This window comes from Myotis lucifugus, unplaced genomic scaffold (genome assembly GCF_000147115.1).
Source record: "Myotis lucifugus unplaced genomic scaffold, Myoluc2.0 scaffold_77, whole genome shotgun sequence".
Classification (NCBI taxonomy): Eukaryota; Metazoa; Chordata; class Mammalia; order Chiroptera; family Vespertilionidae; genus Myotis; species Myotis lucifugus.
This window is the reverse complement of record NW_005871125.1, coordinates 2,025,089-2,097,177: the sequence shown is the minus strand read 5'-3', so window position 1 is coordinate 2,097,177 and position 72,089 is coordinate 2,025,089. Positions and strand designations below refer to the sequence as shown.

Sequence of the window (72,089 nt, the reverse complement as noted above, 5' to 3'; positions counted from 1 at the left end):
ACTGAGTTTGTAGGTGGGAAAAAGTTTCAAAAAGGGAGATCGCTGGACCCACTGGAAAAAACATAAGGCTGCAAACATACACACCTGACTCTGAACCCCTAACAATAAACTACCTACTTCACAGAGTTAATATAAGGATTACCAAAAACTCATTCAACACATCTATAATGGATCCTCAGTAAAATGGTAGTCATGATACCCTGGTAACCAAAACCCAACATCCATACAAAAATTTTTCTAGAGAGTATAAAGTCTAAATGTTCCTTTTCCCCATATTTTAATGTTATTACTTTTTCCAATTTACTGAATTCAATTAGAAATACAATAAATAGGAAAAAAATTCAAAGAAAGAATAAAAGTAATTTTGGAGTGCATAAATCTCTACATTTAATTATTTTTCAAGCTTTATTTGTCTTTCTAATAAAGCCATAATTACGTGGAATGTCTAAAATAAAACCAAAGCCTAATCTAAACTACACATCATTTTCACAAATATATATATCAAAAATCATACCTTAAGTCTGCTTAACATTTATGACTCAAGAAGCACCTTAATAGTGAACACTGTAAAATATGCTCCAAGAGATGCATATCAAAATCAGGCAATCTCAAAGTAACAAATTAGAAAGACTATTCTTAGTCTATATTAACATCTGAAGTCATACTGAATATGCGTTCCACTTTGTGACATATGAAAGTCAATGCTGATGAGAACCATAAAAGCATATAAAAGATTCTAACAATAAAATCTAAATACTTAACCTAATTTCTTACCGATGGAACTCGCTTTCTTCTAACTTCATTCTCAGCTGACATAAGAAGCAACTCAAGTTCCTTTATTTTTTTTTCCTTATCAGGATCTTCATCAATGAAGGGTTGCTTAAATAAGTTAAACAAAAGAAAAAACAGGCTACTTAACATAATTGCTTTATTATTATTAGTGTTTTAATTTTTATTTTCTTCTGCACAACACAAAATCTATTTTCTCTAAAGCTGAATACTACTAAATCCCAAATACCCAGTATCATAATCCCTCTGGTGTCTAAAGAGATTGATGGTCAATATTTACAATTTAACAGAAAAGATTTGGAAAATTTAAATGCATAAAACATGTATACTGCATCATCTGTATCAATTTAGAAATTTATGTTACTCTTAGTACATATTTTTAATCAGTTTAGCAAAAATATGTCCATTCGCAACCTGAATGCATTAAGTTGGAAAATAAAAGAAGCATCTTACTGGTGTTGACAATCACTTTACATTTGTACGGTTTGTTTCTCAAACCCATGGAACAAACTTTCTCCTTTAATGTTACAATACGCAAAGCAAATAGGACAGATAGTGTTGTTTTTGTCCTCATTTTATGGAAGAGGAAACAAGTACTATTAGACTTTCAATAATATGTTTGCGTTTCCTTTGTTTTATTATAAATAAAAAGTTACCTGAATAAAGGCAGAAGTCTGCACATGTTCTATACAATTGCCTTCAGGTGACACATACTGATAGCCCGGGATCTAAGAAGTAATTAAATCATTAATATTGTAGATAACACTTTAAAATCTATGACAAAGCACAAAAACTCTTGACAAAATAGCAACATTAAAAACTCAGGAAGTATCTGTTAATTTTGAATGTTCATACCAACAATAGTTTCTTATCTAGTAACTAACATTCTTAGGATTTACTGATGAAAAGTATTAACACTTAGAAAAGATCTATGTTCTAGATGAAATGTGAGAATTATTTGGCCTAGAGTTATCAGTCAATCACTCTATTGACTACAATATCCACCAAATACTTTTTAAGTCTGTTATTAGGATTCCTCTATTTCCTGGAGAAGACAAAGTAATTGTGTTCCTATCTTTCAGAGGAAGGGGTTAGTCCTTATGAAGAGCTCACAGAGATGGAAATTAAAGCAAATTTTTCTACTTTCATATTTCCTACTCCTACTTCCAACCTGTGGCAACATCTAGGTAGAAAGATATGAAAACAGAGGCTTGTTCTATTGCTTGTCTTAGAAAAAAAACCCAGCATCATTCATGTACTTTTGAATATTTTGATAATAGATTAAGAATTATTCTGCTTTTCTAAAGCATCTGTAATAAGAATTTTGAAGTTGCATACAAATTTAATGTGCAGTGGTGGAAGGAAATATGCGAAGGTATTTTTTAAAACCTTAAAATCTAACAAATCTAAATATGATATTGTGTATTTCCCACAATGGCCTACCTAAATCACCATCTAATGCAGAATCATTATACATAACTTCTAACATTAAACTTAATTTTCACAATCTTGATTAGCATCAGTTATCACTCCATTTGATAACTACAATGGATTAGAAAGGTATCTTTCTCTAATTTTTCATTAAAATCTGTGACAGTATTTCAAATCAGTGCATTTTTTTTCTTTCAAGTAAAAATTAGAATTAATTTTTAGTAGTTTAAATGAACTATGTATACATCTTTCAATAATTATTAAAAAGGAAGCAATTCTTAAAGTACAAGAAATATCCTATCTTTCCAATATATTTTTATTGAGACTGTTAAGCATTCCCTTGACCCAAATAATTTTTAAAATGAGTCAAAAGAATAAATTTCTATGAGTTAAAAATAAATAAAGTTAAATAACCTTTCTAAGATAGAAACAGAACATTTCAGTTTATACTGCTGAAATCTAGGACTCTAAAAGAAAAATGTAAAACTCTTAAGGTACTGAGCATCAGCAGATAACTGTCTTCGCATGTCTTTCTATTTGTAAATTAAGATGTCATTACTTTCTTTTAAAATTATGTCTTTAAAAATGTCCATTTAATGGAATAAAATCAATTCTGAGGCATACTAAGCATACATTTTTAACACAAATTTTGTCTTTTTTAAGTCAACTTCACTTTTACATTGTAAAAAGATCCAAGAATTGCTCTACATGAAAAATGGCATGACAAATAGCTAGATAGGGAAATGTAAAACAAACCTCATGAAAACTACTAAACTAATTTCTTATAGGTAGGAAAATGCACTGTAAGGAACACAGAGCTTGCCCCGTTATGAACTTGGGTAATCTCTACTCTAGTGAACCTTTTAAAATGAAGACTGAAGTTACTCAACTGGTTAGTTAGTTGAGGGGGAAGCAAAGTTAAATGCCATCAAAGAACAAATTATTTACCACACCCTCCAAAACATTGGCTTGAATGATATTTTCTCCTTTAAATCATTTTATATGCACTTACATCTTAGAGATAAGGAATACTACAATTACACAAAACTTTTTAGAACTACACAGACAACCATTAGCTTTGAATCATAAATAGATTCAAAGAATGATAGTATTAGGAAATGTATATACTAAATTATTAAACTAAATAATGTAAACATTACATGTAAAACGAAATATTTTAATGACTTTGTCCCCAAAGTATTTATCAACCAAAAATGTAGAGATAAGCCTCCACTAATTGTATAACAAGTTGTGGAATATTTTTTCAGCTTGGAAATTCAAATGTCTTTTCTCCTTTATATGTTGTATTTGTCCTATTAAGAAAACAAATACCTTCCCATATAGCAACTAAAAAAATTTTTTAAATAATAAAGGTATTAAAAATATGTGCCTGAACAGGTATGTAAAATTGATTCTGGGTTTGCAAATGGTCCATTGTCGCACAAGGTTTGTGTTGAAGTTTAGATGAAGATCGTTCTAATTTTATTCCATCTTGTAAGTAGCCCTCCTGTTCCACTTTTCTTCGCATAGTAGAATTCCAATGGTTTTTAATAGAATTATCAGTCCTATAAAATGAAAGTGTATAATTTTAAAAGAAAAAGAGGATTCCAAATTTTAATACTGTATAAAATGTACAAAGTGCATTTTACAACATTTATGTAAAATTAGTTACTTTTTAAATTAAAAAGATAAACTGTATGTCTATATGTCAGGCACATTCTAAGCACTGGAGATATAGCAGCAAATAAGGCAAAGGAAGTCCCTCTTTCATGGAATTTACATTCTCATTGGAAATGTGGCAGAAGGAAAGTAGGAAAGAACAGAAAAACAAAAATTAAATATGTAATAAGAGAAATGTCAGTGCAATGTAGATCATTAGAGAAAAATAATGTGTCTCATTATCGATGTGTCTCATCCATGTTTCTCTCTCTCTGTGTCTCTCCCCCCTCCCTCCCACTCTCTCTAAAAATCAATGGAAAAATAACCTTGGGTGAGGATTAACAAAAGGAAAAATGAGTAATAAGGGTAATTTTGATTAGGTGGTCCAGGAGGGCTTCTGAGAGGTGACAGTGAAGCTAAGATCTAAATGACAAGAATGAACCAGCCATAAAAGAACAGAAAAAAAAGAGCATTCCAGATAAAGAGCATAGCAAGGACAAAGACCTTAAAGCCAGAACAACCATGATTGTGAAAAGCAACCACAATTACAGAATCCCAGAATTCTTTTTCACTTCTTAGAACAAAATACTTATGGAACAAAGTTCATGGACTCCGTTTTTGCCTAAGTTTACTTTATATAAACATAAATCTTCAACCTACTTATAGTGTAAATTTCATCTTTCATAAAATCTACAAACATTTACTGAGAACCTAATTTATGTCAAGGTACTAGACTACGTCCTATGCAGTGATAGCGAACCTTTTGAGCTCGGCGTGTCAGCATTTTGAAAAACCCTCACTTAACTCTGGTGCCGTGTCACATATAGAAATTTTTTGATATTTGCAACCATAGTAAAACAAAGATTTATATTTTTGATATTTATTTTATATATTTAAATGCCATTTAACAAAGAAAAATCAACCAAAAAAATGAGTTCGCGTGTCACCTCTGACACGCATGTCATAGGTTCGCCATCACTGTATGGACAATAAAAAGATGTATGAGATTAAAAACATCAAAAGTTCCTAGGCCAGATTCAGTAACTTGAAAAGAACCTTAACATTGTGCTTTCATTTCCTTATCTATGAAGACAGCATTGTTTACTCTGTGTATTTCACAAATATATGAAGGTTAATTAATAATATATGTATAAGCATTTTATAAACAATGAAGTACTATATAGGGATTACAACAACAAAATGCATATCTTCTAAGTGAGGTATGAATTTTTTCAATGTTGTTGGTCTATTGTACTATTAGGAAACATTTGAATCAGTGCACTGTATAATGTACATACCACAGCCCTGCCGCTGAGGGAAATTCTACATCTGAGCCACATGGATATAGAGGGGTGGGCAAAAGTAGGTCTATAATTGTGAGTACTGGAAACACAGAGTATACCAAGTAGACTTCAAGAATGTGGGCAATTTGAGCACTTATGAGATTGTACCTAAGTGCACTGTGCCATTATGCCAGTCTTTTGAATTAATAAAGCTATTGTAATAATTATAACTTGGCCCTGGCCGTGTGGCTAGGTCGGTTGGAGCATCATCCCATATACTAAAAAGTTGTGGGTTCAATCCCCAGTACGGGAGGCAAACGATGGATGTTTCTCTCCCCGCCACTTCCTCTCTCTCGAAAAACAATCAATAAAAACATATTCTCAGGTGAATTAAAAATAGTAATAAAATTAAATAATCATAACCTGCATGTCTTTTTCCATATGAACTGTAAACCTCCTTTTGCCTACCCCTGTATGCACTACTTTCATGATTTGAATCATACCATAATTAAGAATTGAGTTTTCTCTAATGTACTTTCATAGCAATTTATTTCAGCTAGTATTGTTTGTTATTTTCTGGGCTTATGCATAGAATCCAATAAAAAAGAAACCTCTTCGATTTAGACTCCATTCCAACCAAGTTTGTACAAAGGTCTGCTTCATTGGCATTGATATATAAACATAATTTGGGGGAGGGGGTGCAGTAAATGTCCATAATCCAAAGGTCTATCATTTTATTGCAAAAATTACTATAAAATACTTCATTAAAAATAATTATATCCTTACTACAGATATATTACAAATAGTCCCAAACGGTTGCTTGTATTATACAGTCTAAATTTTAATTATAAATAAAATAAAAGTCATGGGGTACTTGCAAATATATTTAATAGTAACATAATAAAGATCAAGTTTAAGTACAGAAAAATGTATATACATTTATATAAGCACCTTCCAGGAAGTAGTTTGGCAATTTCTGCCCAACGATTTCCCAACCGCTTATGTGCTTCATAAATGATCCTGTCCTCCTCTTCTGTCCAGGAAGATTTCTTTACCTCGGGATTCAGATGATTATGCCATCGTTCTCTACACTGCTTGCCTATTCTTCCTTTTAAATGTTTTGCAATTAAAGACCATCTTTTTGGGCCATATTTCTGAACTAATTCAATAACCTAAAAAACAGAAAAACAAAGTTTAAAAAACCATTACCTTGACAGAATGTTAAAAACATAACTCACAAATGCTTTTTTTAAAAAATGCATTAAATCCAAGCCACAACTACAACTTAAAAAAAAAAAATTTGCCAATAAATACTGCTTCAGTATTTGCCAACTTCAAAGACTGATCCCAAACTTATCTAAAATACAAGGTACTAATTAAAGTGACTTGTAAGTTAAATTGTTTTCATACAAATAATTTAAAGTAGCTGTAATAGCCTAATAAATCAGTTTGGAAGTAGGATGGATCTACAGTTATTGTCTTTTCATTTCTTCCTTTCTCAAACTGAAAGGATCTAGATCTCACATTTTAAAACTTATCAAGTAAATCAAATCAGTTCTGAGCTTAATGAAGTAGTAACTTTTTTAGTGTGTGGCAATAAGAATACTCTAATTCTCCAACTACATTAACAATTTTTATGCCATAAAGGACATGAATGAAAGGGTAATTCCAAGTGGAGGACAGAAACTCTCCCATCCTTCTTTTTTATAATACAGAGAATTATCTTGGTTTTTAAATCATCCAACCCTTTGGAAACATGATGCTTTGATATCTATCTTATTTGGTGACTTATTATAGGTCAGAAGGGAAAATTGAGAATGTATATTAAATTATATAAAATGCTATCAAATAAGATAAAATTGTTTTTAAAATGTTAACTCAATTTTCAAAAGAAACTATACCCTAAATGTTACTAACCTAAACTCTAAACAAGGTGCTAAGAGGATAGTATATTTTACTTCCACAAAGCAAACTCTCTGAAAGAAAATACCATATATACTTTGACTCAATTCATTAAAAACTACATTCTGGTCAAGGGCACAAACCTGGGTTGCAGGTTCAATCCCTGGTCCAGTCAGGGCACATGCAGGAGGCAACCAATCAATGTGTCTCTCTCACATTGCCATCTCTCTCTTTCTCTTTCTCCCTCTCTCCTCTTCCCTCCATTCCTCCCTCCCCCCCACCCCAACTCTCTCTAAAAACCCATGGAAAAAATATCCTCAGGTGAGGATTAACAACAACAACAGCACCCAGAGAACAAAATCAAAGTGATTTAAATATAGACTTTATGTGTCAAAACAATGTACTAGGAAGAAAAAAAGCTAATCGATCTACACAGCGGAAGAAGAAGAAAAAAAAGAACATGAACATAATATTACCCTCTGATCTTCTTCTTTGGTCCAGGGACCCTTTATCAATTCTGGATTTAAAACTTTCTGCCATCGATGTTGGCACTGAAAATCAGAACGATTCTGAAAAAATTTAGATGATTTTGTTATTGGACAACTTTCTTCCAGAAAACTAGTCAGCCCAAACTTATGTCTCACAACCTTAAAAATAAAGTCTTCAAGAATAATGTATTCAACAGCATTCTTAAATATGTAATATTTCTTTTACATGCCTGTGTCCCAATTCTTTTTTAATTAAAGTAGTGGCAGGGCTTATACTACAAACAAAAACAATATATACTTGAAATTAAAGTATTTGTCTCTATACTGTACCTTGTAAAACAGCAAGCAGCAAATCTATAATACAAATACTGCCCATAAGAAACGTGTGTAAGGTTGAGAAATAAAAGGAAGTAAACAGAAAACTATATAAAGCAGATAAAAGAACTCAAACAGCACAGCAGCCTAGATTCATATAGATTAGCAGTACATAACTCTACACAATTAAAAAACCCTAAAGGCATTGCTAGACTACTACATGGTGCTTGAAGAAGGATGTTTATAAATGATGACCCCCCAAGTTGTCAAAAAACTAAACATATCTACATGGGAAATGTGTATTATGTATCAGTTAAATTATTTAAGTGTTGAAGCTTAAAAGAAAAATGAATTTACCAGGATAAGAAAACCTTATGTAGAAATATCTCAAACTCCAAAAATGATTAATAATAAATGAAACCTTATTTTAGTCAATTCATGACTTAGTAACTCCTATGTATTATGATGATGATAATAATAATAGTAACTTTTCATTAGTAATTCAATTTACAAAGACATTAGTTAATATACACAATTATAGATAATTTAAAAATATATAAAGCAATAGATACCAATACTTTGCTTACCAATAGTTCGGTCTTTGTGTCTACTGCACTTCAAATTATTTTTATTCAAATTGAGCTTCATTTTTAGTTTCTATACATCAATGCTGATCCATTTTAAGGCTATCACTTTCTTTAAAATAATCAGGTTGTTCCTTTATGTTCTTGTAGCATTCTCTGTTCACTTCATTTGCTGTTATACCATTGAAGTTAAACTGATAAAACTAATGTAAATAACTTTTCTGATTTAGCTTCCATTTATTGAACATGGAAGCTAAATGTCTGGAACTATGCCAAACATTCTATGTTATTTCTAATTCTCACAAAAATACTACAAAACCAGTACTATTATTTACATATTATAGCCTATATCAGTGATGGCGAAACTTTTGAGCTCGGCGTGTCAGCATTTTGAAAAACCCTCACTTAACTCTGGTGCTGTGTCACATATAGAAATTTTTTGATATTTGCAACCATAGTAAAACAAAGACTTATATTTTTGATATTTATTTTACATATTTAAATGCCATTTAACAAAGAAAATCAACCAAAAAAATGAGTTCATGTGTCACCTCTGACACACGTGTCTAAGGTTCGCCATCACTGACCTATATAATAAGAGAGAAACATGCAAATTAACCGTCACTCCACCACAAAGATGGCTGCACCCAAGGCTGAGGCCAAGTTCCCATAACGAGCCTTAAGGAGCAATCAGCAGGGACCTGAGGCTGCGCCCTCCCGCCCAGCAGGGCTTGACAGGGGACCTCAAGGTGCACCCCCCGCCCCGGCGCCAGGCCGGAGGAACTCAGGCTACGCCCCTGCCCTGGCACCGGGCCAGGGGACCTGAGGCTGTGCCCCCCACCCAGCGAGACTTGACGGGGGACCTCAAGGTGCACCCCCCACCCTGGTGCTGGGCCGGGAAACCTCAGGCCATGCCCCCCGCCTGGCAGGGCTTGACAGGGGACCCTCAGGCCACACCCCCTGCCCCGGCGCCAGGCTGGGGGCAGCAGGCCGCACTCCCTGCCCGGCGGGGCTTAATGGGGGACCTCAGACCGTGCCCCCTGCCCCGGCCCAGGCTGGGGGACCTCAGGCCATGCCCCCCCCGCCCTGGCGCCAGGCCAGGGGACCTGAGGCTGACCCCCCCCCCCACCCGGTGGGGCTTGACAATGGTGGGACCGGCTGGGTCTGGATCTAGCCCAATGAGGGGGGTCCGGCTGGGTCTGGGTCTCGTGCGGTTTTGAGGCACACGTGGGTGGGTGGGGACTTGCCTCTGGGTCCTGTGGTGCACCCCAGACTCTGACAGGAGGAAGATTTTTATATACATTTTACTAATTTTCTTTCATCTCTGACACTTCTATTATAGAGAAAGGGCAAAGAGCAATATTAAAATATTTCCTCTAATTAATCCCCTTTTAATGTGCACGAATTTCGTGCACCGGGCCACTAGTTATCTATATAACTGAAGATCAAAGAAAAAATTTTCTAAGCTAATAGAGTTGACATTTGAACAAAATTTAGATTGGCTCAAAAATTTAATGTTCTTTCCATTATTTGGTCTCCATTTTCAGGTTATATTAAAAGGAGTGACTGCCTAGCCAGTGTGGCTCAGTGGCTGAGTGTCAACTTATGAACCAGAAGGTCGCAGTTTGATTCCCAGTCAGGGTATATGCCTGGGTTGTGGGCTCGATCCCAACTGGGGGGTGTGCAGGAGGCAGCCAGTCAATGATTCTCTCTCATCATTGATGTTTCTCTCTCTCTCTCCCTCTCCCTTCCTCTCTGAAATCAACAAAAAATATATAGGCCTCCTGGTGCTTACCACAGGCTGTGTTCTTACACTGACTGTACAGAAATAGGAGGCAGAGTTAACTTGCCCCATATACACCTCAGCTCAGGCTCTTTTGCCTGGTCTGTATTGTGAATGGGGAGACATTGAAAAAAAAAAATTTTTATATATATATATATTTTAAAGGAGTCATAACAATATAAAAACAACATAGATAACATGGTTTCTGAAACCCAAAGTAGTCAATACAGAAATTAAAATATGAATTTTTTAAAATATGAATATTTTGCCTTACTACCAAAAGTGTAGCGAGGAACAAATAAAAGTATACGTGAAAATACTTAGTAAATTATAAAATTATATGCTAATAAACAGTAGGTAAATAGTAGTATGTATAATTTTTTTAAATCGGTAAACATTTTAAAATGTAAGCATTTTATGACAAACTTTTCAACAGACTTTTCTGATTTTTATTAATTAGTTATCAAGTATTTCAATATAATTAACTTCTCTCAAAATGTTTTAATACTTATCAGCAAATATGTATAAAGCCCTACCCAAACTTAGTATCATTTTTGTTTTAGATTAGTAATCTTTTTAGGCCCTGTGGATAAACTAATTACAAGAAAATCAGACTTTCTAAACCATTGGCCACTATAGGAGGACCAGAATAAAAGATGTTTTTAGGAAGAAAACCCGAACCTAAAATAATAGAGACACATTTTTAAAAACAGAAAATTTAACTCAATTGCCCAAATCATCCATTATATATAGAAATATGTTTCCCTTACCTGAAGATGACTAGCAATGAGAGTCCAATCGTCAGTTCCATGTTGTTCAACCAACTTCTTTAACTTATCATCCTATTAAAACAGGTATGAACTTTAGAAAGCTTTCCCTCACCCTATTACTCTATCCCTTAATACAGATAATTCTCTGATTGTTTCATGCCATATCTGGTGGCCATTTTTAGGACTAAATCCACTATAATATAAGTTTTCCCATTTACTCTACTGTTTCTAGCTCAACATTAATCCACTATTCATGCCTCTGGCTGAAGAAAAATAATGTGCAAGTTAGTTGATGGATAACTCTTCTCATGTTTTATTTTAAAATAGTTTTCATATCTATAACAGCATTAATAAATACAGGTATGAAGTTAGTAAACTTTATCAGATAATCACCTCATCTCTTGTCCATTTTACTCTGTTCCAGAGTTTCTTTAATCCTTTTTGTTGGGGTACTTCATAATCATGATCAGCATACTGAAGGTCATCATCCTCATCCTCACTTATAAAAACACAATTGTGAAATGAAAAATTTTATTTAAATTTTTAAATTCAGTCATTGAACAGGTATGACTAAAGAAGCCACTCAAACTAAAAGGCATATATCCAATAAGATTATTTAAAGTATTAAAAAAAAAAACTTAGAGACATACATTGGAGAGAAACTATAGTTCTTACAACCAGAGATAAGAGTGGATATGCCACCAGGGTCCAAGGTAAACTTTATGTCATCCTAAGGGGTTTGACTTTTATTCTTTTTTTTTTTTTTAAATATATTTTATTGATTTTTTTATAGAGAGGAAGGGAGAGAGATAGAGAGTTAGAAACATCGATGAGAGAGAAACATCGATCAGCTGCCTCCTGCACACCCCCTGGGGATGTGCCCGCAAACCAGGTACATGCCCTTGACCGGAATCGAACCTGGGACCTTTCAGTCACCAGGGTCCAAGGTAAACTTTAAGCCAAACCGGTTTCGGCGACTTTTATTCTTTATTTGATCTTTATCCTAAAAAGTAAAGGACTTTAAGAAGTGAAAGATAAATCACTATCAGAAATTGGAGAAATGAAGGAAGGAAGACCAATTAGTAATCTTTTACAGTAAATTATTAGGGCCTGACAATGGTAATGGTAAAACACAAAACATAGGCAGTTAACACACTGGAAGAAATAATCCATTAATAATACAACAAAAGTTAAAATATGTAGAAATAACTTGAATGTACAAGGTCAAAGTAGAGTAAATAAAAAAACAGTATTGTGAGACACAAAAGACTTGAACTAATGGAAAAACATCCAGACCACATTCTTGGACAGGAAAACGGTATTCTAGATGTCCATTCTCCCTAAATTAACATAAAAATATACTGTGGGGAAACAATAAATCAAACAGAATGGCAATGGCACATAAACATACACAGATCGCTGCAACAGAACATTCAGAAAAAAGTAAAACCATTTGGGAATTTGGAAAATTAAAACAGCAACATATTAAATTAGTAGGGTAAAGATGGACTTTTCAATAAATGGTAAGACACTGGGTAGCTATTTTTAAAAAATAAAGATCAAGTCCTACTTTAAAATAAAAAATTCAGATGAAGCAAATATTTTACATTTTTGAAATGAAACCATAATAGTACTATAATAGGGTAGAATTCTGTTTTTTATATTATTGAGTAGAAGAGATCTAAATGTGACAAAAATCAAGAAACCATTAAAGAACAAACTGACTAAAGTAATGACAATGGTCATAGAAAAAAGTACATGAAACAGATATTTAACAGGTAGAAACAAAAAGATTTTACAACTACTAGATATGAGAGACATGGGAAAAGGAGAAATCAAGGATGACTTCAAAATTTCTGGCTTTGGGAGCATAAATAGAGCTATTCACTGAGATAAGGAATAGAGAAGGAAAGCTGAACTTTGAAGGGGATGGGGAGAGTACTAAGTTCTGGACTAGCTGATTTCAAGGCACTTAAGAACTATATGAGAAATATAGTATATACTAGTATATAACAGCAAGTATATATATTCAAATATATACATCAGCACCGTACAAAGAAATGTAATGCAAGCCACATATGTAATTTCCTAGCAACCACATTTTAAAAAATAGAAACAGATAAAATTAATTTTAATAAATGTTATTTACCCAATATATTTTTAAAATTATCATTTCAACATGTAATCAATATAATCATGAAATGTTTTACATTACTTTTTTTCTTACTAAAGCCTTCAAAATCAGGTGTGTATTTTATAGTTAAGCACATCGCAATTCAGACTAGCCACATTTCAATAGCCACATGTTGCTAGTAGTGCTGCTACTGTGCAAAGCAGATCTTGAAGGCAACTGGGCACATGGATATTCTGCTCAAGTAAAAAGTCTAGGGTAGACACAGTTTTGGCAATCACCAACATACAGAGAACAATTAAAGCCATGAGAGCAAGAAGCCCCAGAAAAAGAGGGCAACTGAATTGATAAGCTGAATTAGAGAATTTTTAGTAGCTAGGGCACTAAAGTCATCAGCATCTGAAAATAACATAAGCCAATATTTATTTAAACTGCCTAAGTACCAGACACTGTGGCAGTCTATAAAATTTCTCTAAAACCCCACAACTCTAAAAGGGGATGATTATTCTTGTTATTCCCATTTTACAGAATAGGAAATTTAGAAAAGTAACTTCTTGCCCACAGTTACACCAAATATAGCATGACTGAACTCCAAAACTCACTAACTTCTAAATATACCATATTGGAAAAATAGGTAAGAGAATACCAAAAAAGCTGGTTCATGCCAGACAAACTTCAAGTACATTTTTAAATCACAGCAAGGTTCTACTTCTAACTTAACTACTCACTTTGAATCCATGAATATATTAGCCTCTCAGAGCTTTAGTTTATGTTTGTAAAATGAAGATAATACCACCTACATTATAGAATAAATGAAAAACATGGAAACACCTTATACAGCATCTGGCACAGAGAGGTGGCTCAATGTTATTATTATGTGCATAGGCTGAATGTCTAACAATATTCAAAGTTATTTTGCTTTACTAGATTCAACTTTACAAAAATTCATTCTGATTTCAAATAGCAAAATCTTGATGATTTGTTTAACCTTATTAATAGAACTTAGTAAGAGCATGTAGGTAGTTCTTAATATTACATAGTTTCAATTTTATAAAACTGAAAAATAAAGGCCTGGATTTAATACATACTGTCTACAAATCCTTTGTAGGAACTTCTCATTTCCCTGCTATTTGCAGCCATCTTCAGCTATCAGAAATATCACCTGATTAGCCAAGACTACAAATTGTTAAATTGGAGATGGTTCAGGATCCAATTACTTCATAAATTTCTAAGATGGCTACTAAATCAGATAAACCACCATACTAAAGTTTTCTATCCAAATTGTATGTACTCATGGCAGCTATCCTTCCTTCTTAATGCCAATTACACTTGCCAACCTTCCCAACCAAATAGTAGAGTGCAAAGACCACATCTAATATGTTAATCTCTCAACACCAAGTACAGTACCTGCCATTCAAATATGTATGTGTAAAATTAATGAATGAGCTTCCTTACTCTTTCACCTCTTCCAAGTCTCTGAATTCTAAAATTACCTCACACGTGGATATGAAGAAAACATTTTTTTTTAAAAGAAAATACCTCTAGGAGGTTCTGAAGGGCATTCCCATTTATTAAAAAGGACTTCCAAAATCCAAATTTACCTCCAAATGATAGAACATAAAAAACAGAACCTGCTAAAACAAACATTTAAAAAAATATATTCAGTACAGAAGGGTTTCTTTGGGGTGTCATGTTGCCAAACCTTTCCTAGAACTATCCCAGCAACATTACCACTTCCTGCCATCCCAAACAGGCCTTGATTGTGCCTTTCACGGGTTCCCCTCTTCCTCCCTCCCTCAGATCCCAACAGCTGCCACAACAGCATTTTGAGACTGCTTTAAAAATTAGGTTATTTATAAATCAAAACAACTTTCAACTTGGGGAGTTGCCCATATAAATCTTTAATCACAAAAATATCTACATCCTATCTAATCCGTATGAAATCCACCTTAAGGTTCTTACCAAAATATTTTAAGTTAAGGGTATGAGTCCAAAAATATTACTTGGGTCCAAAGAGTAATATTCCTGGAAACTTGTTCATTTTTAACTTTCAAATTCTCCCTTATTTCTAATCACATACGTGGTCTGTGAGAAATTTCTATTTCTACACGGGGTTTCATTCTGTTTTGCATCAGCATGGTCATCAGTTTTCAGGCCAAGTTGCATAGCTCAGTCAGTGTTCAGGAAGCTGGGTTTTTGAGTGGGTGAGTGTGAGAGAGCATTAAAGTAGAATTCTTAGAGTCATCTCCCTACCACTGGGACTTCCCTAGCTACTTCTTAGTTTTAGAATTAAGTTATTTCTGTATTATTTAAATTATTGTTGAAAAGATTACATAACTTTTAAATAAGAAGTATGACAGAAAAAGATCCTAGAAACAATTTATTAATATTACAACAGAAAGATGGCTGACAATGCCAACAGTTTGCCAAGAATAAAGGGAAAGGATAAAACCCCACAAGAAACCTCACCAATATTCCAATTTCACCATTTAACAATGAAAAAAGTTCCATTGCTTTCTACTCTGCTCTATTTTTCTGATTTTTATATCATCTTTTAACATTTCTGTATTATAGCAATCAATGCTGGTAAGATGTACTAAATAAAATCAACTTCCTACTGTGTAGATAAATAAACCATTTCTAGCCTGGAATGACTAATCTAGAAGACAGCCAAAAAATAGGTGAAATTATTTCTGCCATCACAAAGCAAAAATAAAAGAGGAATTTGGTCTCAGAATTTTCATCCAGGCCTTGGTTCCAAAATCATTCTGACAGTTTTAGTGTTTGAGTTAAAGAAAAAATTTATGCCATAACTGTTAATACATTATCTGAGTATTCAAATGGAAAGGGTTTTGTCGATTATGAATGAACAAAGTGATTAGGGTAATTATGAAACAGCAAAATGAAGCACACACATACAAAAAATATACTATGACTCACTAAGCAAGGAAGATGGTTAACAGTAACTTCATACTGAGGTGTAAGCTAATATGATGTGACAGTCATTTGTGAAATAACACACAATTATTCATACTTGACAACACTAGATAAAACATCCTGGAGAAGTTCGATTTTATACGCCACCAATTATATCACCTAAAGAGAGTAAAATGAGGCTGCCAAAAAAAAAAAGTGAGAATTTTAAAAAATTTATTTTTATTTGAAAACAAACTACTGGTTTGAAATTGGAGAAATATCAATAGTTTTACAAAATTTGTTGTAATAAAATCACTTCAACTTGATCATATTTTAAATCACAAACTGCATCAAGTCTGAAATTTTTATCATAATCAAAAAATACATCTTTATTAAACTGTTTTGACAGAATAACAGTGCATTCTTAAAAGTCCAATTGAATTCCAAGTATGAAAATTTACCAGGTTAATTTAATATAGTGAAATCAGGCCACCCAGTGGTAAATATGATGTACTGCATACGTGAATGAATATTTTTCCCCCAAATCTTGACTGCTAACTAGCATCACTATAGTAGACAAATTTGACTTTATTTGACCATTATTAATAGCAATAGTGAAGTAAATACTTAAGAGAGTTCTCCTAGCTATTCATAAACAAAAACAATATGAGGGTATTTCTATTTTATTCCATTAGTGGGTATACATTTTTAAATGAGAAAAAATTATTACAAAAGGGTTCAAAATAGGATATATATTAAATTAGAAGTTACCTTACAGACCATAAGATTAAAATCCCTTATAATAACAAATAAACAACTGGGATACAGAGTTTATTTGCTTCCCCCCCCCCAAAAAAACAACATTGCTAGTTAATGACAAAACTGATTTTTAAAAATCGTTTTTCATATTTCAGTATTCTTTCACCCATAACACCCATTTTGATGGAGACAACATAGTAAAATCGCTTCCTACACACACGTGTACCCAACTGAAAACATCTTCCAATTCAAGAACTGGCTTTTATCTTTTCAGTTTAGTGTAATCACAGGTCATCTCAAGTGTAAACAGGCCTTTTGGCTTCTAAATGACATTTTTTAAAGTTTATACTTAAGGGTAGACTTGGCTTTAAAAACTAAAATTAATTACTTAATACATAAATATGTTTTAAAAATCAAATACATGTTAATAACAGATATGGCAACTTTAGAATTGCCTACAAATTGTCATTAAAACCCCCAGTAGGATCTAAAACTATTTGAAGTCACAGCAATGAGCCTTTTCTTTTATGTATATATAGATATAGCTATTTTAAAGATCAAAAGAGCCAACATCCTTCAGCTGTTTCACACCTGAGGTAACAGCGTTTTACTTTTTTTTCAAGATCATACAGAAAAAAATGTATTACAGGATTTATGCCTATATATAGTCTTATGCAAAATTCTTATACAGCAAAGTATGATTTTCATTCAAATACTTAAATATAATTTAGAATACTAAACATTCAAGTGTGAAGACCCTAAGAAAATACACCATCCAGAGATGATAATTTCTCACATCCTCTACCTGAATACTCCCATAGGGTGTGCAACTTCACTCCACTATATTTAATTACTCCAGACTTATGACTCCTTAAATCATTCTATAATATACATTTCAATTAATTTATACAGCAAACAAGGAATAAAAGTCAACAGTACAATTAATGTTTAGATCTCAAAGTTCACAGTATTGTCAATAAAATAAAACTTATACAGGCAAATTAATCATTAAAACACTTCTTCTTTCTTAGTCTATCATTATGAAGCATACACAAATTATGAAGCAAACAGAAAACCAATTGGAGAAGGCACGGTTCTGATATTCAAGCATCCATGTCTAACCATAACTAAATGCTGGTGACAGCATTAGCCAAGAAACTATTTTGAATAAAATCAACATCAGTACTGATAAGTACTGCCACACATTATAGCACTTGCCACTTGCTTAATGGTTATTTTTATTTTAGTTTAAAATTGTTGTATATTCAAAAGAAAGGGCCTAATCCAGTACCTCAGTAATTATAATTACAGGAACTTCTAATATCTATCTTTTCTGAAATTTAAGAGGTTAGCTGGGTCCTTGACATTCCAGGGCAGTGATTCTCACCTGGGTGATTTTTGCCCCCCAATAGACATTTGGTAATGTCTGGAGATCTTTGATTTTTCAGGGCTGGAGGAAGTGGGTGTTACTGGTATCTACTGTTCTTAAGCCAGCGATGTTGCTAAACATCCTACAAAGCCCAGGTCAGCCCCTCACCACCCAAAGTATTATCTGATATATCTATAGTGTCAAGGTTGAAACCCCTGTTCTAGAAATGTGGGTTTATATATGTGTGTGTATACATTTGTTCCACCTCAAAAGTTTGACCTACACTGTAGTTGCTACAAACTAATAAGCTAACAAGGACTTAATTGTATTTTATGCTGCTTTCTGCAAAAACATCTTACATACAGCAAGTGCCTAACAAATTAATATAGCAATATTATGTGTATCATTACCAATTTGTAACAGAAATCTGCACTGAATGAATCCTGATACTAAACTTCAACTTAATACATCACTAGTTAAGACTTTGAGGTTGTGGATTTAGAAACAAAGCCATTTGGAAATAGTGCCAAACTTCTTTTCAGGTTTATTAATATCACAATGAAAAGACAACCTAGTTTGTTGGTTTTTTTTGTCTTCCAAGTGATTACTACACACAACTTAGGAGTAGCTACTATACATAAGTAAATCAGATACATAAATTCATCCTAGCAAGTTTTTTGGTGTTTTTTTTTTTAAAGTGCTTTACCTCTGTGCAAACTTAGCTACGGTCAGAGCCAAACATGGACACTCAAAATACGAGTAGTGAATCAAACACCTTGTTTTTATTTTAAGATCAAGCTACTGGTAGTATTAGTGTGACATCTATCTCTATGTATACATATTTAATAGAAAGTATTAAACATACACACATAGAGCTGAGAACATGAGTATGCTAATTACAGGAAACCATCCTAAAGGTCCTCTTCTCCACTATTCAGCAGGTTTTCCCAGCCTGTCGGGAAGCGAGGATGGCAGAGGGGTCTCCGCCCAGGTTCGCCCCTGGGTTCCTAGTTTCACTGGCAGCGATTCCGAGAAAAAAAAGTGCCTCTGAACACCATTTCCAGGGCATCCTGGCAGAACACCGCCCCTTCTCTCGGCGTAGCGTCTTCCCCGAAGCAACTTACCTGGCAAGAAACTCTCTACACCAACAAGTGGTTGTGAGAGATTCTGGGGAGCATCCACTCGAAGGAGCAACCTGGGCATCTGTGACCCACTTTCCGGCTCTGAAACACGCTGGTCCCCCAACTCTGCACACGTCACAGCTGTGCTCGGGGCCAGCCGGGCCCAGGCGGCTGTGGAGCAGCGGGAAGGGAAACCTCTGCCCCGGGCCGGCCCGGGAGGGCCTGGTGGGGAAGCAGCGGGAAAAGAGACAGGACCCGGGGATGAGCCTGTGACGACAGACCCGGGCGAAAGGGATGTCACCCACCTGCGCGACCTCTTCGCCATCCTTCGAGTACCGCATAGGCGCGGGCTGGGCGGGGACGCAGGTCAGCCTCCTCCAGCCTCAGGCGAATGCTTCCGTGCCCCGACCCTCCCGCCGACTGCCCGGCTCCCTCTCCCAGGCCACCGAGCGGGGAACGCACGTCCCCGGTGGGGCAGGACAGAGGGGCGGACAGACACCCGCCCCCGGGTCCGCAGCGCCGCTCCTACCCCCGGCCCGGCCCAGTCAGGGATGCCCCCAACATGTCAGCAGGCGCGCTCCCGCCCTCCGCCGGCCCCTCCCGCCGCCTCTCAGCCTCCTCGCCTCGGGCGCCGACCCCCGCCCGCTCCCCGCAGCGAGCAGCTCTGCAAGGCTCGCAGGAGCCTCCTGCAGGGTTTTGTCCCGTCCGCCGAATCTCGCGCCCAGCCTCCCTCCAGAGCCGCCTGTTTGAATCTACGCTCGCGAGAACGCACCTCATTGGCTGGGCGCCGCGCGCGAGGACGAGGCTGGGGAGCGGAGATTGCGCGCGAGGGTTGCGGGCCGGGGCGCTGGGATCCGGGCCTGGAACTCGCGAGAACTGGGAACGGAGCGGGGAACCGGCGGGAGGAGGGGCGGGGCTAGCGGGCGCTGCTGTGACAAGACCCCCGGGCGCGCCGGGCGCCGCACCGCGAGGAGGCGGGACGCCGAGGGCCGCGCGGGGCCTGCCGGGAAAAGGAGTTCCCGCACTCGCCGAGAGGTGGGTCTGGAAGCGGCGACCGGCGCCCTCACTTCCCGGGGTTCGCGGACGGTGCTCCCGGGGACCTGGGCGGGCTCGGCGGGGGACGTCCCTGCCGCCTTCTCGGGGCCACAGCTCCTCCCTCCTCGGTGTGTCCCGCCTCGCGAGTGAGGGGGCGCGGTCTGCGGACCTGAGGCGAGTCTAACCATCACGTTTGGGCGGCCGTTACTGTGTAAGCACAAATAGGAGCCCTGTTTGCCCCGACGCCCTAACTCCCGGAGTAGCGAGCAGTCAGTCTGTGGCGGAAAAGTGAGTACAGTTACCCAGAATGAGCTCCTGCGACAGGTGGAGAAGAGTTTTTAGCTGAGGCCGGCGTGCTCGGGACCGAACCGGGAACCAGTCCGGGTCTGCAGCCGGTTTGGGGAGCGTGGGGAGCAGCCACTGGGCGCGGGGAAGGAGCCCTGACCAGGCGAGTGATGCGGGAGAAGAGAGCGGGCGGGCGGAGCGGGAGCGGCACCTGGAGAACTCGCGGCGGCGGCAGCAGCGACTTGAGAGGTTTCGCATCTCGGAGCTGCTCACGGCTCCATTCGAGTAGCATTCAAGTCCATGAACTACAGTGACCATTCAGAAACGGCGAAAGGTCCCGATTTGCAAGGTGTAACATGCTCTGCTGCAGACAGCCCTAAACCACACGTCAAGATTGTCAACAGCCTCACGTTTGGCTAATTTTGAAGTTGCACGCATCCCTTGTTGCACATCAGAGATGCAGGTGCAAATGTGGATTGAGAGGAGTTTGCATGCAACTGCTTTCAACATTTGTAGTTCCTTTTTCTCAAGGTCTGGCTTCTGGGGAAGGCAGGCAGGTAGCTTTGAAGTCATTCCTTACCGTGTGGCCGGTTCAGTGTTTTGTTTAACCTAATTTAGACAGATAGGTCATTTGAACACAGTGTTTTCTTATCTGCTCCTGGGTCCTTTATTTCTCTGCTTGTTGAGTATCCTAACAGGAAGCAGAGTTCCTGCTACATTTCAGGCGAGGTCCGTTCCATAGAGAATACCTTTTTAGAGCTTGAAGGCAGGTATTTTAGATTTTGACAGTAAACTAAATCACCCTCATTTTAGAGGTAGAGAAAAACCATAATTCCTCAGAAAGATTGTGAATTGATGTAAATCACTTGTAAAAAGCCAGTGTGGAGTTAAAAATAGTTCACAGTTGTTTGAAAACACATATTCAAATACAAAGCTGGGAGTTGGGGTCTTTTAACAAAACATTTAATAAAGAAGTTTTATTCAGAATATATCAAGAACTCTCCAGGCCCACTAATGATAAGAAAAACAATTTAGAAAGGGGGGAAACATTAGAACAGACACTTCACCAGAAAAGATATACAAATAAGCCACATGAAAAGATGCTCCACATCATTGGTCATTAGAGAAATGCAAATAAAAACCACAATCAGATACTACTCCATAGCTCTTAGAATGGGGGAAAAACACTATACAAGCGCTGGTGAAGTTGAAGATGCTAAGCGAATACAACTTTCATACAGTGCAAATGTTTATAATGGCTTCATTTGTGATCACCAAAAACTGAAAAACACTTAAAGGGCTACTCCTACTCTTCAACCCCAGAGAGTTGTTTTGAATAGTATAGTCCTGCCTCCTAAGTTTTTCCACTGAAGTATAGGGGACTGAATACCAAGGCGTTTGGAGACAAGTGTTGGACATTTCTTTGAAAACTTTTTTTTTTTAACTGATGTGACTTTTTTCCTGCTCCAGGATGAATATATTCATGCTTTTAATTATAAAGCTGATTTTAAAATTATGTACTAATTTACTTTCTACCTCCAAATCTTTAAATTACTTCATTATCCTATCTAATAAAGAGGGAATATGCTAATTGATCCTCATGCTGTCACAAAGATGGCAGTGCCCACAGTCAATAAGGAGGGAATATGCTAATTGACTGCCACGCCCTCAAAGATGGCAGCACCCATAGCCGCAAGATGGCAGTGCCCAGTCCCCTCAGCCCAGCTGTTCTGTGCGCCTGCCTCTGGAGTCCCCCAGTCCCCTCAGCCCCCCAGCCGCCCGGGGCCGGCCCGAGGCGCAGACAAGCCTCAGATAGCAGCTGCCCAGCTGCCCAGGGCTGCCCGAGGCTCAGGTAACTATAGCTGGCCGAGGCTCTTGCTGCTGGCAGTGGCAGAACCAGAGGTGTGATGGGGCGTCACCTTCCCCTGATTGCTGGGTTGCCTCCCGCCCCTGAGGGCTCCCTGACTATGAGAGGGGGCAGGCCGGGCTGAGGGACCCCCCCTCCAGTGCATGAATTTTCATGCACCAGGCCTCTAGTTAGTAAATAAATGAGCAGGAAGGTGCACCTTGCTCATCCTTCACATGGCTGCACCTACTTCTTCATAACTTCCTGCAAAGGCCAAATACTCCCAGGGTTTGCTTATGTTAGTTGGAAAAGCTTATGCTAGTTTAATATGGTTCCTAACAGGCTATACTTTTGTCGTTGTTGTTGTTGTTGTTGTTAATATATATTTATTGATTTCAGAGAGGAAGGGAGAGGAGAGAGAGATAGAAACATCAGTGATGAGAGAGAATCAATGATTGACTGCTTCCTGCATGCCCCACACTGGGGAACGAGCCTGCAGCCAGGCATGTGCCCTGACTGGGAATTGAACCATGACCTCCTGATTCATAGGTTGATGCTCAACCACCGAGCCACACAGGCCAGGTAAGACTATACTTTTAATAAAGATGTATCAACCATTCCCATACGTACATTTTTGTCTCTTCTATTAATTGTTAGACCCCAGTCCCTAGAATAGTGAGACACCAGATGCTCAATAAATACAATAACTCTAGAATGAATGAAAAGGGCAAATAATAAACTAGTACATAAATATTTATGCTCACAAGAATGCAAAATGGATTTGAAATATTTTATGACTACTAAAGGGAGCAAAATTTTTCTAAATCCTGCCAACAAGGTTTGAATAACAACTGGTATAATCCTTTTGGAAAGCAGTACTGAGCAAAAGCCATAAATATGGGCATAACCTTTGACAGATATTTTATCTTAAAAATGTAATTCAATGTAAGCTTGAAAGATGTCTTGAATGCTTATAGTAGTGTATTTAATTAGAATTCCAATTTGGAAGCATTCCCATTTTGAACTAGTTTAAATGGCTCATCAGCAAGAAAGACCAGTATAATACTAAGGTAATGTCATCAAATGGCTATTGCATTACTAGGCTATTCTAGATGCTTTGCATGCATTCCTCTTAAATAATATTCACAACTTGTAAAAAGCATGAGATGGGGCAGGATAGGCTTTAACTTTGTAATCTATGTACTTCTTAAAAATTATTGTTTATTGATTTTTAGAGAGAAATGAAGAGGGAAAGGGGAGGGAGAAAGAAAGATTGATTTGTTGTTCCACTTATTTATGCATTCATTGGATGATTGTTGTATGTGCTCTAACCAGGTATAGAACACTCAACCTTGGCAAATCAAAACAACACTCGAACCAACTGAACTATCCAGACAGGGTTATCCTATGTACATTTGTTATATTTGACTTTGTTTATAAAAGTATAAGTTCATGTCTATGTTGTTTTTAATTTTTTAAAAAATGAGTTAAGGCTAAACTCTAAAAATTGCTGAAAACCCTATAAGGAAATGGCACAATATGGTATATAAAATTTGCCCAACATCAATAATCCTATATAATAAAATGCTAATATGCAAATAGACCGAACAGCAGAACAAGCAGTCGCTATGATGTGCGTTGACCACCAGGGGATGTGCGTGGAACATGGCGGGTGTCCCACGGTGGGATGGTGGAGCAGGTGAGCGGGAGCGCCAGACTAAGGTAAGGCGCCGGTCACTGTCATCGGGGCAAGCCTCTGGTGGTTACTGAAAATTCTTTGCTCCTGCACGCCTCGGTCCCACCCAGCGCTCACACCTGCAGCTGGCGCTGGCCCATTCACACCCACTACTGGCACCAGAGCTGCCGCTTGCACCCACTGCCGGTGCCTGGCGCCGGCTCCGATTGCTCGGCACTGTCAGCAGGTGTGAGCAGCGGCTGCTGGCCCCAGTCACCCCCGCTGCTCCTGAGAGGCGATAGGGGCAACAGCCACTGCTCGCACCCGCTGCTGGCACCGGACCCAATTGCTCCGCACCATCAGCGCGTGGGAGCAGTGGCAGCAGGAGCCGGTCTGCCAGCAGACAAGGGACCAGGAGCTGCAGCAGGAGGGGGCATGGAGGATGGGCAGAGACCCACCCTGTGCCTACCACAGTCTCATGACCCACAGTTCCTTTCAAGGTGCAGGAATTCGTGCACTAGGCCCCTAGCATTAAATTATCCTTTGGCAGAAATAGTGCGATCATATATTATGTTCAATCTGAAAACAAAAATCAAGTTTACAACTATATTGGACACACAAATGTCTGCTCTAACTTCTCTCTCCCCGCCACCAATATATTTTGCTAATCTCTACCTTTGGGTACTATTTTAAATTGATGAAAATTATATAAATAAGAATCATACTGTCTAAAATAGGCAACAATAGAATTCTTAGTTTGGCCTAAAAGGTAAAAATAAGAGTGGTTGAACCTCAAGAAAACTGTAAGAGGAAAAAAAGTGTTTCAGAATGTCCCTGTATCAACCAAATATTCCTTGCCTCTACCCTTCTGTGGCAGATAGAATAATGCTCCCCAAAGATGACCGCATCCTAACCCCAGAACCTGTGACTATATTACCTTAATGGCAAGTGGGATTTTACAGATGTAATTAAGGATTTTGACTGAGATTAAGGATTTAGTTCGGATTATCCAGGTGGACCCATGTAATCACAGGGGTCCTTAAGAGTGGAACAGGGGCCTTAACTGGTTTGGCTCAGTGGATAGAGCATCAGCCTCTGGACTGAAGGGTTCCCAAGTTCGATTCCAGGCAAGGGCACATGGCCGGGTTACAGGCTCGGTCCCCAATAGGGGGCGAGTGCAGGAAGCAGCCAATCAATGATTCTGTCTCATCATTGATGTTTCTCCCTCTCTCTCTCTCTCTCTCCCTGCCTCTGAAATCAATAAAAAATTTAAAAATAAATAAATAAAAGAGTGGATGAGGGAAGTAAATTCTCCTCTAGAGCTCCTGATAACACCTTTAGTTTTAAAACATTTTAGCCCATGGAGATCCTTTGTACTTTTGAACTCCAGAAGATTAGGATAATAAATTTGTATTGTTTTAGTCACTCAATTTGTGGTAATTTGTTATAGCAGCAATAGGAAACTAATACATCTCAGAAATGTTCAACATTTCTGGCCTGTAATAATAAAAGTAGAGCTTTCTCTTCAAAAAGTGATCTTTTATAGTGTTTAAAATGTAGCCCCCTACACTTCCTACACTCCCTCCTTTTTTTTTTTTACAGCAAATGAGCATACTAACTGAGGGTTCAAAATGAAAGATAGGAACTCCAAGTTAAGAGAGAGAATACTCAATTAATGAAGAAATAATTTATCAGCATACCACAAAATCCTTAAAGCAAGATTATCATTCATTTGTGGGAAATGTGACATCCACCAAGATATGAATGTGTGTGCTTCTTCTCTTAAATTCTAACCTTTCTACCTCCGAATTTTATCACTTTCCACTTTGGCAGGGACAATAATCTATCTTTTTTTTTAAATCCTCACCCGAGGATATTTTTTATTGATTTTAGAGAGGGGGTGACCGGGCCGGCAGGGGAGGGCAGTTGGGAGCGACCGGGCCTGCAGGGGAGGGCAGTTGGGGGCAATCGGGCTGGCAGGGGAACAGTTAGGCGTCAATCAGGCTGGCAGGAGAGTAGTTAGGGTGCGATCAGGCAGGCAGGCAGGTGAGCAGTTAGGAGCCAGTGGTCCCATATTGCGAGAAGAATGTCCGACTGCCAGTTTAACTGGCAGTCAGACATCCCTCAAGGGGTCCCAGGTTGGAGAGGGTGCAGGCTGGGCTGAGGGACACCCTCCCCCACTCCAGTGCATGAATTTTGTGCACCAGGCCTCTAGTATTATTATAAAAAAGGATATTGGCTCCAGTAGGGTTGAAAATATTGATTTAAATATATTTATCCTTTCATCCATCTGTCCCTCCCATACATAACCCTGTATCTGCTATCTTCTCTCTTCTCTTTCAGTCAAACTTCTTCAAAGCTGTCTTGACTTCAATACCTAGTCTTTAGTCCTCTTGCTATCACCATGTCATTGAAATCATGGCTGCAAAAGGCACCAAACCCTGTTAAATCCGCTGGACATTGAAGAAAGAAATCAATTTTCATTTTACCTGACCTTCCTATAGCATTTGACTTCATTACTTCCTTTTATTTAAAACTTTCATCCTTTGTTTTCTGTAACATTAACCTCCATGATTTCCCCTCAAACTCCTTTGCAAGCCTGCTCCTTAAATGTTGGCATTCCCCAATATTGCATTTTTAGCTTTTTCTCTACACTCTTCCTAGGCAATCTCAGCCACTCTATAATTTCAGTCATATCCTATGATTCATAAATCTTTACTTCTAATCCCAGCCCATCTCCTGAGATTCATCTTTCTCCATCTGGAAACATTAAACATGCCATATACAACATGTCCCAAAATCAAACTCACTCCTACCCTCCAATCTGAAACTACGCCTGGATCCTATCCCAAATTAGCACCACCATCCAGCATTTCAAGTCAGAACCTGAGAGTCTAGGTCAGTGATTCTCAACCTTCCTAATACCGCAACCCTTTAATACAGTTCCTCATGTTGTGGTGACCCCCAACCATAAAATTATTTTCATTGCTACGTCATAACTGTAATTTTGCTACTGTTATGAATCATAATGTAAATATCTGATATGCAGGATGTATTTTCATTGTTACACATTGAACATAAAGCATAATGATCACAAAAACAATATGTAATTATATATGTGTTTTCCGATGGTCTTAGGTGACCCCTGTGAAAGGGTCGTTCGACCCCCAAAGGGATCACGACCCACAGGTTGAGAACCGCTGGTCTAGGTTGACCTTTTTGCTCTGTTACCCTCTCCTCTCCATTCCCACAGGCTCGTATCTCTGACCTAGTTACTGCAAGTCTCTCGTCTTCATCTTGTCCAATCTAATATATCCTCCACTTGATCACCGGAGGAATCTTTAAAACAAATTAAATATCTGCCTTGGGAAAGCTCCAACTTCTAGTTGTTGTCTCAGAAAGAAAGAAAAAAAAAGCCCTCTCCTTTGACATTTGGGGTCACCTCAGCTATTTATCAATTTAGGCAAACTATAGATTACTTTTAAGGCAATTACAGCTACAGAACATATTTTGAACACCATAAACCTTGATGATGTAAAAGTAACAGTATAGCTAATAAAAGTTAGGAAGTAAAACCCTGGCTGGTGTGGCTCAATTGGTTGGAGCTTCCTCCCATACAGCAAAAGGTGGCAGTTTCTTTCAATTCTTGGTCAGGGTGCATGCAAGAGGTAACCATTCGATGTTTCTTCTCTCTCTCTCTCTCTCTCTCTCTCTCTCTCTCTCTCTCTTCCTTCCTCTAAAAATTTAAAAAACCTTTAAAAATAAAAATAAAAGTTTGGAAATAGAATGGGAAAATAAAGGATATTAGAAAACTAGAGGCCCAGTGCACAGATTTGTGCACCATTGGGGTCCCTCAGCATGGCCTGCAGGGGTTGGGCTGCAGCAGGCAGCCGGGGAGGAGCGCGGGCCGGGCAATGCACTGCTCCCACTCATCCTGGTCCCGCTGCACCTGCCCGTCGCTCGGTAGGCTCACCAGCTATGAGCCCGATGTCTGGCGACTGTTGGTCAGCTGAGCTACGCTCCCACTGTGGGAGCGCACTGACCACCAGAGGGCAGCTCCTTCATTGAGGATCTGCCCCCTGGTGGTCAGTGTGCATCATAGTGACCGGTCATTCCACTGGTCGGTCAATTTGCATATTAGCCTTTTATTATATAGGATATGGAAATGTTCATTTCCTCATTTTACATACCGGAGCGTTAAGAGATGTGTAAAATTAATGGCTCAATAAATAGAGACAAGTATATAAAGTTACAAAGATAACTTAAAAAGGCAAGGGAACTCATATTTCATAATAAAAGGTGGAGGGGAAAATGGGATATCTGTAATACTAATATAAAAAATATATTTTAAAATAAAATATAGGCACTTAAAGTTTAAAAAATTTAAAAATAATAATAGATAAATCAAATACTATCTAAAGTTAATAAATCAAGACATTAGACCTATAAGCATCTCATTTCAGTTATAGAGGTAACTGCCAAAAGGGAAATGCTTGATTTAGCGATTGAGATGGGGAGCTGATTGTCTTTCTATATTTGAATTTTTAAACTATGTACATGCATTCGAGAATAATTTTTAAAAAGGAAAACAAGGGCTATTTTAATGAAAACTTTTACAGACTATTTTTTCAGATATTGCTTTTTCTAATCACTTCACTGTACCAAAAATAAATTTAATAACATTGTAAAGTTTACTAAAGAAAAAGGCAGATCATTTGCCATAAGATTGCTAAATGATAATCTTAACTTAAAAAGCAATATTGTAAGCACAATTTAAGGTATACATTGGTTACAGCAACTTAGGCAGCACTACTGCTTAATGGAAACAGAAAATGTGTCAGATATTAGGAAAGAGTTGTAATTAATCTTTCTATAATCCTGATAATGTTGAAGGAAATCAGAATAATTGAGAGATGCTAGCTCCTAATTTGATGCTAGCTCCTAATTTGATTCTTGCTTTACTATTTTGCTTACATTTTTGTTATATATCTATGCACCTAACTTACACTGGTACCTTTTAGTTTCAAAAGATAAGCTCATGTTTCTGAAGTTGGTTATAGACACTGAATTTAGAATCTCATTCTCTGTTACAGTCTCATTCTCTGTTACAGTTGGTTTCTCTTTCCTTAGTAACCATATTTGCACAAGCTTTCTCAAACTTTTTTATCCTTATCATTCTCTTACAGGATTTGGGGTGTACAGTGTGGCAAACATAAGCACCCCACTCAATTTTGCTTGGATGGGCCTAGTAAATAAAATATTTTTGGAGGTGCTGAATATTGCCAATTTGATTTATAACTTTCTACTAATTCTTTAGGTCTTAGCAACATACCTGACACATGATAGATGCCATAGAAATAGGTGATATGCACATGGCCTATGAACTGTACATAGAAACCTTCCCACGTAAGCAACAGACCCACTTAGTAAATGACAATAATTACTCTAGGTTCTTGAAGAGAGGTGGTTTGACTTTTATCTGACCAATGATTCTCAAATTTACCCAATTTAATCATTTAAGAAGTTCTGAAACCTTTCCTTAAAGCATCTCCCAATTTTGAGGAAGAAAACAAACCCAAGAAGGGAAGAACTTGAGACAAAGGATTGGGGTTCAGGAAGGAAACTTGTAGGAAATGAAATTAAAGATAGGCACTATCGTTCAAACCAGGTTGATGTACCTGTACACAAGATAGAGTTAACAACAGACTTATGTAGGTTTATGTGTTCACCAAATTTCACTCCTTTGTTAAATTATGAATGTAGCACTGAGCACAGGCTACAGAGTCATGAACTTCTTCAGGTTTAAATCCCAGGTCTGCCACCTATTAACTCTAGGATCTTAGGTAAACTACATAACCTACCTGAGCCTATTTCCTGAAAGATTGTGACAGTGATGATACCCCGCCGTAAAGAATTGTTTTGAGAGTTAAACTAATTATTTATTGCATATTGTGTTTTACCTATTGCCAAGATATAGGGAAAGGTTTACTAAATTATAGTTATTATGAATGTTTATTGCTTGTCTCCATCATTGGACCAAAAGCTCTAAGAGCCACACAGAATTTGTCTCATTTAGAATTGCTTTTCCTGTTCCTAGAACAGAAAGAAGCATGGCATTTGATCAGTGCCTAATAGACCGTTTTAAATGAATGATTGAATATGTTGATTCCATAAATCAAATATGAAAATAAGTCATTTTATAGGCTGACCTCATCCTATACATATTTCTTTCTGTAAGTAGAACTGACAAACAGGAATAATCCCCTAGTTTCTATATTTCCCTTCATTTCCTCATTATCTCCCCAGATTCTCACACAATTTATGTTTTTATAAAAAGAATTATGTAGTAAGATAAATGGACCAAAGACAGTTTTAGTTCCAACCAGGAAGAGTACAAGTTTGAAAAGCCCATAAGTTTTCCACCTCAGTATACCATATATAATTTAAAAAATCAAATATCTACTTCAATTCCCAGCCAGAACACATGCCCAAGGTGTGGGCTCAATCCCAGTAGAAGGTGTGTGGGAGGCAGCCGATCGATGTTACTGTCTCTCTGTCCCTCGCCCTTTTTCGAAAAAAATCAATACAAACATTTTTTTAATTAAGTACCTACTTCAAGCTTTCCATATACATTTTTAATGATTAGAGTCAGCATTGCCATTACTAGAGTTTGAAAAAGCCAATCAAAATAAAATCCATACTGAACTGTCATAAGTAGGATGTTTATCTTATTTTATTCACTGGAGTTTTTGGGAGTTCTAAATTATATGGTATGTAACCAGTGGCCTGCATGTACAAGACCTCAAGTCCAAGTTTGGAACAAGTGTAGCCAAAGCATAAAGCAAAGCTTTTTATGTTTAGTTTACTTGGGGCTCACACCCATGTCACTTGTTTAATCAGGACTATGCTGTCAGCAAGTGACACCACAATGACATGATCAGGCAGAACAAGAAGGTAAAGACATGTATAGTAGAAATAGAGGCCTTGAAAGGCTCCATGATTTGCCTTTGGTCACAGAACAAGTTAGAGCACAGCTCTCAGTTCTCCAGATTTCCAATGTTGCATGTGGTCATAGAGCTCTTGCATAAATATCAAAACATACAACCAATTTTTAGTTCATTAACTGTATACTACAAATAAAGTTTTAACGTAATGAAACAATTTAAATAACATGTGCCCTATACATGAGAATTTATCCCACTTAAATAAGTAAACTACAGAATTATTTTGATATACAAATATCAAACATTTGAATGTTTACTATGTCAGGCACTGTTCTAATCATCTGTATTAACTCATTTAATCCTCACAACCCCAGTAGTGGTGTGCCAGGACTCAGTCTGATCTCCGAGGCTGTGCCCTAACTACTGAGTGAATCTACTCTAACAAAATGGGTATGACGCATATACACTAAAACTTAAAATCTGTCATGTTGATTGTTAAACTATACAAATGTAATTTAGTGCTATTTTCTATATTTCCCTTCATTTCCTCATTATCTCTAACTAGTTTTTTTAAAAACCAGCACAAAGCCAAGTTTTCTTTATTAGAACATGTCTTTGTCTTTAATTACTCAGTAAACCTGGCTGGTATGCTCAGTGGATTGAACATCATCCCATGGACCAATAGGTCCTGGGATTCGATTCCCAGTCAGGGCACATGCCCAGGTTGCAGGCTTATCTTTAGTACGGGATGTGCAGCAGGCAGCTGATCGATGTGCCTCTCTCATTGATGTTTCTCTCTCTCTCTTCTCCCTTCCTCTCTGAAATCAATAAAAATACAAAAAAAAAAAAAGTAAGCATTACATGACCCAATTATGTAATATGTCTGAAGAAATTTTGCTCTTTTCTAATTGGATTTGTTTCATTTGCATTGAAATCTGACTTGGGGAGAAATTACTGTCCCTATATGATAACCCTCTTAAAATAATTTTTTTAAACTTTATTAATTCTTATTATAAAGAATTCCTTTATAAAACTGAACTACATTTCCTTGCATTATAATATTAAGGTATGCCCTGGCCTGGTAGCTCAGTTGGTTAGAGTGTCGTCACAATACACCAAGGTTGAGGGCTCAATCACCAGTCAGGGCACATACAAGAATCAATAAATGCATAAATATGTGGAACAACAAATTGATGTTTTTCTCTCCCTTCCTCTCTCTAAAATCAATCAATAAATAGAAAGTTTAAAAATAATAATGTGTCATTCCAGGAAACTAAATAATAACAAATAATTTTAAAAAGCTACTGTGATGTTGAGGGGAAAATCAGTATGTATTATTTTATTGATATAAAAGAAAACTACAAATACTGTACAGTGAGGTGTGCTGTAGAACACTATACAGTTATAATAAACTATTACCAATTATTTATTACTCAAATGTAATATATACAAGCAATCACAAAATCAGAAAATAATGGGTAACAGCCAGTGCCTTAGGGATGATTGAACATCTATGCTATGTTATTGAGCAGTTAAAGCACTTGCTATTATTTCCAAATATTCTCACTATTACTACTGATTTTTACATATACTAAATAATATTCCCTCCAAAAAGTAGACTCTCCAGCTCTTGGCACTAACTCTTAAAGTCAAATAGACCTGAAAATATTGATAACCTTTTCAGTCTTTTATTGCTCCACCACAGGCATAAAGGCTCAGGAAGGGACTTGTGCATTCTAAAGAAAAGTATGCAATACCTTAAAATTTTAAATACTAAGTACTTGATACTCACAAGCAGATAACTAAAACTTTTTTTTACTAGTTTTCCTTTCTTTTACAAGAGAATAATCATTGTATTAATATTACACTACAAAAGGATGTAGACTCCATAATTTAAAAAATTAAATGTCAGATATACAAGTAATGGCATTTTCTCCAATAATTCACAATTTTTACAATTCCTGCTATTTTGGAACAAAGGTTAAAATTCCCATGATTTAAGTATTATTAAATATGAATTGAAACACTTAGCATCTCAAAGAATTATTAAGAATGACAGAACTTACAATTAACTATAAATCTTACAATTGGTGAGATAGCTCCCCTTTGTTATTTTATTTAAGTAAACATTCTACTATGGTAGGTTTTCAAGCGAATAGTTCTGGCTTGAAATAGTAACTTTTTAAATTAACTGTGGAGTGCCTTGAGATTGTATAATTTTGTTAAATTATATAACCTTGTAATGTCTATCCAACTTACTTAGAGCATGTACTTCACTACTACTATTATAAAAAGTCATTTTAAGTTTATAGTAAGATGAGTGGAGTTTAACCTGATTTTTGCAAAGGCTTTTATGAAAATCTTAATATGGAAATTTTGTTTTGAGAACCTTGAAACTCAAAATCTGCTCTGCCATATTTTAAGTATGGGCCAATTAAAATTCCTATTGAAAAATTAAGACAAATCTAGACTGATATTTTATATTGTCACTAGAGGCCTGGTGTATGGAATTCGTGTACAGTAGAGTCCCTAGGCCTGTCCAGCAATCAGGGTCGATGGGGGCCTTCCTTCCCCTGGCTGCCAGCCGGGGCCTGCCTTCATTCCGCGCCGCTCCCTGGTGGTCAACACATGTCATAGTGAGCAGTCGAACTCCCAAGGGGACAATTTGCATATTGGCCTTTTATTATATAGGATTATATTGACCAAATCATAATGACAGAAGTTACAAGCTTATTTCATATCTAAAGACTAGTTATTAGTGAGGTCTAAATTTTTAAGAGAAATGTTTACTAACAGCCAGTATTACTAAGTAACTACATAAAATACTTTTATAAACTTTGCATCTAGTAGCTAACGTGATGTCAGTACAATTCTCAAAAACCTGTCATTAGTAGTATGAGTTGCTAGCAAGTGATCTTCCCTGAGGTAAGAGACATTTGCAAAAGACTGCTCATTACCAATGAAGTAAGATACTCAAAAATAATGGCAATAAGGACCTGTGGCTGGAAATCACAGATGCATTTCAGATTGCAAGCAGAAGGCTTGATTGTAAAACCAAACTAGAAAACTATCAAATTATGCAGCAGATTTGCTAAATTTCTCAGGTCATTATCATGAAACACAGTGAAAGAGGGGGAAATGGACCTTATGCTTGCCCTTAGACTAGTTCCTGAGTAACCATTCTCTTGGAGTTCATTATATTCTAGCTTATATTTGGCAGTTGTCTTGTTTTTCTTCAATTTCAACCAGTCTCATTACCAGCATTCTAGACATACACTATCTTCAATTCCACCTGGACTTTGGGTCATCAATCAAACTTGGTATGATTAATTATAAAATGGATTACCGAAGGAAAAACTTTGACTTTCAGTGAAACACTGCAAACAGAATTTAGTTATAGTTTATGTAACATCTAGGGCTAAAAATATTAACTGATTTATGATCTCCAGCTTGGACTCAAAGTTGTGGTGATCACAAATAATACTAAAAAATAATCATTCTTTAGTCCTGCAATTTATTATAATAACCATACGGAAGGACAAACAATGATATTTAAGAACTTAAAGAAATTGTTCTAAAACTTCTTTGTAAAGATGATACCTGGACTCACCTCTCAAAAACCACTAATTACCCCAATTTTCAGCAGCTTTAAAATAATTTTAAGAAATCTAATCATTCTCAGAATCAAGCCTTTTATTCTTTATCATGGGAGAACCCAAGCTATTATAATATTTATACCTAACTGGCTTCTAAATAGCATTGCTGTGGCGAGAGAAATTAATGTGTTGTCAGAGATTAAACCCTTTGAAATGTTCACAGGTACATTCTAATTTGAATAAATAAAAGTATTTAATAGGGAGATAAAATTTGATATTTTTACTTCATGCTATGAGAATATATTTGTCAGTTATTAACTAAACATACTAAGCCACAGGTGAAGAAAATATTTGTTAAAGAAAAGGTGATTATATTATTTACCTGGAAGCAGTGCATTTTGCTTGTTAAGTTTTCTTGTATTTAAACTAAAAATGGGGAGGCATGTTTCAATGGCTGAAAAGGCCAAAAGTATAGTGGTTAGTGATATATGTAATTTTTAGTTTAATACACAGAAGTCACCTATTCTAACTAAATGGGAAATATTAGTTGGCAGCTGCAGTTTTTTATGCAAAACTAGTGCACAATATAAAAATTCTACACTTTTCTGCTATTTAGATATAGAGAAAGACACTTGAAGTTTAGAAAAATGGAGAAAACGGTTTTTTAAAATGTGATAAAACCCAAATATATATCTTGCTCAGATATCACCTGCAAATGTCTAGATTCTCCATTCTTTCCTTATTCAAAATGGACTAGCTCATTTAGTAAGTAGATTCAGTCAGAGATACTTTCATAGAAAGAAAAACAAAACCTCTCTTATTTGGAAACACAAGTTAAAGTACTGTCTATATTCGTTCTGAATCAACAGGTTGAGATTTTTAAACACCTGATATTATACTTCCTGATACACATTTTCTTAGAATGAATACACAATTCTGCATCTGTTACATGTGTAAACAGAGACAGCCAGGCTTTGCTCTAGATAAGAGATTGTATTAACAGACATTTTGTCTTTCATCCATTCTAATTCAACTTAATTTCAGTGAACAGAAGAAAAAGATGGATTGAAATGTACATTTCAGTATACAGGTTTGCAAAATAGGATAAAATAATGGAATACCAATCTCCGGATAAACATTCTCTGTCTTTAAGGAATAAGCATGAAAGCTGCTTCTTGAAGAAACTGGCACTAACAATTTGATGAATACAAATGCCCAGTTGATCAGGGTATGATGCACTAAAATTTACATCCAAATCCAAGTGAAGCCAACAAATAAAGAAAACCTTATAGATTGGGGGGAAAAAACAAAGCAGTTTTGGTTCAAAGGGAGGGGAGGTGTTAAAGATACTTAGCATATATAAGCTTACATACCACTGATCAAAATCGTAGAATAATGTAACTCATTCATAAAGAAAAATTCTCACTTATAAATTGCCTGTGAATCTGACAAACTCTGAAAATTAGAGATTAACTACTGCTACAATAATTTTTACATTTTCTACTACACTTTGCAATCAACTTTTCTGCAAGATTAAAGAAAAAACAAACTTGGTGGTACTTGACTAGGCCAGGATTAAAAAAATAATGGTAACACCACAACAGAGCACACTATTGGCTGTGTTAACTCAAACAGCAACATTACTGAATCACATTGACTTTATCATTCTAGAACAGATATTTTCCCCATAATCTTGCTCAAATCAGCAAAATGTTTTATCATTACATTCTATTCTCAAAATATTTTCCCCAAGAATACTATCTCTATGAATGTTTACATTCACAGAAATGTCAAGATCCTAATATCTAAAAAATCCTTTTTATGAATTTTAAGATACAATTTAGTTCAGATAACCTTCAAATGCACATAAATCTTTGACACTCTAGTAAATATGTGGGATGGTTACATCAACAGTAGCAAATCTCATTCCCTCCCAGTCCTAGCCTTTTTAGAAATCAAACATGTTTAGCAAGAGAATTTTCATGTCTGAAACATTAAGACTTTCATGAAATTAAAATTACAAAGAACTTCCAAGGAACCACATAAATGGAAAAAACTCAGCAAATCTAATACTAATTTGTAGGAATTCAGAGCCAGCCTGGGCAGCAGTATATTAAAAGCTATTGCCAATCACACACTTGCTATCATGCACTGAATAACAAGATATAATCTTTGAATTATATACGTACAAGATATTTAATGACTAATCAAATTATGTGGCCCAGCCAACAAATATTACATATTCACAATAAACATTTTGCCTTTATTAGCCTCTAATTAAATCAAGAGTGATCCATTGGCTCAGTTGTGTTTGTCATCTCAGCATCTTGACTATCCATCTCTTCAGGCTCATCCACGGAATTTCCCTTTTGTGCTTTTGACCTTGTGGCAAATGCTGCTCCCAGTGCCTCTGCCACACAGCTTTCAGTTGTTTCTGTATTCAAATTTTCAGTGCCACCAGTTAAAGAAAAAGATTCAGGTAAGCCAGTCTGAAGACTCCCAGACTTCACAGAACTCATAACTTCTCCTTTCCTTTGAGGAAGATCAGATGTTGACTGCTCTGTACTTTGATCCCTAAAGTGCTTGTCCATTGAAGCCTGAATAGAAGAAACCATTTCCTGCAATTTTTTTCGCTGGGCCTCAACCAATTCAGGATCCAGCTGCCTGCCTTCTCTCGTTGTAACTACTCCAGGAGCTATTCGAATAAGCTCACTGTTACTAGGAGTAGCTGTGAATATAGAAGGCTCTGTTTTAATGGAACTATTACTAAAGTCTGTCCCTGTGTTATGCTTCCTTACAACTGGAGTTTCCCTAGCTCTTGGATCAAGTTGTAGGTTACTGGATGCAGTTCCTAGAGAATGCCCTTTTCCCTGAAAGGCAGTTACATTATGAAGTTGATCAGATTTCTTTTTCACTACACCACCACTACCTAGTTTTAATAGCCCATGTGAGGGACTTGATTCCCTACTTCTTGTAGTAGCCTCTGCTCGAACCTGACTTACAGCCTCTTTAACTAAGTCTTCAACATCAGGACCGATGGGAAAATGTCCTGCAGCATCCACACACAACTCCAGTCTATCTTCAGAAGCATTATAGACAAAGGTTTTGCCAGGTAGATGTGGAAAAGTACAATGCTTGCCATCAGCCATACCTAAAGAAGGGGAAAGATATTTAACATATTAAAATGTTACTTAAAAAGGACAGTAAGGACAATTTTAGGTGAAATAGTAAATTTTCAATAATTTACAGATTACAGCTTTCAAAACAAAATTAGAAAATAAATTACTATCAATATAATTTAATATTACAAAAAAGAAATATCACCATAGACCTTAAAGTAGTACCTGGGGAGATGTTTATATCATTTTGCATTGTGTTTATATAAGAGAATGTCCTGTTTTAAAAAGAGACTTGTTGAATATTTAAAAGTAAAATATCATACCTTTAATTCTCAAATGACTCAGCAAAATATATACACATATTACCTATGTATCTGTATAGAGAGACATAAAGCAAATATTTCTAAACCATATATATATAAAATTATCCTATCACAATGTTAGGAAAGTGGCCTCAAACAAACAGCTAAACTATAAGAAAAAAAAAAAACAATAGCAATAGTGTTAGTAAAGCAATGGCTTATTGTAAAGCAGTAAGAAAATGTATTTTCATTTACTAAAATTCAATCTTTAAAAAAAATTTTATTTAGTTATTACATATGTGTCCTTATCCCCACATTATCCCCCATCCCCCCACTCATGCCTTCATCCCCCTGCTGTCTATGTCCACTGTTTAGGCCTATATGCTAGCATATAAGTCCTTTGGTTGATCTCTCCCCATACCCCCACCCTCCCCTACCTTCCCTCTGAGGTTTGACGGTCTGATCGATGCTTCAAATTATACACTTTGCAAAAATACCCATTAGAGCAAAGTGTTACACAAACATGTTGCACAGTGTGTTGAATTACAAATAGTAATTTTACTGAATTACAGAATACCAGAATACAAGTTGTTTTCTCAGTATGATAAAGGTATATATTTTTCACAAATAAATATGAACTTTCAAAAGAACATATTCCATAGTTAAAGTAGTATTTATGGGGCACATGTAAGAAAGCTAAGATTAATGCACTGTGACTTCAGTATAATTTTAAGAACTGACACCTGGTCACAATAAATTTAAAAGATTTTATTCAATTCAATTTCTTTGAAATAGTTGTATTTCATGTTACTATTCTTACTCCTCTCTGGTAGGTCAGAACCACCAAAATAAGCCTGTGTTATTTTGTGGATGCTCCTCAAAATGGCCCACTGCAATTTACTTCTGATAGTCAACTTATGCAGCAGTAGAGGACAGAACCTTAAAGCAGGCTTCTCTTTATTTTCTAATTGAGCAGTTTGATCTCACTACATGGTATTTCAAGACATTACAGTTTTTGCAGTCTTGGAATAAAAAAATTATATGTGTGTTTTAAGCTATCCAATATTCTTACATTTTAAATTTGTCACTGTAATTAAACTCCAAGTATGCACAAATAAGGGTTAAGTTTTATGAAACCACAGATTTTCTATGTTAAAAGAAAGATGAAGTAGACAACTTTTAATAATAAATGGTACATATGGGTATGTTTATGGCAAAATATAAAGGCAAGAGCAAACTACTTTAAAAAGAAATTGTTAAGCCCTAGCCAGTTTGCTCAGAGGATAGAGCATTGGCCTGCGGACTAAAGGGTCCCGGGTTCGATTCCCATCAAGGGCACATGCCCGGGTTGCGGGCTCTCGTGCAGGAGGCAGCCAATCAATGATTCTCATCATTGATGTTTCTTTCTCTCTCTTCCTCTACTTTCCTCTCTGAAATCAATAAAAATATTTTTTTAAAGAAATTGTAAGTATACTATACAAATTCAGAGAGGGAGCAGATGAGTGAACTCTAGAATGTTTTGTGGGCTTTCAGGTCGTCTTCAGTTTTATAAGTTACTAAGATTAGTTTTTAAAAAAAAGCCACTGATAAAAGCTAGAGTGGTTCTAATGTATCTCATTGTGAATATTCCAAATAACCAGAGAAAGGAACTAAAATGCAGATGAATAAATAACATGCAGTAATTTCAAATAAACATTCATTTCAATGGTAAGTGAAGTATCAATAAAAATTCAACTAGAATTTCCTCTCTGCACATTTTTGGCAGAGATAAATGGCAAAAATAGACACACAAAAATTAAAATCAGAAATGTGGTTTATATAACACCTTTTAGGCACAACCCTGGAATCAGTTTATTATCTACTAATTCCCTACCTCAGAGATTTTAAACCACGGCTCAAAAAAACAACAGCAGCAAAGTAGAGAATTTTAAAGTAAGGTCAGGGACCTACCTGGGCAAAGCTTTTAAACATTCATTTTAATAGATAACATATAATGAGACTCACTATATACCAGGAACTAAAATAAACCCTGACGATTCAATTTAAAAAAATTTAAAAGCATATTTTACAATAGCATCCCAAAACATGACATATTTAGGTATAAATGAACAAAGGATGTGCAAAATTATATGCTGAAAATTACAAAATGTTGGTAAGAGGAATTAAAGAAGACTTAAGTAAATGGAGAAATATAACATTTTCATGAACCAGAAGATTTGATATTATCAAAATTGTCCTCAATTTGACCTACACATTCAACACAATCACAACAAAAATCCCAGCAGACATTTTGTAGAAAGTGACAAGTTGATTCTAAAATTTATATGGATAAGCAAAGTACCTAGAATATCCAAAAGAATTTTTTTAAATATATTTTATTGATTTTAGAGAGGAAGGGAGAGGGAGAGAGAAATAGAAATATCAATGATGAGAGAGAATCATTGATTGGCTGCCTCCTGCACACCCCCTACTGGGGATCGAGCCTGCAACCTAGGCATGTGCCCTTGGCCGGAATCGAACCTGGGACCCTTCAGTCCGCAGACCTACACTCTATCCACTGAGCCAAACCAGCTAGGGCTCCAAAAGAATTTTTTAGAAGATTCTAGAAATAGATCCATTTGTACGTGGTCAAATGATTTTTTACAAATAACCTTATTGACATACATTTTGTATATAATTCACCCCTCTTAAGGAAATAATTCATGGGCAATTTCTTAAAATGTATTTGTATTGATTTCAGAGAGGAAGGGAGAGAGACATCAATGATGAGAGAGAATCATTGATTGGCAGCCCACTGGGGATCGAGCCTGCAACCTGGGCATGTGCCCTGACCAGGAATGGAATTGTGATTTTCTGGTTCATAGGTCGATGCTCAACCACTGAACCACACCAGCCAGGCAATATTTGATAAAGGTATCAAAGTAATTCAATGGATAAAGTGTAGCTTTTTCAACAAATGGTGCTGGAACAAGTGGACATCCATACATTTAAAAAAAGGTCCCTGGGCAGGTGTGGCTCAATTGGTTGGAGCATCCTCATATGCCAAAATGTTACAAGTTCAATTCCTGGTCATGGTGTGTAGGGGAGGCAACCAGTTGATGTTTTTCTCTCTAAAATCAATAAAAAAATATCCTCAGGTAAAGATTTTAAAAATAAATAAAAAATATATTGCATACCTTGCAATATATAAAAAAAATCAACTTGAAATACATCATAAATCTAAGTTACCTAAAACTAAAAAACTCCTAGATGAAAACATAGAAGAAAATTTTTGTGACCTTGGATTGCCAAAGATTTCTTGAATAGGACACAAAAAGTATAAATCCTAAAAAGAAAAAAATGTTGCCCAGCTGTGGTGGCTCAGTGGATTGAGCATCATCCCATGGACCAAGAGGTCCTGGGTTCAATTCCCAGTCACAGCACATGCCTGGGTTGCAGGATCGATCCCCAGTAGGGAGTGTGCAGGAGGTAGCCAATAAATGATTCTCTCTCATCAGCGATGTTTCTAACTCTCTCTCCCTCTCCCTTCTTCTCTGAAATCAATAAAAAAAATATTTTTTTAATGTTAAATTGGTTATCAAATTTAGAAAGCTCTACTCTTCGAAAGGTACTATTAAGAAAATAGACAGCCCTGGCCGGTTTGGCTCAGTGGATAGAGCGTCGGCCTGCGGACTGAAGGGTCCCAGGTTCGATTCCGGTCAAGGGCATGTACCTTGGTTGTGGGCACATACCTAGTAGGGGGTGTGCAGGAGGCAGCTAGTCGATGTTTCTCTCTCATCGATGTTTCTAACTCTCTAACCCTCTCCCTTCCTCTCTGTAAAAAATCAATAAAATATATTTTTTTAAAAAGAAAGAAAACAGACAAGTTACAAATTGGGGGAAATTATTTGCAAAACACTTATCTAATAAATGAATATGTAAAGAACTCTCCAAACTCAATTTTTAAAAATCCAAACTAATTTTAAAATGGGGGGTGGGGTGGGGGGGGGGAAGATAGCAAATAACCACATGAAAAGAATCTCTCAGTATCATCCGTTTTTAGGAAAATGCAAATTAAAACCACTATGAAATAGTACTATAAACCTTTTACAATGCTTAAAAACAAAAACTGATACTATTAAGTACTGACAAAGACACAGAGTAACTAGAATTCTAGAATTGGCTAACTCTAATACAGTGCTAGTAGGAATATAAAATGTTCCATCCATTTTGGAAAATGGTTTCAAAGTTTCTTATAAAGTTAAGCATGTATTTACCACATGACTCAGTAATCCCACTCCTAGGTATTTACCAAAGAGAAGTGAAAACATATGTCCACACAAATGTTTTTAGTGGCTATATTTATAGTGGCCAGAAACTGCTAATAAAAAAACATACCAACTGTCCTTCAATTGGTTATGAATTCTTTAAAATGTGATGAATACATACAATGAAATACTACTCAACAATCAAAAGGAATGACTACTATATATGCAATCAGACAGATGAATTGCAAAAGCATTAGGTTAAAACAGAAATTGGCAATTTTTTTCTGTCAAAGGGCATCATGGTAATATTTTAGGTTTTACAGACCATAAAGCCTCTGTCACAACTATTCAACTCTGTCACTGTCGTTTGAAACAGTCACAGACAATATGTAAACATGAGTGTGGCTATGTTTCAATAAAACTTTATATACAATAGGCCGTGGGCCTAATATGGCCCACAGGCAATTTACCAATCCCTGTGCTAAATCAAAGGAGCCAGACACAAAAGGTTATACTATATAATTCCATTTATATGGTGATATGAAAAAGGCAAACATAGACACAGAAATCAAATCAGTAATTGCCAGGGTCTGGGGATAAGGGTAAGGGATTAATCAGAAAGAGACGTAAGGCAACTTTTTGGAATGATGGAAATATTCTCTCTATCTTGATTGTGGTAGTAGTTACATGACTATATGTTTATCAAAATTTATATATCTGTACACTTAAAACGGTTGAATATTACTATATATAAATTATGCTTTAATATTCTCATCTTTGAAAGAAAGGGAGGGAGGGAGAAAGCAAGCCATTCTTTGGTCCCCAATTCAAAAAACCCAAGAGAAAAAAATTTTTTTTACATAATCAAAACTTAAGGAAATTTAAACACTGATATTTGGTTATATTTTTTAAATGTGATAATTGTATTGCAATTATGTTTTTAAAAATAAAAATATAAGAGTTAAATGAAATTCTCATAGATATTATGTGTGAAATTTATTTTTAACAGTCCAGTTGAGATGGGGTAGAAATGTACTGATAATTGTTGAAGCTAGGTTATGGGTAAATAGAGGCTCATTATAAATCTATTATTCTTGCTACTTTAGTATATGTTTGAACATTTCAACAACAGCCAAGTTGAGGTGGGGGTAGGGTAAGAATGAAAAAAAAAAGTGAGAAAGAGATAAAAACCATAAAATAGAGATTATGCACTTAATGTCTACCGAGATCAGGTAGGTGAAGAAGATAAGCCAGAGTGATAAAGTCTGAAGCCAAAAGCATTCACATCATAATTTTAAAAAGACATGTGTGTTCCAAACACACACTGGCATCCTCTCTCAAAATCTTAAAACTCTGAATATACAGTTATATACTCACACATGCCTCTATAAACAATGCACACACAATGTGAAAAGTACTAAAATATAAATGAGCTGTGTCCTAAAATCCAGAAAGCACTGGGGCATATATAATAATCATAGCCAAGACACAATACAACAAACTATATTTATCTGGTTCTGGGATAGTCACTAGTATTAAAACCAAACTGTTTCTGCCCAACTGGCATGGCTCAGTGGTTGAGCATCGACCTATGAACCAGGAGGTCATGGTTCGATTCTGGTCAGGGCACATGCCTGGGTTGCAGGCTTGATCCCAGTATGGGGCGTGCAGGAGGCAGCCGATCAGTGATGCTCTCTCATCACTGATATTTCTTTCTTTCTTTCTCTCTCTCTCCCTCTCTGAAATCAATAAAACTATTTCTAATTTCACAATTTGTCTTTAGTTAAGAATCATATATATTGTTTAAATGAGAAAATAGGAGCAAGAAAGTGATAGATTTTTAGTAATATTATAGCAGAAAACACAGCTGAGCATATCAGGATAATCCATTTTTAATTAGGCAGGTTGCTAAAGAATACATATCTAAAATTAACATTAGAAACAGTTTTAGAATACTAGCTGAACTTTCTTAATCTTATAACACCTTGAGTGAAGATATTATCTAAAAATAAAATCAGAATTTTACTATACCCATGGTTTTCTTCATAATATTGTAGAATATGCCACCCTTTTGGAACATGTGAGGAAGCCCCTTTGCATAAGACCATACATCTTCTCCTGTAAGATAAAAACAGATACAGTATTAGCAACAAACAAAAGTGTTCAACCAGGGTTGTTTTATATGGATTAGCCACTAACAGAGATTGCAAGGCAGCCTGGTATAACATATAGAGAGATGAGATAATATGGAATGATGAGGCTATAGCACACTAGGAAATGCATGACCCACCTAAAGATGGCAGCCACTGCCAAGTACTGTCATGGAAAAGTGTAGGCCCAATGTTTCAAGACAAAAATGGCTTTTCATAAGAAGCTGGAATCTGCGTTTTTTTAAATGTGAATTTTTTTAAAAATATGTTTTTATTGATTCAGAGAGAGGAAGGGAGAGGGGGAAAGAGCTAGAAACAAGGATGAAAGAGAAACATCAATCAGCTGCCTCCTGCACATCCCCTACTGGGATTGATCCCGAAACCAGGCATATGCCCTGACCAAGAATTGAACCAGCAACCTCCTGGTGCACAGGAGGACGTCCAACCAACTGCGCTACAACAACCGGGCAATTCTCTCAATTTTTAAATGTAGGAGCTAATTAAAAAATATCTTCACAAATTAAACAAATATGAGGCATATTAAACAAAACAGATCTGAAAACTCAACACAGCTCAAAGGATACTAAGATAATTTATTAAAAAAATAATATAAAATTGTCTATATTATGTTAAAGCAAAATAAAAACAATGGAAGGGGGAAAAAAAACAATGGAAGGGGCTAGGGAGAAAAGTAAATAGGCTGAAGATAAGTAATTAATGTTTCGGCTCGATCCCCAGGGGCCATGCAGCAAGCATAAGATCAATGATTCTCTCATCATTGATGTTTCTATCCCTTTCTCCCTCTCCCTTCCTCTCTCTGAAATCAATAAAAACATAATTTTTTAAAAAAAGAATGGAAGGAACATAAAGTTACTTTTGGTTTGTAGAATGTGGTTGTTTTGTTTCTTTTTTTTAAATATATATATATATATATATATATATATTTTAATTGATTTTTACAGAGGGGAAGGGAGAGGGATAGAGAGTTAGAAACATCCATGAGAGAGAAACATTGAACAGCCGCCTGCTGCACACCCCCACCGGGGATGTGCCTGTAACCAAGGTACATGTCCTTAACTGGAATCGAACCTGGGACCCTTCAGTCTGCAGGCCGACGCTCTATCCACTGAGCCAAACCGGTCAGGGCTATTTTGTTTCTTTATACTTACTTTCATTGTTTTCTAATCTGATAATGTACAGTACTACTTTCATAATCAGGACTTTTAAAATTTACTTTATACATATTTGAATTCTTTGAATTAAAAAAAAAATCTTCTAATTGAAAAAAATATAAAAGAAAATAAAAGGTATCAAAGTAACTGAAGTATAGCCCAGCCGATGTTGCTCAGTGGTTGAGTGTCAACCCACGAACCAGGAGGTCATGGTTCGATTCCCAGTTAGGTACATGCCTGGGTTGTAGGCTTGATCCACAGTAGGGGATGTGCAGAAGGCAGCCTATCAATGATTCTCTCTCATCACTGCTGTTTCTATCTCTCTCTCCCTCTCTCTTCCTCTCACTGGAATCAGTAAGAAAAATATTTTTTAAAAAGTAACTGAGTATAGAAAGGAACAAAGCCAATGTTTAATCTTCAGAGCATATAATAAAATCATCATTTATTATAACATCCACATTCATCTTAAGATACATCTATATGCATTATTTTAATTTTATTTTTTTAAATATATTTTTATTGATTTTAGAGAGAGAGGAAGGAAGAGGGATAGAGAGACAGAAGCTTTGATGAAAGAGAAACATTGATCGGCTGCCTCCTGCAGGCCACCCCTGGGGATTGAGCCACAAACCCGGACATGTGCCATGACCTGGAATCGTACTGTGACCTTCTGTGAGTACTGTGAGTGTCATAGGTTGACACTCAACCACTGAGCCACATCGGCCGGGCATGCATTATTTTTAAATCAACTTTATAACTGCTCTACTAGATATATGCTGTATATAAATCAATTAGAGGGGTGATCAGAGGGCATGTAAAGAATAATAATATGTATTAACTACTATCTAGATTTGAAACTGTCCTTTATCCAATATTTAAAGAAAAAATATCAAGATGTAATAATGATGCTCAGATCCAATGTTATCTAAAAACATAATGTCTGAACCCCAGGTATAATTCTGGAAAATCTTAAGGCAGTTATAACATCAATAGGCACTATTAAATTACAAAATATTGTATACTTTAAACTCTGTTTTCTCCCTTTCTCTAACCATGCCTTTGAGCAAGGATTAAAAAAAAAAGTATATTAAAAATGCATACAGTTTTTTTCAGTAAGATATAAAGTACACAAAAACCAAACAAGTTTCTCAACTCCTGAAAGGTCGCTCAACTTTGTAGTGAATGGGGTAAATATCACAAGTAGCCTAACTCCATTAAAGCAACTCCAACAAATTGTTTTTCACAACCTATCTTTATCTCCTGAAAAAGAAAATTAACTAGAAACTCAGTAGAATACAATGATAAGAAAAAATTAATTAGCCTAGTTTTTATGATGGATGCTGTACCATCTATCATCTCTATCACAAAAGAAAATCCACAAAAAAATCCACAAGAAAACAATAACCAGAGTTAGAGTCACTCCACTACTACATAAATAATAAAGATTATAGTCTGCAAAAATTGTTCAATAACCTCCAAGTGGTCTGGATAAAGCAGATGTGAAATAATTACAGGCAAAATATTATTTCATTTTAAAACTACCATCATAAGATTAAAGTGACTAGTTCCATGAATCGTTTATACTGAGCAAAAGACTCATGTACTTACTTAATGTCTTACTGATATACAGAAATAGATATAAACTATTTAATAAATATTCTACTTAAAAATAATGTAAGGAAAAGCACATGTCCCTATCAAGCATTCAGCCTATTTAATGAAGATATAAAAGCTATATAATGAAAACTAAAGCTATGAAAGTATAGGATGCCCTCAGCTGGGATCCTGCAGGTAAGTTTATGGAAAGCAAGGACTGTGTCTCATTAATTTTGTACCTCTAGCAGTCTCTAACTCACAGCAGACAGTCATTTTGCTGAAATAATCTGCACTAATTCTTTCAGCATTTTCTTAACACCTACTAAGTGTCAGGCCCTATACTTGGTGATAGGGTTTCCATCAGTGAATAAAACAGATTACTATCTCTTCTGTGGAATTTATAATACAGTGGGAGAGGCAAATGGATAAGTAAGCCAACAAATGAGATAATGAAAACTTGTAATAGGTACTATGAGAGAAATGAAGAGGATAGAATAATAGAAGGTACCTTTTTAGAGTGGTAAATAAAGGTCTCTCAAACCCTTATATAAGGTGATCAGAAGGAGAAAGCCTCTCTTAAGAAGGCAATATTTAAGTCTAAACCTAAATGAGGAGCCAGATATTTGAACAGCATAAAGCTTGATGAGCTATTTTCTAAACCAAAACAGCAGCTTAGTTCACATTTGGTAATTCACAAAATAATTTCTGCAATTTGAAACTTCCAATTTTCTAAATAAGCTCTGTCACTTTCCATTTTCCAGCCCACTCCAATCCAAACAGCAATAGTTTCCTGGCACTCTTTACATAAGGTTGTGTGTATATAACTATCCCCAACTTGATATTCTTACAAACACACCACTTTTTATTAAGAGTATCTTCTATATAATTCAGCCAAAACCGGTTTGGCTCAGTGGATAGAGCGTCAGCCTGCGGACTGAAAGGTCCCAGGTTCGATCCCGGTCAAGGGCATGTACCTGGGTTGCGGGCATATCCCCAGTGGGGAGTGTGCAGGAGGCAGCTGATCGGTGTTTCTCTCTCATCGATGTTTCTAACTCCCTATCCCTCTCCCTTCCTCTCTGTAAAAAACCAATAAAGTATATTTTTTTTAAAAAAAGAGTATCTTCTATATAATTCAAATACAGTTATAAGATAAGTAGAGGTAGAAAATTAATATTTACGGAGGGACGATTACAGGCCAGGCACTGTCTTAGTACTTTAAAGCAGAAAGTCTCTCAAGTGTTACCACTATAAAATTAGCAAAACACTGTTTATCTTCAAATTTTGTGTTTGAGTGGAAGGAGAAGATTTAAAGAAATTTGTAATTTGTAAGGAAAGCAACATAAATATTGGAAGTGAAGAGGGAAGGGTTCATAAAAGGAAGACATTATCTTGGTGAACTCATGGCAGTCCATAGTCTATTACTCAGATATTCAGGCTCAGAAACCTCAAACCAAAATAAAAAAGTGACTAATTATAAACCAGAATTATATTGTACTAATTTTTGTTACAAAATATATTATCTTGTTGACCAGACTTTTAAACTGATCACAATCTCATTCACACCACCTAATCCTCATTAGCACTTTCAACTGTACATCAACATTTGTATCAGGAAGCTAAATCAGTGATCAGAACTGATGCTTGATGAATATGAAATCAGTGAAGGGATATCAGATCTTTCAGCCAGGCCATGGTGAGGACTGACCACATATTCCTGTTCCTAAATAGAGATTACCTTCCTAGTTACCAGAATTTTCATGAACCACAGGTAATTTATCTTTCCTTTTGTTCAGCAGTGTATAAACAGTGCCAAATTCTGCTTTTCAAATCTTTTTCAATGTTCAGTGCTGACCATCCATTCCATTTCTGCTGGCACAGCCTTTGTTGAGATATGTTAATGTCATGTGTTTAATTCAATCAAAAACATTTCAGAGTACCTGTTATCTGCTGGGCACTATACTAGGTGCTGAGCATCCAAGGTTAATTATGATCTGAACCACATCCTCAAAAATTCATCTTCTAATGAAGAAAGCCTCCTCTTTTCTGTTTTTGATCAAGGAGATTGCTTTCTTTAAAAAAAAGTGTCTTCTGAAAATATCTAATTTTATCCATTTTGTGCTGATGTTATTTAATTTTCAGAGTTCTGGGAGTAATAAATTGTTACTCTGTATACTAACTACAAGGGGTATTTTGTATAGAAGAGGCAACTGAAGTACTGGGAAATTAAGCAGCTTACTTGAAATCACAAAGTTAATAAGTAGAGGAGATAAGATTAAAATTCTAGATCTTTCTGATTCCAAAGATCACACAATATTTCCTCTATTCCATGCAGTCTCTAAAAAACTAAAAACTCTAAGACAGAAATATATAAAATGCCTATATATCCCCCAATTCAATGACTATGTCTGCCAAAATAAAATCAGCAATATCAAGTGTGTATATATATATATATATATATATATATATATAGTTATATATAGTTATATATAGTTATATATAGTTATAAATTTGTACAGGGTTTTGAGATCTATTAACTACTAGCCCCCCCGCAATTTAACAAACCAAGAATAATCTTCATTTTAGAAGGTCAGGTCCAATTCACTGATCTTTAGCATTCTTGGAAACAGAATCAAAACACAGATCACTTTTCTAGTTGAAAGCTCTAATCTCAGCAAAAATAAGGCCCTTCTAATATGTAAGAGATCTAAATTTTACTTCTACTTTAAGCCTTACTATGTAAAACATATTAACACTAATTAAAAAACATACATTAGGCAAATAAGAATGTAAGAAGTGCATCAATGGATCACATCTCAAATAATCTAAACCTTTAAACTACATATTCTGTTGATAATATATTTTCCTTTACTTTATGCTTAATTATTAAAAAGAAAGCTTCGAAGCAACCTCATTATCATCTACATCTGTTCTTCATGTTTCTTATGAGTTACAACAGTTCATTACAATTTATGGCAGTCACTGAGTAAGGAAATTATTTGAACACTAATCCTAATTACAAATAAGAAAAATGTGATGAACTGGGGAAGGGAGAACAGGAAATGGAGGAGAGACACTATCAGGTGGGAGTGTGGTGTGAAGAAAAACACCAGAAACTGCAATTCATCAAACAGGAAGTCCTGAAATCACATGACATGCAGAAAAACAAAATTTAAAAATAAATGAAAAGGGGAAAGAGAGGTGGGCAGGTTCAATAGAACCGAGAGGGGGAAATGAAAAAGGTTTTAAATGGATACATTACAAGCCTATTTAAAAGAAGAATTATTGGGGTGGTGAACACACAATACAATATAGAGATGAATTATAGAATTGTACACCTGAAACCTATATAATTTTATTAACCAATATCACCCCAATTAAGTCAATAAAAATTTTTTAAAATTTAAAAAAATTATTATATTTAAATAATCTGGTGTTAAGGGACTATTTTCACTTTTTTAGTTATGTCCTCCTAATATTTACTCAACAGAAAAACACACAAATATCTAGCCATTAACTGTGAAAAAGATTAAAAAAAATAATTTTCTTCTAAAATATAGTTTTTATGATGACCAGATTTTTTTTACAGAAACAGAAAAAAGTGTATTACATTCACCATTAAGAAATACTGAGTTAATTCATCTTACCCATTAACGTTGCTAAAAGACACAAGGAGTACATTTCTTTGTCAGCTTGCTCCTGAAGTTCCTTAGATGACAGTTTACCAGTAGCAGCAATCTCTTCTTGTTTCACAGTGTGAGCAGAGTGTGCTGCAGCAGACTGACCACCTTCTGCTTTACTTTTTAGAATCTCTATTGTAATTCTGTCACCATGCTGTAAAGGAACTGGCTCCTTTTCCATTCCTGCCTCGGGTGGCATTAACTCTTTAGGAGGAAAGCCGTATCGAATACACTGTAAATAAGGAGGAATGTTGAATTCTCTGGCTATGCTTTCCTGAAGTTCAAAAAAGGTTGTTGAAGACTTAAGTGTAACCATGGACTGTCGTCCGTCATTAGTTGTTATTCGGATTTTCTTCTCTTTAGAAGTTGTTGGTGAATAGGGAGATTTGGTAGGGGTAGCAGGTGCGGAGGATGGACCATCCCGAATAGCACTGGGAGAAACAGTCCTGGGCTGCCCTTTTTGTTCTTGTTTTAACTTCTCTGTTTTCCGTTTCTGCATTACAGAAGCCTGTTCCGTAATAGTCTGTTGAATAGTTCTTTCGGTTTTACTCATGTTTAACTCCTCCTTGTGCAAAGTTTTTGTTTTCTGTCCAGTAAGAATAATTTTAGTTGGGAGCTGAGACTCTGACTCTTGTCCTTGTACATCTTCAGCTATTTGGGCATGAGCACCATCTATATTTACAGGAGTATAATCATCAGGATTCTTTTTGGCAGTCTGATGCAAGATAGTGTGGACAACTTTCTGAACTAAGATTTCACTCCCAAATTCACCAGGAAAGTGCTTGGTAACAAGTTTCATTGCAACATCATAAACATTACTATTCAAAGATGAATCACTTTCATACTGGAACCAATATACTGTTTCTCTGACCACTCTGCCACCCCATTCCAAAGTAATAGGAAAAGCTTCTGGTAGATTGTCATACTCTTTACCATCCCAAAAATGTTTGAATCCACAACCACACTTGCCACCAGTGGATCTCGAATTAGTTCTGTCCCCATCCAAATACACAATAGACCCATCTCCTCTGACCCTTCGCACAGATGTGCCATGACACCAATTACAAGCTGGTAGGCTACTTAGTCCATAGTCTGGTACCAGAACATCTTTCACTGAATCATATGAGCAAACCACACTGTTCAAGGGAAAGCTATAATTTTTGTCAGGCCTCAGCTGTCCATGAGTACTTTTTGCCAGGTTATACAGTTTCCCTCCTGGAACCAACCACTCTGAAGGAACATGAAGTTCAGAAAGGGCACCACAGAGCAAACATTTGTGAAGGCGATTATCCATTACTGCTTTTTTAGCAGCTGCTGTGACTTCTTCAGGCTGAACTCCTATCACCCCAGTCCTCCTGTAGAAATATTGATGAACATCAGCAACCAAACTGGGGTGGATACCATGTTTGTCCATAAAGACTTCTTCCATAGCAGCAACAAGCCTAAGTAAGTATTTATCCTGCAGACTTCTGTCTCCTCCAATAACACAACCACCATCCTCCTCAAGTTTGATGTACTTTTTAATAAGGTCCTGAGGCACACCCCATGCTTTAGGAAGCAAATTCATAGGCAGTTTGGGCAAAGCAGCCCCTTTTATGCCTACCAAGGGGATATAATGGTTTCTACCAGAGCTACTCCATGCAATACAAATTGGTTTGTTCAAATGACCATCTCTCCCAGTGCACTTCTCTGCCGGGATGAGCCCAGGCAGAAAGGTGGCTGAATAATCACCAGAGCTTCTCATGCCACTGAGAGAATCTAACAGAATAATAGGGCGATGTAACACATTGGCAAGACCAAATATGTGGATGTTCCTCAGGCCCAAAGGAACACCCTCAGGCGGTACAAACAAAGGGTCACACTCATTGATAATGTCTTCCCACTCAGCAGCATCAATGAAGTCATGGAACAGGGCTTGGTATCTGGGCAGGTGCTGCTGAAAGTGCTGTTTCAGATTCTCTCTCAGGGCATGCCAGAAGAGCTCCCGGCCCACTAGAGCCCGGGACACAGCATGCACCAGGCAGTGTCCATCCCCGTCCACATGCACTGGAATGAGGCATTCCTGACTTTTATTGGCCCGCTTGATGTCCTCAAGGGTGTCATGCAAATACAGGAGGCTTCCGGAGCGGTCCTTGCCATAGCCCACCGTGTTCACATGCTCTGGTTCGATGAGGAAGGCGCGGTCACCCAGTAAAGCGCAATCGAACAGTTCGCCCTGGTTCATGTCCCGGAGAAGCTTAGCCCGGCCTGTCTGTTTATCCATTCCATAGCGAGCTAAAATGGGCGACAACAATTTGCAGTGGTAGTTGGAAAGGCCCATCACCTTTACCAGTTCCGTGGTCTTCTTGGGCGCCCCGGTAACCCCCAGCAGCGCGTTCCGCAGCAGGTTGTGTAGCACTACGTCCGGGTCGGTCACCTCCTCCACCCCCAGCAGCTGCTGTTGCTCGTGCCGCTGTCCGCACTCGGTACACTCGATGCTGACAGAACCGGAGGCCGGGAAGAACAGACGCGCCTGGCATTTCGGATCTGGGCAGCTCCCGGAGAGGATTCTTCGGTCTCTCCGCTTCGAGAGCATCCCCGGAGCAGCCGCCGACAGGGACGACGAGGTGTGCGGTGCCTCCGGGGGAGGGGGTGGCGGCGGCAGCGGAGGCGGCGGCGGCGGCTGAGACATAGCTCTCGGCTCTCGAGTCTCGTTCCGCGTCCCAAGCGACCCTCAAAGGCTCATAGCCCAGACCCCCACCGGCCCAAGTCGGTCTAGTCCGGGCCCAGCGCGAATCGCTTTCGTTTTCCTACCAGCTCCTCCTCCTCCTAGGCGAAGGCGGAAGCGGCGGACGTTGTTTCTCTTCTTACTTCTCCTCTGCCGGAGCCGTTGCCCCGAACGTAACGGCCACCACCCTATCCCGCACTCACACTCACTCACTCACTCTCGCTCTCTCTCCTCAGACACACAGACATACACGCCCTCACTGACAATGCGCAGGCGCAGCTTCCGCTCTGCCCTCTGGGAATTAAAGTCCTCCAGCCTCTCTCTTGGCTATCAAAAGCCAGAAACTTAAGTCCTGCAAGAACTACAAGTACCGAGAGGCCAGGCGGTTCAGCGTCCGCCGGAGAGGAGGAAGAGGAAGGCAATAGGAAGGGGGGGCAGAAAGGAAGTAGTCACTCACGTTGCCTGCCGGGAGTTGTAGTTTTATCTGGATTGGCTTTGCTGTCTTCCCCACTCCGGGGCCCAAGCAAAGGAGTATGAGAGACCATCTTTCCTAGGATGCACTGCGGTCCATTCAGCTTCACTTCCTCTTCAGGCGGAGGAAGGATACAGGGAAGCTTTCTTGTTAAAGCCGAGTTACAGGGTATGGGTGTCGGAAGCAGAGGGTCTGAAGTTAACGCCGTCTAGAAGGGGAGGGAAATGAAAGGCTCTCAGTGAGAAGGTACAGTAAATAAATGTCCAGCGATGTGGCGGGCTGGGAAGGTGAATGAAATGGTCTTCTCTAGGCTACCGGTCATAAGAGAAAAGGGGAAAAATAGTGGATTGATTCTCGGAGTGTTTAATGTCTTTTTTTTTTTTTTTTTTTTACTGCCATACTTTTTTATTCTCATTCTTCCCGCTATTCCAAGCCACTGAGGCGCCTGCGCCCATTTTCTGCCTCTACTGAGGGTCGCAAAGGCTCCATTTGTTTCCTCCTTCCCTGGACGCCTGCAGTTTACGGTATAAATAATACCTCCTTCCCTCAGAGAGTTATAGCAGCCATCATTACGTTCTTTTTTTTCTTTTTTTTAAAATATATTTTATTGATTTTTTACAGAGAGGAAGGGAGAGAGATAGAGAGTTAGAAACATCGATGAGAGAGAAACATCAATCAGCTGCCTCCTGCACACCTCCCACTGGGGATGTGCTCGCAACCCAGGTACATGCCCTTGACCAGAATCGAACCCGGGACCCTTGAGTCCGCAGGCCGACGCTCTATCCACTGAGCCAAACCGGTTCCGGCATCATCATTACGTTCTTAATGTATGTCTGTCATAGCCATACATGATATCAGTTGCTCTTCGTAATAACCTTGTTAGGAAACACGTCCCGAAAGGAAATGACTTGTTCAAGTTCACAGTCCAGCAAGTGACTGGATAGGAACAAACCTAGATCTGTACCCATTTTACAAACAGGGACACAGGCAGGAACGGTAAGGCTAGTATCAATAAAATAGTAACTAACCCCGGGTTACTATTATAGTTGTTGACAGAGAACAACCAGCCTAAGAAAAAAGTCTTATAAGAGTTTGAGCCAAACTGACATAATTGCTGGGAAGCAAAATCTCAATGGATTGAGAGAATGTTCCAGGAGATGGCTGTTTTATAGGTTATTATTGTAAGCATTAGAACCAAAGGAGGAGATAGCAGAGGGTTATGTCAAGCTCACTGGTGGTGGGTTGGAGAGGTGGGAGAAAGCACTGTGGGAAGATGTCTGAGGTTGGATAAAAAGTAAAATGGAGAGACACCTTGTCCATTGGGAGGTACAAGATGACACGTACAGCACATAGAGACGGCATTCGGGCAACAAGAGCAATGTGGCCTCTGAAGGATCTAGAAAAGAAAGCTACACTTCAAAGGTGTGTTATCCTAGATGCACAAAGGCAGAGACAATTTCAGAGGTAAAGACTGACCTCTGTCAAGGAATAAGCTACAAGCCTAGGACAGGACCACCTTCCGTGACCTGCTTTATGTTAGGAATGTGACCTGCTTTATGTTAGGAATGTCTACATTCGGACAATGCTGTGTGGTTACTTTGGTCTCTTGGCCTCCCCTGAGCTTGTCAAGTTTAGTATGTGGCCCTTTTTCATCCACAGAGTGACCCCTTTTCATCCACAGAGCGTACATAATGTGCTCGAATACATCATCTCGTCCTCACACCAGTCCTGCGATACCTTTACCAGGTATGGTTGACTTCCTTTACAGTTACAGAAACAGACTAGAGAGAATTGACTTGTCCAAGGTTCAGATCACCAGTGTTATCTCAGACTCAGTGCTTTTTACAGTACTTTTCTTTACAAAAGAAAAGAAGAGCAGTTAAGGTCAGACCTTTTGTTAAGCCTCAGGGTCTCCTTAGTAAGAACTAGAATCCATAAGGAGGTGAAAGGGCTTTATTTTCTTACTTGTGTGCTAGGAAACTGCCTTTTCATGCAAAAGCACATATGTTAGTTGAAAGCTAGTGTTATTTATTTTACAGTCAGTCCCTTTCACTTACCATTCTGGAAATTCTTCTTTTCAAAACCTTAGATAAGTAAACTTGCTCAAAATTTCTGAAACATTTGGCACAAAATAGATAACGTAAGTGCAGTCCGTGAGATCATTTGAGTCTTCCATATCTGCCAAGGTAAGGTTAGGTTTTTAGAGTTAATAGAATTAGATGCTTGAAATGAACCATCTGTAAGATAGATTCTCCTAAAGAGTCTTAGTATTGGCTTTCACCTGGTTATTGTGTATAATTTTCTTCAAAAGAAATAATAACGTTGGGAAGAGAAATCCTTCAAATGTTCATTATTTTCTCGCCCAATTCTACTTTATCCATGCGAAAATAATGTTACCTTTAAACAAGATAGGCAATGGTGTTACTGGTTCTTGCCTTCTTGAAGGAAAGATTTCAATCAAGAGACAGTGTAGAAAAGCAAGCAAGAATGTATTGACTGCAGCAAAAACACACTTAGGACAGTGAAACAAGTATGGGCATAGAAAAGCAACAGGAGAGCCTAGGCTGGTCTGCTTTATGTCACTGAGAAATCAGAGAAAAGGGAGCCTTGGCGACAGATTCGGGGGGTTAGCCAGGGATGAGCTGCCGCTGCCCATTGCTCCCCTGGGTGCAAGTCTCATGAGTCCCTTGAAGTTTAGGAAATAATGTGCCTGTGGGGAAAGGGAATGGCATAGACATGCTCCCTGGAGGGAGATCACACTGGGACCTTCGTTTTCAGGAGTTTTAAAGGCTGGGCTTTTAGGGGAGTTCTTAGGGGATCAATAGAATTTTCACCAGCTTTATGCTAATGTACCAAGATGAGATTTATTCTCTTAATTTGTTCTTGGGTGTGGTTGGGAAATGGCACTAATTGGACTTCTGTTTTCTGTCTCCCTGAATAGGTGATTTTAGCTATTTACACTCTGGTTGGGTAGAAGTGCAAACCATTTACTCTTAAGTTTCCTTGGTTTAGGGAAGATAGGATTTATTATGGGGCTGCAAACTGCTGTTTAACTATCTTCCTTAGTTTCCCTATTCTGCTTGTCCTGGAATTTTCCTAGCTTCTTACTATCCTGTAACAATGGTATTTACCTTGAAGGGGATCATTTTCAATAAAGTTTTTCATAAAGAATTAATTTATGCAGGAAAAGTGGTTTATATCTGTTTTGACAATAGTTTGGTGGTAATTGCTTAAGTGATCTTGGAACTGATTTTTAATCGAGTGTTTATAAGTTGAGAAATTGGATATGTCCTTTAAGTGGAAATAACTTTTGCCATGACTGAAAAGGTACACCTGCAGTAAAATTTCATTTTTCTCATTCAGAATTCAAACAATTGAATTATTAACACCTCGGAGCATGTGAAAGCTGGCAGCTGTGTGCAATTCGAACACTGTCATGCATTTTTATGTCTTATCTTCACCAATCCAAATTTTCCTTATGGGTGATAGATATGAACAATGAAGTAGATATTTTTAAATTGCACCTGAATATGTCATTCTGAATCATACCTTGACAAAATAACCACTTCCCATCCTACTGAAAAAATGGGCAGCTTTCTCTGGTTTGTCAAGCACAATCCACTTGATTGATCTAGTGCTAATTTCCCTATGTGGGGCCTTGATTAGGTGGAAGCATTCTTCTCAAACTAAATTTGATATTTAAACCCATTTGTTACTATAGTTCTTCTAGTTTTAAGAATTATACTTTTGAGGGGGGGAAATAGAAATACCTTGGTGTAAAGCATATTTAATTGGTGGGGGGAGGAGGGGGAGAGTTAGGTTTCTGGCAATTCTAGAATTAAATTAGATCATTTAACCTGAAAATCACTTCATTAATGAATCTGTAAATGCAGTCAAAGTTCTCAGAGTAAGAAAGCTAACATAAATAAAGAAAGGGTGATGATATTAACCATGCCAAGTTCAACTTGTGAATCAATTGGCTGCCTCCAGCATATATCCTGACCGGGGATCAAACTGCCAGGGCATGTGCTCTGACCAGGAATCGAACCGGGGACCTTTCAGTACACAAGATGATGCTCAACCAATTGAGCTACAGTGACCAGGGTGGGTAATACTGTTTCTTATAAGGCCTTAAGAGTGCTGAAAGCTTTTAATCTACTTATATGAGATACACATGCTTCCTTCTTCTTCCTCCAAAATTCCATGATCTTAATTGCCTAATAATGTTCATAAGATCTTTGTGGGATCCATAACAGTTCTTGTCTCAGTATTACAGATGGGAAAAATGAGCTGGGCACCTAATGTTAGCTGCTCTGATGTATAACTCTTCTATCACCATCACCCTAGCATCACTTGTATCTGAACTACAAAATTCAGTTAAAAGTAAAATTCGTGCCCTAGCCGGCTTGGTTCAGTGGCTAGGCAGCCGTGGGCAAACTACGGTCTGAGGGCCGGATTCGGCCCATTTGAAATGAATAAAACTAAAAAAAAAAAAAAGACTGTACCCTTTTATGTAATGATGTTTACTTTGAATTTATATTAGTTCACACAAACACTCCATCCATGCTTTTGTTCCGGCCCTCCGGTCCAGTTTAAGAACCCATTGTGGCCCTCGAGTCAAAAAGTTTGCCCACCCCTGGGCTAGAGCGTCAGCCTGCGGACTGAAGGGTGCCAGGTTCGATCTGGGCCAAGGGCACATGCCTGGGTTGCGGGCTCCATCCCCAGTAGGGGGTGTGCAGGAGGCAGCCGATCAATGATTCTCTCTCATCATTGATGTTTCTATCTCTCTCTCTCTTCTTCTCCCTTCCTCTCTGAAATCAATAAAGAAATATATTTAAAAAAATAAAAATAAAATTCGTTTATCCCCCATAATTTCTAGAATGGCACTTTCAAACTTGCTGGATTGCTTTTAACAAACCTAGTAAATGTAAAAGCTAAAGACAGCTACTTAACATTTAAAAAAAAAAAGGCATCCACTTCACAACAGAACAGGTATCATTGTTTTTTCTCTTTTAAATTGGAAAAGGAAGTGAAGTATCATGGAGAAGTTATATCCTAGGTTGGAAGGAGGACTTTAGGATCAAGAATTGCAGAGAGTATTTGAAGAAGAGTGATTGGCAGTATTGGGGGATTGTTTTAAGTCAGCCACATTCTTTCTCCTATAAAATGTACATCTGTACTAAGAGTTGACTATTTACTCCAGATCTCTACCCCAGACAATCCGATGTCAAGTTACAAGCTTTTGTTGAAGTTTGGGGTGGATGTGGGAGGAACTTAATTACTGAAGTAGGTATTATAGGAACTTAAAGGCCAGCCCTATCCCAAAGGAGCTTACATTCTAATAGAAGAAATAACCAGATCTAAACTGTTCATAAATACAAGTAGAATAAAACATATAATCAATAAAGTCTATACAGGAAAATAAATATCACAAATTCTATGAAAAATGTATTGAGGGTTTATTATAAGGCAGGTGCTTTCAATTATATTACCTTAATCTTTATTTTTTAAATTTTTTTTTTAATTTTTATTGATTTGAGAGAGAGAGAAAGGGGGGAGAGGCGGGGAGGGAAACATCAGTTTGTTCCACTTATTGATGCATTCATTGGTTGATTTTTTTAAAAATATATTTTATTGATTTTTTACAGAGAGGAAGGGAGAGGAATAGAGAGTTAGAAACATCAATCTGCTGCCTCCTGCACACCCCCTACTGGGGATGTGCCTGCAACCAAGGTACATGCCCTTGACGAGAATCGAACCTGGGACCCTTCAGTCCGCAGGTCGACGCTCTATCCGCTGAGCCAAACAGGTTAGGGCTATTACCTTAATCTTTAAAACAATCCTGTGAGATAGGTAGTATCGTCCTACCTATGAGAAGATGTAACGGAAAGGTTAACATTATCATCATTATTACCACCCAACTAGCAAGTAGCAGAGCTGGGCTTCAAATCAAGATTTTCTTCCATGTTCAGCCCTCCCTCTTTCCACTACCTCACAACTGCTTAGTGATTTGAGAGAGAATTAGCCAAAAAGTGAGTGCAAACTAGTAGCCAATGGCCAAATTTGGCTTAGATGCATTTTTATTTGTCAATATTTTAGCATATTTGCTTTAGAATCCTGCCTTCGGAGGTAATAAGACACACACACACACACACACACACACACACAAACATAAATAGAGCCCAGCCGGCATGCCTCAATGGCTGAGCGTCAACCTATGTATGAACCAGAAGGTCACGGTTTAATTCCTGGTCAGGGCACATGCCCAGGTTGCAGGCTTGATCCCCAGTGTGGAGATCATTGATGTTTCTCTCTCTCTCTCCCTCTCCCTTCCTCTTTGAAATCAATAAAATATATTATTTGAAAAAACACACCTCACCTCTTTAAAAAACACACACACAAACACAGATATAGTCAGTATGATTTTGAGGTTTAATTTTACTTAAAACAAAATTGTGCCTTATGAGTTATAAGGGAAATGATCATTTCCCTAAATAAAAATAGGATATTCATAATTACTGTTGCCATTGTCATGCTATCCCAGTGAACACTCCTCCCCCTTCCATACGCACGGGCTTTATTAATTACTTGGTGATAAATGTAGTAAACACAGATAGTAACTTAAAGCTAGGTAATGTGACTTATATGGCTTACACAGTTTTCATGCTGCTTGGCCTACCTCCATGTGGTGAAAGTCAAATTCCACCAAGGTAACATCTCAGCTTTGCCCAATAGAACTGTCTGCAGTGATGGAAGAATCCTATGCATGTCCTGTCCTATATGACAGCCACTAGCCATGTGTGGCTTAAAAAACTGAACTCATTTTATTTATTTTTTAAAATATATTTTATTGATTTTTTACAGAGAAGAAGGGAGAGGGATAGAGAATCAGAAACATCGATGAGAGAAACATAGATCAGCTGCCTCCTGCACACCCCCAACCGAGGATGTGCCCGAAACCAAGGCACATGCCCTTGACCGGAATCGAACCTGGGACCCTTCAGTCCGCAGGCCTCCGCTCTATCCACTGAGCCAAACCGACCAGGGCTGAACTCATTTTATTTAAATTTAAGTAGCCACATGTGGCTAGTGGCTACCATATTAGACAACACAGAACTGAGTCCTCAAAGTGCACATTGAAATTAATGAGCCCCCAAATTCCAGTGAGTCCTGGCTCTGGTAGAGGGTAAAGGGATGGGGACTGACTGCAAAAGGAAACAAGGGAACTTTTTCGGATGATGGAAATTTTCTTTATCTTGATTATAATGATGGTGACATGGCTATATACCTTTACCAAAACTCATCCTGTACTCTTAAAATGGGTGTGTTTAATGTACATAAATTATATCTAAATAAAGTTGATTTTACAAAGTAAAAGAAAAAAGTTGAGTTTTAGAGACATAGTTTCCCTTCATGTCTATCTAAAGCATGCCTTCTGCAATCACATTTTTTTTCCTTAGAACCACCAAAGTCATGACTTCATTACTGACCCTGTGTGATTTGGCCCTTGCTATTTGTTTGACATTTTTTCCTGGCTGTGCTTCAGCCACACTGGCCTCCTGGTTGGTCTTCAAACAGTCCAAATACATTCCTATCTCAAGGCCTTTGAACTTGCTCTTCTGCCTGGAAAACTCTTCCCCAAGTATTCTTTTAATGTCTGCTCAAATCTCACATGATGCCATTCCTGCCAGCCTTTCTAAAACAGTATCCCTGTCCTTTCAGCTCCCCATTCCCTAATCCTGCCCACTTTCTTTACAGCACTAGTCACTATCTGAAATTATATAATTACTTGTCTATTGTCCTCCTTCCCCATTAGACTGTAAGGCTGTTCGTAAGGGCAGGGAGTTTGTGGATTGTTGGATTCCCTGGGCCAAGCACACAGTGGCCTCAATAAATATTGTTAAGTAAATGAATGAATGGTTATCATCCACAGCAGTATTTCTCAGCTTGAGATCCAAGCATATGGTTGTAGAAAATCCACAAATTCTCTGCAAGATTAAAAAATTTAAGTTGCCCAGCCAGTGTGGCTCGGTAGTTGAGCATCGACTGTGAACCAGGAGGTCACCGTTCGATTCCCGGTCAGGGCACATGCCCGGGTTGCGGGCTCAATCCCCAGTGTGGGGCATGCAGGAGGCAGCCAATCAATGATTCTCTGTCATCATTGATGTTTCTAGCTCTCTCTCCCTCTCCCTTCCTCTCAGAAATCAATAAAAATATTTTTTTTAAAAAATTTTGTGTTGCTATTTTTATACTAATCTAAAACAGTGACGTTGCTTGTGATTTTCCAGGTGAACACCTTAAAACATGAAGTTTTGAGGGCCTGAGTTCATGTTGAGTTTAGGATTTTGTTTCTATCAGATAAAAACTAAAGGACATCATGACACAGTGTAGTAAAGATTTCACAGTAATTTTGATAGCGAGTGGAGTCATCACATGTCACACAATAGCCTAGACAGGCCAAGATCAAAAGGACCAGCACTGCCCGGCCGGTGTGTTTCAGTGGTTGAGCCTCGATCTATGAACCAAGAGGTCATGGTTTGATTCCTGGTCAGGGCATATGACCGGGTTGCAGGCTCGGTCCCTAGTAGGGGTCGTGCAGGAGGCAGCTGATCAATGTTTCTGCTTCTTCCTTCCTCTCTGAAATCAATAAAATATATTTTAAAAAGAAGTTGCTTTAAAAAAAAAAGAACCAGCACTGTCAGTGCCACATTCCAGTTAGAAGTAGACATTGCACAAAACACACACAGAGACATATGCTTATATTCACAACAACTTAGTAGCTGTAAGAGAACCCGTAAATACACAGTGAAGAATTGGTTTTTGGTTCCCAGCAATAATTAGATTAGATACTATTTAATTTAGATCTCAAATACTCAAAAATAGTAACGCTATCTTATAGTGCATAAGACTGCCTTACAGAGTTATCAAGTGATAGTCAATTAAAATTGGCATTCCAAGATTTTTCAGCACTAGAATTTTTACTAAAACATAAGAACTAATTATCTTGCCGAAACCGGTTTGGCTCAGTGGATAGAGCGTCGGCCTGCGGACTGAAGGGTCCCAGGTTCGATTCCGGTCAAGGGCATGTACCTGGGCTGCGGGCACATCCCCAGTAGGAGATGTGCAAGAGGCGGCTGATCGATGTTTCTCTCATCGATGTTTCTAACTCTCTGTCTCTCTCCCTTCCTCTCTGTAAAAAAATCAATAAAATATATTTAAAAAAAAAAAAAAAGAACTAATTATCTAGCCCTGGCTATTGTGGCTCAGTTGGTTCGGCATCATACTGTGCACCAAAAGGTTGCTGGTTTGAGGAGGGCACAGGCCGAGTTTTGGGCTCAATCCCCAGTAGAAGGCGTGCAGGAGGCAGCTAATCGATGTTCAGCTCTCACATCAATGTTTCTCTTTCCTCTCCCTAAAAATCCATTAAAATTTTTTTTAAAAAGAACTAATTATCTAGAACGAGCAGCAAAAGACCTGGGAAGTATCATTTGCATTGACATTTTAAAGTAAACAATACAGAGACACATTTAATATAGATCAGAAGTGGAATCAAAATGCTCATAAATTTAACACTTTACAATTCAAGTTAACATTAATTTTAAATGGCTGGACCACATAACCACTGCAATTATAGTACCTTTGCCTCCTCTTCTTTTTCCCTTTATTTAGAACTCAGGGGTTACTTTTGGTGTAAAAGAAAATAAAGTTCACGAATTTAGTAAAAGAAATATCTGTTGCATCTTCATTCCAGTAACAACTTTGTGTTTCTGTAGAAATGGGCTGACCTCTTTTCCTGAACCTTCTAGCTCTATCACAAATACAGTCTAATTCAGTTCCTTTCAAAAGTAAGGCAAAGGTCAGAACAAGTAGTATCCAGACACATTGTCCATATGTGTAGTTTCATAAGTCATATTTTTAAAAAAATATATTTTATTGATTTTTTACAGAGAGGAAGGGAGAGAGAGAGTTAGAAACATCGATGAGAGAGAAACATCGACCAGCTGCCTCCTGCACACCCCCTACTGGGGATGTGCCCGCAACCAAGGTACATGCCCTTGACCGGAATCAAACCTGGGACCTTTCAGTCCGCAGGCCGACGCTCTATCCACTGAGCAAAACCGGTTTCAGCCATAAGTCATATTTTAATAGGTGAGAGAAGAGCATACTTTTTTAGCCCTGTGAATCATTTACACATACGTTTTATAGTATTCCAAGGTATAAGTGCATCATAGTTATGATGTACAAGAATTTAAACCCAACACAGTCTGCAAGCAGGAGTTTTTATTTAATTGGGCAGCAATATACATTCTGTTGTTGTATTCCTGGCCAGGTGGCTCGGTTGGTTGGAGCATCGTTCAGTGAACAGGGGTTTCAGGTTTGATCCCCAATCCTCGGTAGAGGTATCTGGGGGAGGCAATCGATTGATGTTTCTCTTTCACATCAGTGTTTCTCTCTCTATCCCTCTTTCTCTCTCTCTCTAAAAATCAATAAACATCCTCAGGTGAGGATTGGAGAAAGGAAATATATATATATATAAAATATTATAGGAAATGATATGTATGTGCTAAATTAAAGCATTGGCACTAGGTGTCAGCAAATCACAATATCGAAGAGCACCTCAAGTTGAACATTGGTAAAATAGCAATAAGTGGACAGTATTTCACAAGGGCTCATCTCAATCAGCATTTTCCCATTCAAATACTAATTTCATATATCTTGATATTTGTGACGGTGTGTTCCATGAATTCGATAGATATTAATAGGTATCATGTTGAGGGAAGGGTCCTATAGTCAAGTAAGTTTAGGAAATGATGAGTAAACTAAGTTTTCTTTTTTTTTCCACTGTAGGTCTTCTCAGAAGCCTTCTATGCTGATGACATTGTGACTCTTTCCAGAGAGCAGCAGTGATGGCTCCAGAATGTCTAGGGAGAGGAAGAGCTTAGTGTCAAGAGTCTGCTCACAGCATAAGATACTAGGATGTGTCCTTCAGCTACATCTGTTTTGCACACTTTTATTTAGAGCTATACCAGGTATTTGGGGGTGACCTAGAGAAGCTAATAGAGATAATGGGGGTGTTTAGTGCCCTAAGCCATCCCTTAGGACAATTATTGATATATAGCATTTCCATACTTTGGCTACAAAAACATTTTGAATCTGTATCAGAGGCACACATTTTAGAAAAAAACAACTGAACAAATAGTATCTCTCATGGTCTCTACTTTTATCAGTGTGCTTGAAAAGGAGTTAATGTTTGCCCGTATTTTCTGATAATTTATGGAGGGTTTTTTTTTTTGTTGAATGTTTTATATTTTTGTATGTGATGTGAGGGATTCAACTTATCTTTTTATTTTATATTGCAAAATACCAATTGTCCCAAAATCTTGCTTTAAATGTGGTTTTGGGTCCTCGCCGGTTTTGCTCAGTGGATAGAGCACTGGCCTGTGGACTGAAGGGTCCTGGGTTCAATTATGGTCAAGAGCACATGCCTGGGTTGTGGGCTTCATCCCCTGTAGGGGGCATGCAGAAGGCAGCCAATCAATGATTCTCTCTCATCATTGATATTTCTATCTATCTCTCCTCCCTTCCTCTCTGAAATCAATAAAAGTATCCTATATAGTAAAAGCATAATATGGAAATCGACTGAACGGCTGAACAGCGGAACGACCATCCGGACGACCATCCGGACAACCATCTGGGACCACGCTGTGACACCCACTGGCGCCAGGCTAGCCAAGGCAGGTGCGATGTGATTGGTCGGGGGCCCAGCCATCACCCCAGATCGACCCGCAGAGGAAGGCCCAGGCCATCGGCCGGCAGGATGATCAATCCGGGGGCTCCATGATCGCCCAGAAGAGGGAGGCCCAGGCCACCGACCAGTGGGCTGCGGCAGGTGGGTGGGGCCTCCCTCTGCGAGAGAAGCCCGGGTCCCGGGTGCCGAAGGGAAGCTGGTGCCGGCAGCTGGGGGAAGGAAGGCCTACTCTCTTTTTAAAAAAATATATTTTATTGATTTTTTTACAGAGAGGAAGGGAGAGAGATAGAGAGTCAGAAACATCGATGAGAGAAAAACATCGATCAGCTGTCTCCTGCACACCCCCCACTGGGGATGTGCCCGCAACCAAGGTACATGCCCTTGACCAGAATCGAACCTGGGACCTTTCAGTCCACAGGCCGACGCTCTATCCACTGAGCCAAACCGGTTAGGGTGGAAGGCCTACTCTTGCACAAATTTCATGCATCAGGCCTCTAGTATTTAATAAAAGGGAAAAAAAAACTTAGTTAAATGTGGTTTTGGTTTTGTTTCCAGGTTCAGAACTCTACAGATCAACTTACCAGTAAGTTCAATATGTAAAACAGATAAGCGCAGTTGAAATGGGGCAAGATAAGAGTTATTTCAACCTGATAGCATCCCTGCCATCATTCCTACCCTCCACCCCTTTCCCCCCTCACCCCCCCCCCCCCCAACCAGAAGAAGCTCCAGAGGGTACTTTGGAAACCATTGGAAAAATTCATCCCATCATATATAACTTAAAATGCCACATCTTTAATATGCTACATTAAAATTTTTACTTATTTCTAATTATTTTTCTACCAAGCTCATACTCTAATTTATGGAGCCTAAGAACTTTATTATGTAACAAAAGAAGAAATTGAAACATCTAATAAGCAAGTAAAATAACAACATGGGTCCTTGGGGGCCTATAAAATTAGCATATTTCTTTAGAATAGTACCCATTATTGGCAGTAGTTGACTAAATACCTTCAATACAGAGATTAACTTGGTAAAACTATGTGTTGGTTGATAATTTTATAATATGTGTTACCAGTTTACAACGGTGATATTCTTCAATCCACCAAAGCACTATGATTTAACCCTAAAGAAATAACCAGAAATGTATGAAAATGTTTTTATATTGGTAGTATTGAAAATGAACCAAATGTTTAATAATGAGGGACTGGTTAAATAAATCCTAGCTCAGTCATAACACAGAATACTCTTCAGCCATTACAATGATGTTGTAAAGAAAATGTACCATACCAAGCACCTTAATTATATTGTCTTATTTTAAGACAATATAATATCTCTAGATGATAGGTATTATTATTCTATTTATAGATGAGAAAACCTAGAAGTAAAGTTCAAAAACCAATAAAGTTTTGTTGCTAAAATTCAACCCATTCTGCTCTTAATCCTTGTTCTTAATCACTGTCCTACTGATATGGGGAAATATTTATTTTTTTACTAAGTTGGTTTTTTGTTTGTTTTTTTTAATCCTCACCTGAGGATATTTTTCCATTGATTTTTAGAGAGAGTGGAAGGATGGGAAAAAGAAATAGAGAGACAAAGAGAGAGAAAGAGAGAGGAAGGAAGGAAGGAAGGAAGGAAGGAAGGAAGGAAGGAAGGAAGGAAGGAAGGAAGGAAGGAAGGAAGGAAAGAAAAGGAAGGAAGGAAGGAAGGAAGGAAGGAAGGAAGGAAGGAAGGAAGGAAGGAAGGAAAGAAAGAAAAGAAAAGAAAGAAAGAAAGACACATCAACTGATTGCCTTCCACACTTGCTCTAAGTGGGGATCAAACCTGCAATCCAGGTATGTGCCCTTGACTGGGAATCAAACCCGAGACCCTTTGTTGCTGGGAGCTGACACTCTAACCATTGACCAACAAGGCCAGGGCTAAGTTATTGTTTTAATGCCGTTTAACTGATTAAATAAACAAACAAACCTTTCCTCCTATATATAATCACTTCTTCCTTTCCAAATTTACTGATGCTTAGAAATCCCCCCTTCCCCCCACCCAAGTGAATCTACTTTATGCAGTCTTAAAATTGATTTTGGAAGTATTAAATGTCTGCTCGAAGAATTCAAACAATACTGAAAATTATAAAGTAGATGCATCTTTAATCATAAAATATATATTTGCATATGATTGGAAATACTTGTGGGCTCTGTTTTATATTCCATCAATTCTCTCTCTTCTTACTCTAAGGTCCACTTTATAGGCCGGTTGGAGCTGGAAACAGACCAGAAAGGCAAACTAGGTGGAGGGATGTAGGTCTGGATGGCTAACTTTAACACAGAAGAGTCCATTTGTATGTGGTATAGCATGGTGGTTCTGGAACCCGACTGGCTAGATTGAAGTCCCAGCTTTTGAACTTGGGTAACTTGTTTGTCCTCTCGGTGCCTCCGTGTCTTCATAAAATTAAGGCGGTCATTGAACCTACCTCATAAGATTGTGATTAGGAATAAATTAATTAATGCATGTCAAGTGCTTAAAACAGTGCCTGGAACATAGTACTCAGTCATCCTATATAATAAAAGGCTAATATGCAAATTGTCCCCTCGGGAGTTCAACCAACTGGTAGTTCAACCGCTCGCTATGATGTGTACTGACCACCAGGGGGTGGCACAGAATGAAGGAAGACCCTGGCCGGCAGAAGCCGGAAGGCCCCAATCGACCCTGATCGCCGGCCACGGCTAGGGACTCTACCTGTTCACAAATTTTGTGCACCGGGCCTCTAGTTAGATATAATTGTCAAGATAATGATGAAGAAGGAGAAGGAGAAGATTCTGCACAGGTTCAGAGATGGGAAAGAAAAGAAAAATAACTTATGAGTGCTTACTATGTGCCATATACTTACATGATCTCCCTATTTGATCTGAGTTAGATATTTTCATCATTCCCTTTTTATGCAGATGTGGAATCTAAAATTCAGAGCGGTTACATATGGAAGTAGTAGACTGAATCACTAGACCCATTTCAAGAACTATGAACAAGATAAATACTGAAAGCCACCTGGCCAGGAGATAGCAAAATACTGAGGAACGACACGAAAAATAGGCCTACAGAGTCATGACGCCCTTTAGGACCAAGGGGGCAGTGTTTAACATTCAGGACTCGTTGTGTGCCCAGTCTGGTATCAGAAAACTGTGCTTTGGGAATCCAACTGGTGTATTTTCAGTAAACACTTTCTGTTTTGTTTTCCTTAGTTTGTGCTAAAATTATTTCTGAATTTTCAGTCTTTGATTTGTGTTTTGAGGGAGCAAAAAGGAAAAAGGAGCCCTGGCCGGATGACTAGGTTGGAGTGTCATTCCATACACCAGAAAAGGATGTAGGTTCAATCCCTGGTTGGGGTTTGTACTCAATAATCCTCAGCGAGGTTTTTTAAAAAAGAAAAGGGAATCTGTGGCCATCTTCTGCTGGAAGAGCATGTCAGTTAGATACCAGGTGTGCTGGGCTTCCAATGCCAGAAGCCCAAGAGGGAGACGGAATGGAGACGGAACAGGGAGGAGCAGCCTCCTCCCCAGAGGCCTCTGGAGTCCTCTCTGCTCTCACCGCAGAGGGCTTTGAACAATGCTTCCTGAGGGTGGCCTTTCACTTACTCATCTGTCCAGCATGACTCATCCCAAGAGTGTTGAGTAAGTGGAATTTTATGGTATTTATATTTTTGTGACTTTTATAAACATGGTGATGTGGAAAGAGCGTGGACTTTGGAGTCAGGCGGACCTGAGGTAAACTCCTGGCTTTGTCACTTAGCAGTTGTGTAATTTTGGCCTAGTTACTAACTTCTCTGGGCTTCTTCATCTACAAAATAGGAATAATTAATTGTACTTAACAGAATTGGTATGAAAATGAGATGAGGCAGCAAAAAATGAAAGTGGGCAGCATAAACTCTGGCACACTTTCTCTGGCAGATTGTGGGTTTGGATATGCCTTCGGCCATGTCTTGTATTGATTTTTATACTTTTCTTCTGTACCAGTGCAGTGGTAGAGCTAACACTTTCTCACTTCACCCATCCCCTCTCTCCTTCCCTGCCTCTTCTGGTCTTTATCAGGGAACCTGCTATCTTATTTGGTTTTGTTCTTTTACTACATATGATTAGATCTATAGCTATTGAATTTTCCTTGTTGAGACTTGCTTTGTGACCTACTACAAGATCACTTTTACAAATAACCTGAGAAAGAATGTGTACTTTTTAATTCTTTAATAAGCTGCTATAAACCACTTACAACAGCGCCTGGCACATTGTAAGCACCATATAGTGTTAAACTTTAAAAATAACCATAAGGTGTGCAATTATACATAAGTCCAGTAGCTCAAAGTTGTTAACTGTCTTTTTCAAATTTTGTATGTTTGAGCTCTTAATTTTTAAACTAGTGTGTTAAATATTCCCTGTGATTAAAAAACAAAACTTCCCGTGATTGTGGCTGTGTACATATTTGCATATATTCTGCCAACTTTTGCTCCCTGGCACGGGAGTGAGAGATCCCAGTCAGTTGTCTGGATCCCATTCCCTGATCCCTCCCACAGGGGGGTGGGGAGAGCTGTGCTTCATTGCACAGCAGAGGACTAGGACAGAAGTCAGGGCACTGACTGAGTGGAAAAGGCATCATAGAGCAATACAAGTTCATGAGCTCAAACACACCGAGAATCACAGTGGGTTGACTCCTTTTTGTAAGGTTTCTCTCTGCAACCTAATCATCACTTGCTGCATTAATATTTCTCCTCTCAAATGCCCTCTGCTCCCTCCACCCTAATTTCTCGGAAGTATAAGCCAACTTTTTGGATAATATTCACCAAATTCCTTCCATCCAATTTCAATATTTATATGATACCTATGGGACTGGAAGGTTTGGAAGAAATATTTCTTAACTGATTCAATAAAAATTGAATATTGTTGGCTGTGGTAAACAGAATATACATGGAGAAGAGTGGGGAAAATAGACATGAAACAAATAAACCCAAGCGAATTGTGAAAATTGCTACAGGAGAAAAGAACCATTTCTATAAGGTGAAAACAATGGGTGGGGGAGTGTACTGTGAAGAAGTGATGGGGAGGATGTTCCAAGAGGAGTGAGCAGCTTAGGGAAAAGTCATGGGCCAGGACAGGCCTTGGCCATTGAAGAGCTGAAAGAAGCTAGTGAGGTGGGAGCATAGTGAGTGGCCCAGAGGAGGCAGTAGAGATGCAGGGCTGTCTTACATAGGGCTGTATGAACTGTGTTAGAGCTTCTGATTTTATTCCAGAAATTGGAGTCCACTTAAGGGTTTTAATCAGAGAATGAGGTGACTGGAATTACAGTGTGTGTGTGTGTGTGTGTGTGTGTGTGTGTGTGTGTGTGTGTGTGTGTTTAAATATATTTTTATTGATTTCAGAGAGGAAGGGAGAGGGAGAGAGATACAGAAACATCAATGATGAGAGAGAATCATTGATCAGCTGCCTTCTGCATGCCCCACACTGAGGATCGAGCCCGCAACCCAGGCATGTGCCCTTGACCAGAATCAAACCTGGGACCCTTCAGGTCGACACTCTGTCCACTAAGCCAAACAGCTAGAACTGGAATTATGGTTTTAAATATAACTCCAGCTAGTAGGTGGAGAATGACTAGAGATCAAGCGTGGAAGCAGGGATGCCATTCCAAAGAACTTTGGCAAATGGAGATTTGTGGTGACTTCAGAGTACGTTTCCCTCTTGTACACGAGTTTACTAAAACCAACTGACTTAATCTGTAATTAATTATATACACAGTTCATGATTGACCATAACAGACACTTCACAGGTCTAAAAGGTCTAGAGTTACAACCATAACCCCACCCCCAATTTAAATTTGTGGATAATTTGTAAAAAATATTTTAAATTTAAACTTCTATAAAAAGAGTACAGTAAATTTCCATTACTTTGGGAATTACTCATTGATTGTTAAGTTTGCTGAAATTTACTTCATCTGCCACTTTTTTTCTTCCTTTGATGAAATATTGAAAAGCAAATCCCAAGTATGTAATTTTGTTCCTTCATATATTAAGAATCCATCTCTAAAATATGAGCATTTTCTTACATACCACAAAACTGACAGTTTATTGCTAAAATCTATTTCCAGGTCTATAACCAAATTTATTTGGTTATAGAAGAATGTCTATAACCTCAAAAATGTCTTTCATAGTTGGTTTGTTCAAATCAGAATCTAATTAAGATCTATA

General features: G+C 37.8%; 2 protein-coding genes, 1 long non-coding RNA gene and 1 other non-coding gene across 8 annotated transcripts in view; 2 read left to right on the top strand and 2 right to left on the bottom strand.

Moving 5' to 3' along the window:
- Positions 1 to 20,030, bottom strand: part of MYBL1 (MYB proto-oncogene like 1) — a 32,009-nt gene extending 11,979 nt beyond the window's left edge. For 3 of the 5 annotated variants that reach the window (XM_023755460.1, XM_023755461.1, XM_023755462.1), the window contains exons 1-8: positions 19,606 to 20,030; positions 11,398 to 11,499; positions 11,005 to 11,076; positions 7,541 to 7,633; positions 6,114 to 6,334; positions 3,611 to 3,785; positions 1,446 to 1,517; positions 775 to 879 (exon numbers count right to left, since the gene is read on the bottom strand). In XM_023755460.1, the coding sequence (XP_023611228.1) occupies positions 775 to 879; positions 1,446 to 1,517; positions 3,611 to 3,785; positions 6,114 to 6,334; positions 7,541 to 7,633; positions 11,005 to 11,076; positions 11,398 to 11,499; positions 19,606 to 19,641 (876 nt within the window). In that variant the 5' untranslated portion in view covers positions 19,642 to 20,030. Of the gene's footprint in view, positions 1 to 774; positions 880 to 1,445; positions 1,518 to 3,610; positions 3,786 to 6,113; positions 6,335 to 7,540; positions 7,634 to 11,004; positions 11,077 to 11,397; positions 11,504 to 19,605 lie in introns of all 5 variants that reach the window. The other 2 variants (XM_014457481.2, XM_006090608.3) reach the window with 1 other exon arrangement.
- LOC111826424 lies at positions 10,230 to 10,362 on the top strand. Its single transcript, XR_002829757.1, has one exon. It is a non-coding gene; the product is annotated as a small nucleolar RNA SNORA51 (small nucleolar RNA).
- A 12,367-nt stretch (positions 20,031 to 32,397) lies between the features above and the next one.
- VCPIP1 (valosin containing protein interacting protein 1) lies at positions 32,398 to 53,875 on the bottom strand. The gene is made up of 3 exons (XM_006090607.3): positions 50,912 to 53,875; positions 44,381 to 44,467; positions 32,398 to 37,832 (listed from the first exon to the last, which is right to left on the bottom strand). The coding sequence occupies exons 1-3, from the start codon at positions 53,613 to 53,615 to the stop codon at positions 36,964 to 36,966; spliced, it is 3,660 nt and encodes a 1,219-aa protein (XP_006090669.1). The 5' UTR covers positions 53,616 to 53,875; the 3' UTR covers positions 32,398 to 36,963.
- A 12,556-nt stretch (positions 53,876 to 66,431) lies between these two features.
- The window catches only part of LOC111826416, an 11,455-nt gene continuing 5,797 nt past the window's right edge, over positions 66,432 to 72,089 (top strand). The window contains exon 1 of the long non-coding RNA XR_002829749.1: positions 66,432 to 66,455. This is a non-coding gene — a long non-coding RNA (uncharacterized LOC111826416). The remainder of the gene's footprint in view (positions 66,456 to 72,089) is intronic.

Coding starts and splice junctions, on each gene's coding strand:
- VCPIP1 (XM_006090607.3), bottom strand. CDS start 53,615: ATGTCTCAGCCGCCGCCGCCGCCTCCGCTGCCGCCGCCACCCCCTCCC. Junction 44,468..50,911: donor TCTTTTAGCAACGTTAATGG/GTAAGATGAATT, acceptor TTTATCTTACAG/GAGAAGATGTATGGTCTTAT. Junction 37,833..44,380: donor TATTATGAAGAAAACCATGG/GTATAGTAAAAT, acceptor CCCCTTCTTTAG/GTATGGCTGATGGCAAGCAT.